Raw genomic sequence first — 58,342 nt, 5'->3', positions numbered from 1 at the left:
GGTGTTACCCGTTTCCTGGGCGCGAGAGGGCGACGCGGGAAGGCCGGGCAGGCAGGGAGGAGGTGGAGGCCTCGGTTGCGCAGGCGTCGACACGCCTCTGCCTACTCGTAGAGGTTGAAGACGACCGCTTCGGCCAATGGGCTGGGCCACTAGCTGGGCCGCCAGGTGGGTTGTGCCAGGTGAGCTCTCTCTTCTCTGTTATTAATTGTTTCTGTTTTCTAATTTTGCAGTTTGTTTCTGATTTAGTTTAATATCAAACCCATTCTATAAATCCTGAAAATATTTATGGGCAGTAACTGAATTATTTCAGAGGCCCTCAGCTGTTTTCAAAATTGTTGGAGCATTTAAAATTATTTATAGCATTTAAATATCCCAATTCAATTACATATGATTTGATTCAAAAATCCAGGTTGACCTAGAAAAATGTGCACCATTTTTTGCAGAGGTTTTAGACCAATTCAAAAATGATGAACTTTTGTGAAGGGCATTTTGGGTTCACTGAAATGTTTTCCAGTTGAACCTGGTATTTTTCGGGGGGTGCTGGGGTTTGTTGATCCCCATTTCAAGTTTAGAGAGAATTTAAACATGATGACATGATGAGCAAGCAAAAAGTCAAACAAGGGCTGATTTAGGGCTGTGACATCCATGAAATTCTCAATCATCAAATTCTGATTAAACAACAAGCAGCGTATATAAGCACAGTACAATGCAGTGTGATCCATTACAACTACTTTATTTATCTATATCCAACACCAAAAAATGATCTGACCAACCTTATTTGTTGGGGACAACAAATCATGATATGACGTGGAAGGAAAAATCACTGGTTCCACCAAATAATCCCTCAAAATATTCCAGTCATGCGCACACCATGGACAGTACAAATCACCAAATCTCAACTGATCGATTAAGTCTGAAGCCCTAACTAGAGTACGGTTTGAGCAAAGCGCTTGGATCTTCCGGATCGGAGAAAGCAAACGATAAATCCGGGCACTAGAGAACAAGAGGAGGGGGGAGGGAAGAAGGGAGGTGGCGCGCCATGGTTCTTCTTGAAGATGCCGATCCAGGGATGGCTCTGGTCAAGGAAATTAGGAAAGTAAGAGCAACTCTAGCAGACCCCACAAAACGCTCGGCCCGCAAAAATTCCGGCGAGTATGCGGGCTCGGCCTAATTTTCCGCCCATAACAGAGCCCACATACTTGCCCGGCCCGCAATTTTTTTTGCTGCAACCCGCAAACCGCACGCTCCGAGCACTATAACTGTGATTTCACGTCCATTTTGCGGGTCCAAACCCTATCCCCCGCCGCCGCGAGCCACCCGATTCCCCTTTTCTCTCTCCACATTTTTCGCCGCCGGTGACCACCAGCCTCGCCTCCAGCCGCCATGTTGGGCCGAATGTGGAGCTCCGGACGTGGCTCTGGCAGCAGATCCGGCCGTGAGAGGGACCCGGAGCGCGAGCGGCGCGTTCGGTCGGACGGCGCGAGGAAGCGCGGCGCTCGGAGGTGGACCAACCACGGGATGTCACCGCCGACGAGCCTCAACCACCGCGAGATGGAGGAGTACGACCGCCGACGCGCGTCCTTCTCCTCCGCGACATCTTCCTACGCCGGATCCTCCTCGTCCTCCGGCGCGGGCTTTCTCCCCGTGAAGAGGGAGTGGTCGGAGGACGAGGAGGAGTCGGAGGAGCCGACGCCGTTCACCTTCGTCCCGGTGAAGGAGGAGCCCGAGGAGCCCGCTCCGCTCGGCCGCCGCAGAGTCCTCGGGCCCGAGGAATACGCCGCGGACTTCGACGCCGTTGCTGCCGCCATCGCCGAGCGGAGCATGCGCGAGGAGGCGGAGCGCCGGCGCCACGCCGAGGAGCTCGAAGCCCTCGAGTGGCGGCAGGCGGTCGCCGCCAACATCGCTACCAACGAGAAGGTTGAGGAGTGGCGCCGCATCCGCGCGGAGCAGGCGGCGAAGTACATCGACCTGTGCAGCTCCGGCGAGGAGGATTGAGCGTCGCTCGGCCTCCACGGCGTCGTCCATTTTGCCACGACCTCGTTGTCGTCAGATCCGACCCCTTCTACTACTAGTTAACCCCTTCTACTACTAGTTAACGTAGCATGTAGTATGATCTATGCTTAATTTGTTGATCATGTAGTATGTATGAACTCTGTAGTATGTATGAACTTTGTAGTATGTGATGTGATGAACTATGTTTGTGCAATTTCTTCCGCGAAAGTGTTTTCCAAATTATGCAGGTTTAGATACGATGTCTGATCGGCCGTGCATGTTTTCGACCCGCAAACTCGATCTTCGTGAAACAGCAAACGCGTTTTGCGGGTCGAATTTTTGCGGGGTCTGCTTCAAGATGGGAATGGGCCGACCTGGCCCTGGCCTTGGACCCGGCTCCATGGCCCCAAGGTCAGTATGCGAGGCCATTGGTCGGCCCATTTCATCTGGCCTCGTTGACCCGTTGGGTATATGAGGCCGACCCAAAATCAAGATGAGAAAATCCATGAATTTAGTTTTTTTTTTGCGTGAAAACTTCCGATCTATTCATCAACTGTCAAGGTAGTACAAAAAACACTAGAAGTAAAAATTACATCCAGGTCTGTAGACCACCTAGCGACGACTACAATCTCTGGAGCGAGCCGAAGGCGCGCCGCCGTCATCGCCCCTCCCTCGTCGGAGCCGGGCTAACATTGTTGTAGTAGACAGTCGGGAAGTTGTCGTGCTAAGGCCCCATGAGACCAGCGCACCAGAACAGCAACCGCCGCCGATGAAGAGAAGCATAGACCGGAAGGATCCAACCTGCAGACACACAGACGTAGACGAGCGAAGACCGGATCCAGTCGGATCCACCGAAGACAAACGCCGACCGGATCCCATGAGATCCGCCGGAGACAAACCTCCACACGCCTTCGACGATGCTTGAAACATCACCGGGACGGGAGCTAGGCGGGGAGGACCTTATTCCATCTTCAAAAAGCCGACACCACCTCATCTTCTTGAGCATGGCACAAACCCTAACAAAACTCAAAAAAGCATCTAAAAACGGAGCCCTCCCGCCGGCAAGGACCGGGATCCACCGTGCCTCCATGATCCGAGGACCATAGAAGATAAGGCGGACCGGCGGCGCCGGCGAGAGGCAAGGAAACCCTAGATGGGAGTTGGGCGTGGGCAGGAGGAGCGAAGGGCGTGGGCAGATGAATTTAGTTAGCACAATCTGAAGACCGGGAAGGCCATCGGGAGGCGAGCTGGACAAGTTGAAAAGGAAGAGGAAAGCGACCAGGATGACGAGCTCGACGGCGACCGAGAGGCACGAGCGGGACGAACGCCGGCGGCAGCAGAGATGCTCGGAGGTGCCGTTCGAACAAGCCGCTGGTTGTTTCTACGTGCATGTACTAGTTCACGTAAAAATCAATCCACCTGCCTGCTTGTGTACAGGGGCGTTTCCAACAATCGATCCAGTTTGCTCAGCTTCTTACGTACGTGTCTTCCGGTCAAATAATCCATCTGCACGTGAGCACATCATCAATTTCTTCAGAAAGTACACGACGAGTCGAGGGGGCGGCCAGCGGCAGCAGAGATGGTCGGGGGACTGGGTCGACCCATCTGACCCATCGGGTCGCACAGGTCCGACTCCACTGACCCATATATCAATTAAGGCCAACCCACTTGGCCCATTGGCCTTGAATTTTTGGGCCGGGTCAGTGACCCAGCGGGTCGACCCGGCCCGTTCCCATCTTGAGGTCTGCTAGAGGTCGTGGCGACGACAAGTACTCAAGGTCGGGACGAGCAGAGTAAGGGAAAGTGGATCGGAAGCGATGTAATCAGGAGACGGTGCAAAACTGGTGAACCAGACAGGTCATCAGTGTTTGCTAACACTAATATAGTATTCAAGCTAGGATGACGAGTAGTTCTCCCTGTAGGGAACGACAACACAGATAACACATATAATGATAAGCACGGGCAAATGCTAAGTCTCATTCAACATACAAACCAAAATAAACCAAAGTTATGTTAAACAACCATCTGCGTGAGATGCCCTGATGGCAACTTCATACTCCCTCCGTCCGCCAAAGAGTGTGCGTTTGGCTATTCTAAGACAAATTAGCATCTTTTGCACACACAAAAAAAAAAACTCCCTCCCCCCATTTAAGCAACTGGCAGCGGTGGTGGTGCTTCGATTCTTGTACACAGTTCATACACATGTCTCATTAAATCACAAGCAAAATACAATTCCTCCTCCCGCTAGCTAATTTAGCTTCAGCCAGTTACTCCAGTACACTGTTCCCGCCAGTTTCAATACTAGTAAGCCAGATTACAGGCGCCAAAAATTGGAATCCAAACGTCTAACCCAGCTACAAAGCCAGCTCATATTTACCAAAGAATACACCACACACACACACACACCCCATCCATGGCCATTGACTTGAATATACTACCACCAGATGAGGGATACGAAGCCGTGCATGAGGGAGTGGAAGCCATACAGGATAACAGGAAGAAGATGAAGCTCTCTTTCAGGAGCAAGCTGTACATGAAGAGGATGAAGCCGTACATGAAGAGGGTGAAGCCGTGCATGAAGAGCTCCAGCCCACACGTCACTTCAATCTAAACATGGATCCAGGTACAAGTCACTGATCTATTCAATTCTTCTTGTTCAATCCTTCTGCATACTGTCACTAATAATCATAGTATCTTGAAGTAGAAGATGAACATGAGGCCGATGGAGAAGAGTACCTGCATGCCCGACACCAGCTTCGCCATCAGCTGCTACATCCTCGTCCAGGTCGACGAGTTTGGCTCCGCAACCATACCGCCGCCGCCGAAGGATGTACGAGGGCGAGCGCGGTCGGAACCTGACTGCCCGAGCACGGTGGGGGCCTCCAGAACCAGATCCTCCGCAGTCGCGTGTGACGCCGCCGGCCGCCGCGATGGCGTTGCCTGGTTGGACATCGCCGGATTCTGCTCCTCCACCTACCGCTCCTCCGCCGCCTTCCATGGATCCATTGCGATGCACACCGGCAGCTTATATGGACCGGCCGCCATTAATCTCTGCATGACCAGCAATGGCTTTGGATTGGATGATTGACTCTCAGCGATCTGGGATTGGATCGGGAGGGAGAGAGTTGGGGGAAGAGGAAGAAGACTGGCTTCGATTTGGGGGAGAACGAGAGGATTGGGTCGTCGCTGGTTGTGGTGACCTCGAGGCGTAGATCAGGGGGGTGAATGCAAAATTACCTGCGGTGGAGCCAAACGTACACTTATTTTGGGGAAAATCATGGAGCCAGATGCACGCTCTTTGGCGGACGGAGGGAGTAGGCCAGTATGCCTTTTTATCAGATGCTTTTCTTCCCTCCCTCACAGCTGCTCATCAAAGTTTGGTCCTCTTCATATGCTTTTCTTGCCTCCCTCACAGCTGCTCATCAAAGTTTGGTCCTCTTCATATGCTTTTCTTGCCTCCCTCACAGCTGCTCATCAAAGTTTGGTCCTCTTCATATGCTTTTCTTGCCTCCCTCACGTAATGGCCAAGAGTCTTAACATCCTATTCCTCAGACGACGGGCCCACACCATTTCTTTGAAGACAGTCTTGCAAGACACCTTCAATAGTTTACCTTCGTATTTAGGTCCATCATTCACCAACTTGGAATACTCCTCTGCTGAGAAAACCTGCAAGATAATAGCACATTTCTTAAAAAATGCACAACAACGAGCCAAGAATAATTTTGCAAAATATTACTAATTTACCTCAAGAGGAATTCCAGGAAGTTCCTCTGTAGGGTAACATAATAACTTGAGAGCAGTCACTAGTTTAATTAAACACCAATCCTGCGAGTCAATGTCTGAAATCTTCTTAAGGTGCTCACCAGCAGCCCGCAAGGACTTACCATGTTTGCTGACAGAATGGTCACAACTATACACAACACCTGCTGTCTCAATAATATGCTTATTAACCTGAAAATAAGGAGCATTTCTATATCAAGGAGAATGCCTTGAAAGACAAAAATATTGGGAAAATAATGCATCGCTTTGGTCGCTGAAAATTGAGGGCCCTAAGTGTAAGAATACGTGACAGGGAGTTACAAAGCGGAAGGCAATGGGCATGCCAGGAAGGAAACAATGAACTAACCATCTCTGGTTCAACTTGTAAGTCATAACTTTCCAGGACAGTTTTCAATCCTTTACTCATACGGAGGCGACCCTCCATAGTCAGCTCCAACTTTTCTGAAGGCACTAGATACTCTACGCAGTTCCCAAGGCCCCACATCAATTCCATGACCGCATCATCATGCAGGCAGGATATTTCCTAAATAAAGCCATGGTAAAATTGGTACTCGAATAGTTGAGAATATAAGCATTACGGAGTAAACACTTACCAACTTGTCTTCAATGATGGTTTTATATTCAGGCTTTCCAACAGCTAGTTGCTGCCCAGGAACGATGTATTTCCGGATCGTCATAGCAAGATCTTCGTCAACACCGGTAACAGGGTCGATCGCGCTGCTCACGTTCTCAAGACGTTTAAATTCTTTCAGCCAAACCATCTGATACACAAACAAGAATAGCATGTTGACCCTCGAAAAAAAAATGGAAAAGCATGTCGAGGGGAGATGAGACAGCTAGTGAAAGGCAGTGGTAAACAAGTTCCTCAGTTATTACTGTGTAACTCAGCATAAGTTAATGTACTAAGCTAACACAATGCATTCCAAAAAAAAAGACAGTATTGCTGTTCCTTGGTAGTAGTACCCATCACCATGCCAGGACTCAATCATCCGTAGTAGGCCAGGAATGGTGAGTGAGCACATGTCAATCGATCTTTAGATATATCTTGACACCCATGCTCACCCTTTAGGAAAGTAGTTTTGGGATATGCATGAGTATAATAACAGCACACATGCTTTCCAAACAGCTCGCTGGGGTAAATTGTGCCACGAGTAAGTGGAATTAGTAATGGCAAACAGAGCCAATGGCCAAATGGGTGAATATTTCTTTATTCGATTCAAAGAATATATCACATTAGCAAACCTGAAAGGTGTGAATCAAACAGGGGGAAAGGGATGGGTACTAACTGATTTTGCCAAGTAACCCTCAATGAAATCTACCCAGATATTCTGCACGACACAAATGACAGAAATTATTAGGCCAATGACAAAGGCGACAAGAACAAACAATGAATAAAACAAAGCCAGTGGTAACCAAGTACCTCAACTGCATTATCTAGGAGGAGATTCATACCATCATAAGTGAAAATTGCAAACCCAGATTGCGTCTCAAAAAGAACCAAGATCAGTCCACAATTGCCCAACTCGATACCTGCAAAAACAGAATTCAAGCAATATCAGGCAAAGGTAAGTTGACCAATCAACCAATCGGGAAGTGTATAAGCGTGTTGTCAAGTCTTGCATCCGAGGCTAACGGCCCACACCACCGCTAACTTGCTCCTAATCAAGAAGATCCACTAGTCCAAATTAGTTTCCTGGGCATGTATGTACTACCACTACAAGGTTGTTCAGGGAATTTCCACTTAACGTCACTGCAGTCCAAAAAAATTTGTTTTTGGCCAGTCACGGGATTGGGAACAACCCATCACCTGAATATATTGCTCATTGTAGCACCACGCCGGAAGGGCACATCCAAAAAAGTTCAAGCTACAGGAGCAACAGGAGCTGCACAGCAAACGCCAAGCAGCTACGCCACCTGCCACATTCCCAGTGAGGCGGGTGGCTGCAACCACACCAGGCCGCAGCACCACGGAGCGTGCAAGGAGTATGAGGACATCCCCAGACTGCCGCTGCCGACGCTCAGGCGAACTGCAGAACACCTCGCCAGCAGATCCAGCCGTCGCGCCATCCCCACGGCGACGATCAGCCAGCCTCGCCCGAGATGCTTCCAGGGCGGCCGCCCCAGATACCGACACACTGGGTGGAAAGGCCGGCGGCGGGGCTAGGGTTTGAGCCCCCGGATCACCCAGTTTGGTTTGGTAGCGACACGGGCTATAACATCTTTTTTCTCATAAAAACAATCAAGTTTCTGAAGTCTGAAACATGCTCCGCACTCCAAATTTCTCTTCCGGCCTGGGTGAGATTGAAGAAAGAAGACGATGAAAGCTGGCAGCTTATCTCACCTCGACCGCAGAAGACGCCCCTAGTCCCCTTCCCCTTCCCCTTCTTCCGCTTCCCCTTCCCCTTCCCCTTCCCCGCCACCGTCTCCACCTTCTCCGCCGGCGCTGGAGTAAAGTTCGCCGACTGCGTCTCCCCCCGCGCCCTTCCCTGCCCCTCCCCCGCCACCGTCTCTACCTTCTCCACCGGCTCTGGAGTATCGTTCCCGACTCCATCGCCCCCCGCGCCCTCGAGGTCAGATCCAGAATGAGAGATTGGGTGAGGGTTACGGAGCGGCCCCTGGTGATTTGCGGGAGGTTCTGTACCGGAATGAGTCATTAGGTCGCACCTCAGAGCTTTGGTGATTTCCGCCGTTAGATTATCCCTCCTCGCGATCTGGACCATCCATTGAGAGCGTTCCCTCCCCGAGCTACCAGATTTTTCTCTTGGCACCGAGGCTGGAGCCAGCCATATTTTTCTCTTGATTCACTCGTGGGGTCATTCAGGGCATGGCCAATGCATAACCCAAGATGATGCCCCGTATGACATTGTAGGATCGGATATCAGTAAAAATAGATTCAGATAAAGAAGCGAGATCCTGTGCAAGAGGCGGGTGCTTGGGGAGAAAAAATATGATCCGGTATAAAGAGCTAAAAAAGTTGAAGTGAAAAATAAAGATACATATGTACTAGTAGAATGCCCGTGCTTCTGAAAATAGTCACAGATAGAGACAATGTATCACGGCCACAATTGCATAATAATTAAAGTCCACTTAACTTGTAATGTAAAGTGTTACAAAATAGCACATTAACAATGTATACATATAAAGTGATGATCCAACTAAAAATCTATTACAAAGTATTGAGATCTACTTGATGCACTTAAGAAATTGTCTCACAATATCAGGCAAGTTGTCTTTATCTTCATTTGCACAATGTTTGAGCAAGTATAATAAAAATTGTTTCATCAACTAATAGATACACTACGACATTTTACTATCAATATTTTCTATTATATGATATTTTTTGTGTTCATGAGTATCAAACACAATATTTTTCAATTTGTGACAAGTGCTTACCGATCCGTATGTATTGCCTCATGAAACTATTCTACGACATTCCATTTTGTAACATTAAGATCGAGCCACTTAATTATGATCTCTGTTAAACTTCGGACTCTATTCTCCAAGTTTCAGACGCTTTTCAAGTCCTCGTAACTATTTTATATATGGAAAATAGTAGGAGTTAAGGCAAACAAAATATATGTTAAGAGGACCAAAATACAATAGTAGTTACTCCCTCCGTCCGGGTTTATTAGGCCCCTGGGCGGAGGGAGCGTGTCCGCTTTTAAAAGGCCCCTGCATCGATTTGTGCTGCCGGCGCTTCGTTTCTTTCTCTGTCTATCGGGGCTGCATGCCGATTAATTGAATGTGGGGCCGCAAAAAGGGTTCCCAAGCATCATGGAATGGCTAGATTAATCGAGCATGGGCCTGCATGCAGGAATCTATGTGAAGCAGCATTGCTTTTGCAGTTAATCACGTGCAGAAACCGAAGGAGCACTGTTTATTTTGAGAAATTAATTGCAGAGCCTTGGTACCTGCGTTTTGGTCGAGGGGCCTAATAAACCCGGACGGAGGAAGTACTATAGTAGTAAGGTCACTCCGTTCGATCTGAGAACCAAGTGAGTCCAATACTTGAATCTCACGTTTTTTTTTGCATTGACGACTGTCAGATACCAATGAGTCTGAGGCGTGTTAATTGGAATGAACAACTGATGTAAATATCATATAAGTCATAGTCACAATTAGATAAAAATAATAATAAATTATTATACGCATGGATTAATTTTAAAAAATACATCATGATATGCATGGATAATGAGGCGATACTAACCATACCTGTTGTAGATAAGTATTAACATGTTGTAAGAAGTGACGATATTTTGATGGGTCTATATATTTTTTTCCCGTCTTCTTTCATCTGGCTAGAAACGAACGTGCCCTGTCTTGTAGATGGCTGTGAGCCAGCATGCAATATATGTAAGTATTTATCACTTGTAATTCCACGTTTAGATTATATCTATGTTTTATGATATTATATACTCCCTCCGTTCCAAAATATAGTGCACCCGCGTATTCCGCGGTTCAACTTTGACCATAAATTTAACCAACGAGACCGACTACAGCGGGAGAAAAAATTATATAATTGAAAACTTCTTTTGAATACGAATTCACTGGTATAAATTTTGCTCCCGCCACAATCGATCTCGTTGGTTAATTTTATGGTCAAGGTTGAAGCGCGGGAACCGAGGACGCACTATATTTTGAAACGGAGGAAGTATTGTTTATATTATTAATTACAAAGTTTATGCAATTGGTCCTACACCATCGTGTAAGGATATATCACCTTCATAAGTCATTCCAAATTGTCGTTTGATAATACGGCCTCTTCAATGTCCACAAACATGGTTTTCTGGGGTAGACATGATTGTAATATCTCTAGGGGTACAAACATAGTCTGTCGGCATGATATAAAAACGAGCCAAATTACTATAGAGACAAATTGGTTGAATACTAAAAGCAATATGACGAAGGAAAGATCGATAATAACATTCAAAAGAATACATTGTGTGATAACATTTAAATTGGCATCTTTTTTGGTTTTTATGATATATCACTGCCTCCACATGATTTTGTTGTGAAAAAATCGGTGAATTTTCGGCCCCTTCCAGCGTCGCCGCTTCGGAACCCTTATCGATGCATTCTTTTTGTGCATCTCCAAAATCCATATCTGTGTCTCATATATTCTAAAAAATAATAATATGTAAAAATAAACATTTTGTATTATCATGTATAAGACACAAACATACAATGATTAGTTATATACCTCTTCTTGTCGTGTTTCAGTCCGGTGTGTCATCGTTACATCAATGTGTATGTCGGAACCCATCACTTTTTATCTATGATGGAATATAAATGATATTTGCTACTGTATCATATAAACATATATAATATATATAATAAAATTAAGAGTGAAACAAACACAACTATTTTATTTTGTAAAAAGGAAAAACCGTTTTTCATATTATTACAAAAAAGATGTTGCATTTCTTTCAGAGCAAACAACCAACTATAGTGTTCATATATAAATAATATGTCATCTGAAATTTCTTAAATCATTTTAATCTATTTATATTTTTTGAGAATTTTTAATTCTTTTATATAGGTTAAAGAAAATAAGACGTGGACGCAATGCTACCAACTCAGACACAGACACAGAATGATTAGCTATATACCTCTTCTCGTCGTGTTTCAGTCCGGTCTGTCATCATTACATCAATGTGTATGTCGGAACCCATCACTTTTTATCTGTGATGGAATATAAATGATATTTGCTATTGCATCATATAAACATATATACTATATAATAAAATTAAGAGTGAAACAAATACATCTGTTTTATTTTGTAAAAAAGAAAAATCCTTTTTCATATTATTACAAAAAAGATGTTGCATTTCTTTCGGAGCAAACAACCAACTATAATGTTCATATATAAATAATGTATCATCTGAAATTTCTTAAATCATTTTAATATATTTATATTTTTTGAGAATTTTTAATTCTTTTATATAGGCTAAGGAAAATTGTCCGACAAAACTTAAAAACATGCAAGCAATCCAACATAAACCAAGTATATTCGGTTTCCTTTCTCAAAATTTTGATTTTTTTGTGACACTCTGAATATATGTAATAAGTATAAAAAAACATTTATCCATATGATCCAATGTATATACTTTAGTGTATTTTTCCTTCGAAGAGCAAACGTCAAAGGCCCAAATCGGCTAACCAGCACAGCCAACCAGCACCCAACCCAGCAGTATTACTCCAAGTTATAAAGAAAAGGCAGTATTACTCAAAAAAAACAGCACCAGTCTCCCTCACTCTCTCCATTCCCGCACAGTCCTTAGATCTCACCCACTCCACTCCCTCTGCTCTCCCCCACAGCCGGCGACTTCATCTCCCACCATCGCCCTCTCTCATCCCTTCCCCTCCACTCATCTGATGTCGATCAGGTGCGCGCACAACCGGCTCTCTCGTCTCCCATGGCAGTGGCGGCGAGGTGGATGAACGCGGCGTGCGGCGCCCCCGCCCCGACGGCGGTGGAGGTGGGCGAGTGGAGGAAGGACTGGCCATTGCGATCCGGTGGCTTCGTCGTGCTCTGCGACAAGTGCGGGTACGCCTCCCCCTTCCTGCTACCACCTCCCTCCCTCCCTCCCTCACTCACTCTGCGCTTCCTTTGCGGGTGCGTGCGGGCTTTGTTCCGAATGGACTGGCTGGCTCGCTAGCTCGTTGGCTGGACGAATTGATTCGTCTCGATGCTCTGCCTACCTTTGCCCCCGCCTTTTCCTCTCGAGGAGAAGATGTTTTGTTCCTTGTTGTGGTTGGGCAATCTGTGGATTTCCTTTTTGTCTTGCGCGTGTAGCAGTTTTTCAGAAAAGTGGAGTTGACTCGACTGTATCTAGCGTGGATACCTACCAGCGACATAGAACAGATAATAAGCACTACTTGGTTGTGTGGAGCTCATGTCGAATTTAGATTTTTTGTAATCGTTCAGTTACTCAGGGCCAACCCAAAATTGCTTGCAGCAGCTTAGCTAGGGCCGACCCAAAATTCAGATTTTCTACTGAGTGGTTAGATCTTCCTAGCTAGGGATGAATGAGCTCTGACATGGTACTCCTACCAAGAATGGAAGAATACAGACATCTAGCTCTATGCATGAACATTCAAGAGCATTCCCGAGAGAAACGTACATACAAAGGCTTAAGCAACACTATACTTTATGATTGACGCACTCCTTTGTCAAATACCCTGCTTCCTTTCATGGTTTGGACACTTGTATTGTATGTGACAAGATTTTTAAATCCCTTCTATGTTTATTTCCCAGAGTCTGAAAGAACTCATACAAAATGAGATGGTGCCCTGCCCCATTGACATAGTTAATAACGCTATCGACGATCACCTAGCCAAGAGGCTCACCAAACTGTGTGGTTCTGAGAACAAATTAGTTGTGGGAAGTGCTGAATATAAAAGAATAATTGAAATGAACCTGGTTAGTATACTTTGTAACCTTTCTTGTTGCTTTTGTCTGGGTGAACAGTACTGACCACCACCTGCTTTTTCAGGGAATAACCTGTCTTTATGTTGATGTTCCGGATTGTGAGGTCATAATTTGGAGTCAGATGAATCCCGTGCGTACTTTACTTGGTTTCCTTACAGGAGACATGACTATTGTGCTGCTATATGAAGCACCTGTTGGCATTGCAATTTTCTCTTTTGATGGGGACTACCTCAATGATCCAGCAAAGGTTCTTATTTTTTCCTTGCTGATGCTCCTTAGGATTTGGCTGTCATCAATGAAAAACTCAAGATCATCTAATCGATTACTTTGCTTTTTCTACAGGACTTTTGGTAATGCTTGCCAGCGCTTGTTAGTAAGGCTCCCATTTTTTAATCAATGATCCTGCCTCCTTTCATGATTTATACACTTGCGTTATATTGTATTTGACAAGCTTCTTAATTATCTTCTGTGTTTATTTCTTAGTTTCTGAAAGAATTCGTACGAAATGAGACGGTGGCCTCCCTAGTTGACATAGCTAATAATGCTATTGACGATCACCTGGCCAAGAGGCTCACCGGCTTGTGTGGTTATGAGAAGAAATTAGTTGTAGGGTGTACTGAATGTAAAGTAATAATTGAAAAGAACCTGCTTAGTATAACTTTATAAGCTTTCTTGTTGCTTGTCTGGGTGAACAATATATTGATCACAATTTGATTTTTCAGGGAATAACATGTCTGCATGATGACGACATGACTACCTTGGATACGATCAAAATATTGCATACATGCATATTTGTCAGGTGATTTCTAATGCAAACTATTTAATGATCTATTTATATTATCCAGAACAAAAATACTTCACACACTTTTGTGTTTTGTCTAATTGGAGGTGTATGGAACATTTGTACAATCCACATATGAAGATAAGGGAAAAGGATAAGTTTAGGTTCTATTCAAAAAGTCCCCTCACATCACTTTTGGGCCAAGAGAAGATAGAGTCCAAGTCTCCCATGTTCTGGATTCAGATTCGGACTGCACAGACATACCTGACTCAAAACGTCAACAACTTTTTCATACGGACTCCGAATTGGGTGATTCATTTTTTGTTGGAAAGTAGATTTCGTGCTCTTTCCAGCCCAATTGGATTCACCTTCAAATTCGACTGGAGCGTTGAGATATCAACGAAACAATCAGACGCTGCAGCAGAATCCGAGTCAAACAACAAGTCCAAAGGTGTTGCATCACCTCCACTTGGGCCCATGAGCCTTGTACGACCTAGGGTTGGTTTTAGGCTGCCTTGGGACGTCCTCCCACCTCCTTGGCCGCCACCCCTTGCTCCTATAAGTAGATACATCTAGTAGCTTTTTCCTTGGGATTTGTTTAGTTAAAAGTTAGCCAATGCAACTTCATGTACTTCGTTTGTGTCCAACGACCAGACCAAGACCACTTACGGATCCCCACCATTATCAATACTTCATCCATATTCGCAATATTAAAATTGCTTTATCATATTCTTGCTTGTTCTTCGATTGCTTGCAGGAATAAACCTTCGTGGTCAGGTTGATTGTGCTCCGGTGTGTTTAATAACCTCTCGGGGTTGGTTTAGCGATTGCTAAGGCGCAACATCGTGCACGTTTGTAGTCGGATCATCAAAGTCGTCTCCACCAAATCAATACTTAGCATCTCATCGAAAGATCGGGACACCCCGCCTCTATCAAGTGGTATCAGTTTTCAGGTTGCTCGGTGAGAATTTCCAGTTTTCCCTAGATTAGATTTATTTGCTTTCCTATTGTCCAAGAAAAATCCATAAAAAAAGTTAGATTTATTCATCCTTTGTCCAAGCCAGTCTGAGCCTTTAAAATTTTCTTTTCATTGCATGCATAGTTGAATTATCGATTGCATCATCGTGTCGAGTTGCTGGTCTTAGTGTTAGTTCGTTTAGAGTTTCGAGTTCTGTTCATATTAGTCACACCGCCGCTGCATCGTTATCCCTTCCGCTGTCCACCATCCCATCCATCAATTTCCACCACGTGCTATCCATCGTTCATTGTCATAATCATAGTTGAGGTCATTCACATCTTCGCCTGATCCAATCTGCATCTTATCTAGTTTGTCTTGGAAAGAAGGAGAAAAAGAAAGAGAGAAAAAAAAGGAAAGAAAAAAAAGTTAGAAAAAAAAAAGAGAAAGAAAAAAGTGTGAGAAAAAAAAGAAAAGAAAGAAAATTCGGATCTATCTAGACTCAATCTTGTAGTTGAATTCGGATTGGAATCTGTTATGTGCACTGTTCAGTAAAACAGGCATAAATTCCTGATACGAAGTCCGTTTTGGATCCACAAATACTCAAATGAAAGCTAGCGACGAGCCGCATCTAAATAGTTGCAGAAGCTTATTCAATATTTGGCACCTCAAAATCGGCTTCTAAATAGGTCTTTTTACCATCCGAAGTTCGCGAACACAGTTTGTTCCAGTTTTTCAGGCCAGTTTTAGAATTCTTTGACTCCTCATATCAATTCGGAATTGAGTGATTCTTTTTGCATTGGAAAGCTTGAGTTAGTAGCAAACTTTTAAAGAGGAAATTTGGAGAGAGAGTTGTTATATATCCTGCTTGGCAGTTGTTTTTCATCATTATCTTTACTGCCGTTGTGATCTTCACTTATATCTTGCTGTCCAGAGCTACTTATCCTTCATTGATGCTAGTTGTGCTACGCCGTGACCTCATTAGTATTCTAGGCTCGCGTCTCTAGTCCGGTCTAGCCTAGGACCAACACAGTATCGTTGTTAAGCGTTTATTCAACATTGCATCTCTGAATTGATTATTGCTAATCTTTTGCTACCATATATAGCCAACCCAGCTTCACATATTGCTACAACGTGTATACGTACGCTTCCCTGGCAATCGCTTTACACAATCTTCAGAGTTATTTGACACCGCTGATTGCATGTCACTACCTGCCGCATGGTAAGAACTTGTAAGATATTGATATTTGCTTTACTGTGAGCACTTTACAACCACATCTTAGTAGTTCATAGGAACATTATTCTCGAATTTTGTTTCTTGTTTCTACTAATCATGATAGGTTCTAGAGATAGAAGTTCTTGGACGACGGACACATCTTCACCATCACGAGAGTTGGGACAACACACACAAACACATGGCCAGGTTATCTCTTTACCTTCATTTGAGGGTAGATTTAATCCTACTATTTATCTAGCTTGGGAGCTTGAAGTAGAACAAGTTTTTAGTCACCATGACTTTTCTAAACTTGAGCGAGTACGAGCTGCCACTAGAGCATTTACTGGTTTTGCTTCTGTTTGGTGAAGTATGCATTGTAAGAAAAACATTGATAACCAACCAACAACTTGGAAAGATTTGAAAGATGTAATGAGATAACAATTTTTCCCTCCTTACTATCGTCGTGCATTGCTTCGCAAATTTGAACAATTTAAACAAGGCAACAACACTGTTCATGCTTACTACCAAGAGTTCAAATCTTATATGCATCATTGTGACATAGAAAAATCTGAGGCTGATACAGTGAATAGATTTTTTGGTGGTTTGAACCATGATATTTAGGCAAAATTTCAATATATTCCTTGTTGCATTATTGGTATGTATGTTCGTGCTTGTACCTTTAAGAGATAGTTACAGGAGGATGCATTGGGTGACTACAACAACTACTATTCCAATTCATGCTCACTGCCATCGGTTGATTCCTCCACCGTTGCACCTACTAGACCAGCCACACCTCAGATTGTGAGTGCGACATCATCTCAAGTGTATGGTATATTGTCATTGTCCATACCTACATCAGCTACGTCTTTGCGACAAGGTAACAGTAAATGTATTGATGATATAACTTCACATGAGAATGATGCATGCCTAATTAACTTAAATACATCATGTGTTGAGCTACCTGTTGATTTGAGCACGCCACCTATTTTAGAGAATCATGTTACTGTCATGAATGCATCTTGTGATCAAACAACTGAAATACCAACAATTTTGAGTGCGTCCATTGAATTAACTGTTGAGGCCAGAGAACCATGTGAATCAGGAAATAAATCAGATTTGCATCAAATACATTTTAAAATAATTGTGCCAATATTTAATCATTTTGATATGACCTCTAACCTCGGCGATCATTCTATGTGAAATGACTTATTGCATGTTTTCTTATTTAAGCATGTTGTAGCATGTAAATTTGATGCTCGTAAGGTTTATTCACCAATGTTGGGATGGTTTAATGATGGATATTGTCAAACTTTTGAAATGAATAAGAGCTTCACTTATATGTGCAAACTAAGTTGCAACATTTTTGTGTCTTCTTATTCTTATGATAATAATTTGGCTTTATATTTTATGAACTATGAAAGTTACTCATGCATACATGTGTCATATGTGCAAAAACAAAGGGACATAAAAATGGATGACATATTCATATACAACATGTACACATTGTCTCTTTTGTTAGCCACATTTCAGATTAAGCAACGCCAAGGACGGCTTTGTTTTCAAGAAGGGAAGGATGATGAGGACATGACTACCTTGGATACGACCAAAAATATTGCATACATGCATATTTGTCAAGTGATTTCTAGTGCAAACTATTCAATAATCTATTTATATTATCCAGAACAAAAATACTTCACACACTTTTGTGTTTTGTCTAATTGGAGGTGTATGGGACATTTGTACAATCTACATATGAAGATAAGGGAAAAGGAGAACTTTAGGTTCTATTCAAAAAGTCCTCTCATGTCACTTTTGGGCCAAGAGAAGATAGAGTCCAAGTCTCTCACATTCTGGATTCAGATTCGGACTGCACAGACATACCTGACTCAAAACGCCAACAACTTTTTCATACGGACTCCGAATTGGGTGATTCGTTTTTTGTTGGAAAGTAGATTTCGTGCTCTTTCCATCCCAATTGGATTCACCTTCAAATTTGTCCGGAGCGTTGAGATATCAATGAAACAATCAGATGCTACAGCAGAATCCGAGTCAAACAACAAGTCCAAAGGTGTTGCATCACCTCCATTTGGGCCCATGAGCCTTGTACGACCTAGGGTTGGTTTTAGGCTGCCTTGGGACGTCCTCCCACCTCCTTGGCCGCCACCCCTTGCTCCTATATAAGTAGATCAATCTAGTAGCTTTTTCCTTGGGATTTGTTTAGTTAAAAGTTAGCCATTGCAACTTTGTGTACTTCGTTTCTGTCCAACAACCAGACCAAGACCGCTTACGGATCCCCACATTTATCAATACTTCATATATACTCGCAATATTCAGATTGCTTTTATCATATTCTTGCTTGTTCTTCGATTGCTTGCAGGAATAGACCTCAGTGGTCAGGTTGATTATGCTCCAGCGTGGTCAATAACCTCTTGGAGTTGGTTTAGCGATTGCTAAGGTGCAACGTCGTGCACGTTTGTAGTCGGATCGTCAAAGTCGTCTCCACCAAATCGATAGTTAGCATCTCATTGAAAGATCGGACACCTCCGCCTCTATCACTGCATGTTGACATTCCGGATTGTGAGATGAGAATTTGCACTCAGAAGAAGCCCATGCATACTTTATCGCCTAAAAGACTATCAGATCCTACTGAAGATTCAATGATATTCTTAGATCATCATGACATTACTTGCAAGCTCGAGATGGTGAGCTTACCTCTCGTCCTTCCTTATTTCTCATCTTGTTGCTTGCTGGCTGCCTCCTCTTTTTTCTTTCGATAAGCAGATCGCCTCCGAGCCTTTATTTGCTCTTTTTTCTCGTCAAGGTCCACCGAGGTTGGTTGACACCCATTAGTGATATCACCGAGAGGTAACAGGGGAACATTTTGCATATCTGCATGTACATTGATATTAACCTTATATTCTGGAATGGAGGGAGTATATATACTATCCTCGCAGTGGACACATAAAACATTCTTACCTGATATCGTAAGGGAAGACAAATTTCCATCTTGTTGCTTGACGGTAGCCTCTTTCTTCTTTCGATAAGCATCTCGCTTCCGAGTGATATCACTGAGAGGATGGCGTGGAACATTTTGTGGCCTCTTTTCCTCGTTATCACGTTGCATGCTAGCTAGTTCTTTTGTCAGATTACTGAGAGCCGGCAACGAATCTACATTATATAGGAATGAGATTGGAGGGTTGTCTGCATCATGTAAACATGACAAAATATTGGACCGAAATAAGGCAAAGTTGTTGGCACATGGTGTTAACCTTTCAGCAAAAATAATGCTTACCCGAAATCAGATGGGAAGGTTGATGAACATATGTCCTTTCACCATTTGTCTGTTCAAGTATCATCCGTTCCGAGGAAGTAATATGGACTCCTACAAGTCACACGCTTGATCCATTAGAATCGGTTGTGCCCAAGTCTGCTAGGTATGATTTATCACATAAAAAGCATAAAAGTAAGCTCTATATATATGCACAACTGAGGGAGTCCTGGACTAGGGGGTGTTTGGATAGCCGAACTATCATCATCGGCCGGACTCCAAGACTATGAAGATACAAGATTGAAGACTTCGTCCCGTGTCCGGATGGGACTTTCCTTGGCGTGGAAGGCAAGCTTGGCGATACAGATATGTAGATACCGTACCATTGTAACCGACTCTGTGTAACCCTAGCCCTCTCCGGTGTCTATATAAACCGGATGGCTTTAGTCCGTAGGACGAACAACAATCATACCATAGGCTAGCTTCTAGGGTTTAGCCTCCTTGATCTCGTGGTAGATCTACTCTTGTAATACCCACATCATCAATATCAATCAAGCAGGACATAGGGTTTTACCTCCATCAAGAGGGCCCGAACCTGGGTAAAACATCGTGTCCCTTGTCTCCTATTACCATCCGCCTAGACGCACAGTTCGGGACCCCCTACCCGAGATCCGCCAGTTTTGACACCGACATTGGTGCTTTCATTGAGAGTTCCTCTGTGTCGTCACCGATATGCTCGATGGCTTCTTCGATCATCAACAACAACGCAGTCCAGGGTGAGACCTTCCTCCCCGGACAGATCTTCGTATTCGGCGGCTTTGCACTGCGGGCCAATTCGCTTGGCCATCTAGAGCAGATCGAAAGCTACACCCCTGGCTGTCAGGTCAGATTTGGAAGTTTGAACTTCACGGCTGACATCCGCGGGGACTTGATCTTCGATGGATTCGAGCCACAGCCGAGCGCGCCGCACTGTCACGACGGGCATGACTTAGCTCTGTAGCCGGACAGTAACCTGGAGGCCGCACACGAGTCCGCTCTGATCTTCAATTCGGAGCCGGCTGCGCAGATCGAGGACGGGTGGCTAGACACTGCCTCGGGGGCGGCAACCTCTACGCGATAGAGCCGAACATTGACCTTGTCCCTCATGAAGCTCGTGACTCCAAGGTGCCGGACTCCTCGCCGAACTTCGAACCTCCCGCGCCCCCTCCAATCGAATCCGATTGGGCGCCGGTCATTGAGTTCACCGCTGCGGATATCTTTCAACACTCACCTTTCGGTGACACCTTGAGTTCGCTAAAGTATCTCTCGTTATCAGGAGAGCCCTGGCCGGACTACGGTCAGGACGGTTGGGATGCGGACGACGAAGAAATTCAAAGCCCACCCACCACCCACTTAGTAGCCACTGTCGACGATCTAACCGACATGCTAGACTTCGACTCCGAAGACATCGACGGTATGGACGATGATGCCGGAGACGACCAAGAACCAGCACCTACTAGGCACTGGAAAGCCACCTCATCATATGACATATACATGGTGGATATCCCAAAGAATGGGAATGGCGAAGGAACATCGGAGGATGACCCCTCCAAGAAACAACCCAAGCGCCGGCGTCAGCGGCGCCGCTCTAAATCCCGCCACAGCAAGAATGGAGATTCTGGCACCGGAGATAATAACACCCCAGAAAGTGCCGAAGACAACAACCTCCAGCAAGATTCAGTGCAGGAGGATGCAGACGCCAACCCTCATGAGAAAGCAACAGACAAAGAAGTAGAGGATTACATGCCTCCCTCCGGAGACGAGGCAAGCCTCGACGACGACGAATTCGTCGTGCCTGAGGATCCCGTCGAACAAGAGTGTTTTAAACGCATGCTTATGGCCACGGCAAACAGCCTCAAGAAAAAGCAGCAGCAGCTTAGAGCTGATCAAGATCTGCTAGCCGACAGATGGACTGAAGTCCTTGCGGTCGAAGAGCATGAGCTCGACCGCCCCTCCAAAAGCTACCCTAAATGCAAGTTGCTCCCCCGATTAGAGGAGGAGGCATATGAACCTGCATCACCAGCAGACAATATGGCTGACCGACCACCCTGTGGCCGCGACAGAGAGGCCTCTAGGCCCTCCACCAGAACCGTACCCCGACATCGCTCGAAAAGCACAAGGCCACAGGGGAATGCTCCGGACTTGCGAGATATATTGGAGGATAAGACAAGACAATCAAGATCGATCTATGGATCGCGTGGGCGCCCCATGATACGCGACGACAACCGTCGCGCCGGACACAGTAAGTCCAGCCAGGCCGAACAGAATATACAAAGCTCTTTTGAACTCTGTCGTGATATCGCCCAATACAGAGGCGCCGCACACCCACTATGCTTCACAGATGAAGTAATGGATCATCAAATCCCCGAAGGGTTTAAACCCGTGAACATTGAATCTTATGATGGCACAACAGACCCCGCGGTTTGGATCGAGGACTATCTCCTTCATATCCACATGGCCCGCGGTGATGATCTCCACGCCATCAAATATCTCCCACTCAAGCTTAAAGGACCAGCCCGGCATTGGCTTAACAGCTTGCCAGCAGAGTCAATTGGGAGCTGGGAAGACCTGGAAGCCGCATTCCTCGATAACTTCCAAGGCACGTACGTGCGACCACCAGACGCTGACGACCTAAGCCATATAATTCAACAGCTAGACGAATCGGCCAGACAATTCTGGACACGGTTCTTAACCAAGAAAAATCAAATCGTCGATTGTCCGAATGCGGAGGCCCTCGCGGCTTTCAAACATAACATCCGCGACGAGTGGCTTGCCCGGCACCTGGGACAGGAAAAGCCGAAATCCATGGCAGCCCTCACATCACTCATGACCCGCTTCTGCGCGGGTGAGGACAGCTGGCTAGCACGCAGCAACAACCTCAGTAAAAATTCTGGCAGTCCGGATATCAAGGACCGCAATGGCAGGCCACATCGCAACAAAAACAAACGCCGCATTAACGGCGACAATAGTGAGGATACGGCAGTCAATGCCGGATTCAGAGGCTCTAAGCCCGGTCAATGAAAAAAGCCATTCAAAAGAACTACTCCGGGTCCGTCCAATTTGGACCGAATACTCAACCGCTCGTGCCAGATACACGGCACCCCCGAAAAGCCAGCTAACCACACCAACAGGGACTATTGGGTATTCAAACAGGCAGGCAAGTTAATTACCGAAAACAATGACAAGGGGCTGCATAGCGACGACGAGGAAGAGACCCGACCGACGAACAATAGAGGACAGAAGGGTTTCCTCCCACAAGTGCGGACGGTGAACATGATATACGCAACCCACATACCCAAAAGGGAGCGGAAGCGTGCACTCAGGGATGTATACGCGATGGAGCCAGTTGCCCCGAAGTTCAATCCATGGTCCTCCTGCCCAATCACTTTTGACCGAAGGGATCACCCCACCAGCATCCGCCACGGCGGATTCGCCGCATTGGTTTTAGACCCAATCGTTGATGGATTTCATCTCACCAGAGTCCTGATGGACGGCGACAGCAGCCTGAACCTCCTTTATCAGGATACAGTGCGCAAAATGGGCATAGACCCCTCAAGGATTAAACCTACAAAGACGACCTTTAAAGGCGTCATACCAGGTGTAGAGACCAATTGTACAGGCTCAGTTACACTGGAAGTGGTATTCGGATCCCCGGATAACTTCCGAAGCGAAGAGTTAATCTTCGACATAGTTCCGTTCCGCAGCGGCTATCATGCTCTGCTCGGACACACCGCGTTTGCAAAGTTCAACGCGGTACCGCACTACGCATACCTTAAGCTCAAGATGTCAGGCCCTCGAGGAGTCATCACGGTCAACGGAAACACTGAACGCTCTCTCCGAACGGAGGAACATACAGCGGCTCTCGCGGCAGAAGTACAGTGCAGCCTCTTAAGGGAATTCTCGAGTTCGGCCGTTAAGCGACCGGACACGGCTAAACGCGCCCGGAGTAACCTACAACAAGATCACCTGGCACGTTCCGAGCACGCGTAGCAATGCGGCCCCAACCCCAACCCCTACAAAATTTCAAGACGGGTCCTTCGCGTACATCATTACGCTCTGAAGATACCATGGGCATAGGGAGAGGGGCACGACCACGATAGGCCCAGAATGCGGCTTAACCACACCAGGGGCTCTCAAGTGTGTCGTTCTTTTTTTTTACCCATAGGACCCCATTCATCAGAGGCCCTGTCCGGTAGTAGACCTGCCGAACTCACGATGCAACAGCCAGGGAAGGAGAAAGGCTACGACGAATATCCAGGTGGTCTCCATTATGAACATCTAATCTGTTTTATACACCATTCCGCAGCCTACCCCTGGAGGGGGACATGTTCAATAGTCCCATCCCTTGCTTATCGCACCATTTGTATCGTTCTGCATTCACAGCAGTATTTCTTGAATAAACAATGCACCTTTTTGCTTATAATTGCATTCTTTTCTTATACATATATTCATTTATGACATGTTGCATCTGTACACTTTGGTACGGCTAAATACACCAGGGGATTATGTTTCCCGCATCATGGTGCGATAAGTCCGAACACTTTCACAAGTGCGGCACCCCGAACTTATAGCATTATATGCATCGGCTCCGAATCATGTCTTGGGTCAATAGTTGGGTTTGCCCGGCTCCCATGTTTTGGTACCTTATGTTCCGTTGTATCGGCTAAGGTAGCACTGGGAGAACCACTGCGATTGCGCCCTAGTTGAGCTGGGCGAGCGCCTCAGTGGAGAAAGCTAAGACTGACCGTCATGATGAGGCGAGAGCCGGTCGCTGTTCGAGAGGTTTTTTCGAGTCCCTAAAGACTTATCCGCTTAGAGCAAGGAACCGGCTTTGTCCGGCCCAGGCGTGGATAGCGCCCCAAATTCGGCCTTCCGAACACTAGGGGCTTCGCCGAAATTTAAAATTATAGAATTCTATGGCTAAGTGAGAGTGTTCAAGCATTATAAGTCCGGTTGCCTTGTTCGTTGTGTTGAGCGCCTCCCTAGATGGACCCAAAAATGGGAACAAGAGTGCTCAAATTTATCCCAAACACCCCAGCACTCGTGGCATGGGGGGCCGAAGCCGACGACTTGCCATCTCTCAGATTTGATAAACGGCCGCACATAAGGTAATATTTTAAATTAACAAGCGTTGCTTAGCGCATATGAACAAAGTTTTTAGCGCACAGGATAACAAAATGTGAGTCTACTCAAATATTACATCTTTGGAGCACTCACCCGCAATAGTGCGGGCACCCTTCAGAACAGTCTTATAATACATCTCGGGAGTATGATACTCCTTGCCCAGCGGTGGCGCGTCCATCACAAGCTTCTCAGCATCCATCTTGCCCCAGTGCACCTTTGCGCGGGCAAGGGCCCGACGGGCACCTTCAATACAGGCGGAGTGCTTGATGACTTCAACCCATGGACACGCATCCACCAGCCGCCGCACTAGGCTGAAGTAGCTCCCAAGCATGACCTCCTTAGGCCACAGCCGAACTATGAAGCCCCTCATGGCCTGTTCGGCCACCTTGTGGAGCTCGACCAGCTGCTTCAGCTGGTCGCTAAGGGGCACCGGATGTCCGGCCTCAGCATACTGAGACCAGAAGACCTTCTCCGTCGAGCTCCCCTCCTCGGCCCGGTAGAAAGCGGCAGCATCGGACACGCTGCAAGGAAGATCTGCGAACGCTCCTGGAGAGCTCCGAATTCGGGTAAGTGATAGGTAATTCACACTCACATGCTTACTTTGCATGAAAAATGCCTTACCCGCTGCTATTTTCTTCAACGCCTCGATTTCTTGGAGGGCCTTGTAGGCTTCGGCCTTAGCGGCTTTGGCACTCTCAAGAGCCGATGCAAGCTCAGACTCTCGAGTCTTCGAGTCATGCTCCAGGTTCTCATGTTTTTCCACGAGATCCTGGAGCTCTTGCTGTACCTCCGCCACCCGCGCCTCCTGCTTCTCTCGCTCGGTGCGCTCCGCGGCCGCATTACGTTCGGCCGCGGACACCGCCTCCTTCAGGGTCGCCACCTCGGTCGTGGCACCTGCAATACCCATGTTATCCTTGTCAATTTTCTTGCAACCAAATCCTTTTCTGTAAGGTACAATCTTAAATACGGTGTTATTCACCTTCCTTGTCCTCGAGCTGCTTCTTGGCACGGCCGAGCTCGTTCTCGGACTGCTCGAGGCTTTGCTTCACAGTATTGACCTCCGCAGTCAGTGTGGCAGAGGTCAGCAGCACAGCCTGCAACCCCATATTGACATATTTCATAACTCCTGAGTATATCTTTTTAGATCCTCAGTCCGACTTTTCTTTCCGAATACCGAATCGAGCATCAAGGGCTACTGTCTATGCGGTACTATTCTACATATATCAAAATTCTTACCTCAAAGCCTGTTAGAAGGCTGTTGCAGGCTTCGGTCAGCCCGCTCTTGGCAAGCTGAACCTTCTGAATCACCACACTCATGAAGGTGCGGTGTTCCTCTTCGATGGAGGCGCCGTTGAGCGCCGCCAGCAAGCTATCCGGCGCCTCCGGTTGGACGGAGGCCGCTGGCGTCGCGGTCTTGCCCTTCTTATGAAGGGGCCGCCTGTCGGACTCCGGAGCCACTTCAGGTTCCGGTGCGGAGCTCGGCGCAAAGTCCAGGAGGTTGCCCTGCGGCACCTCCGGGGCCTCCCCTCCTGGCGGGTCCCTTCCCGGGATCCCACCTCGGCATCGTCCGCATCACGGGGGGTGGAGGCGGTCGGAAGGGAATCCATATCCGACGCACCCAAGGACCCGCTCAACGAAGCGGGAAAATCATCCTTGGGCGTACTGCAGGGTTGTATGCGGCATTAGAAAGACACTATGTGGCGAAAAGAAAAACCATGAAGTTATTCGGGAGTCCGGATACTTACGATCTTGCCAGGGGCTTGGCCCTTGGAGGCCAATCCTCGTCGTCATCACTGGCGTTGGCGGAGCAGTCCGGGGGAAGAGTCTTTCCCTTCTTGGACCCTTCAGCCCCCCTCGTTGGGGAAGCCTTCCTTTTCTTCCCCCCCCCCCCCCGCTGGGGGAGAGGCGTTCTTCTTCTCCTCCTCGCCTTTGTGGGAGGAGTCTGCCTCGGAGTCATCGTCCGATGACACCTGAAAACGGGAACTCTTCCGAGTGCCCGTGGCCTTCTTCTTGGCCTTCTTCTCTGGCACCACGTGGGGTGCCGGAGCCAGCAGCCCTGTTAAGCGGGCATCTGCTGGGTCCTCCGGCAATGGGGCTGGACAGATAGCCTGTTCAGCCTTCTTCAGCCAGTCCTGTCAAAGGAGAGGGAGTTTAGATCCCGCATAGAGTCAAACTATGGAAAACAAGTGTCTCGTAAAGGGCAAAATCGCTTACCTCGCTAGCCGGACGCTGCGAGCTGAATCCGCGATCTTCGGTAGCGGATGCGGGGGCCTCGGCACCTTTAAACAGCACCCTCCAGACATCTTCGTACGTAGTGTCGAAGAGCCCGCTCAAAGTCTGTGCTGCGCCGAATCGAACTCCCACATACTGAAGCCCCGTCGTTGGCACGGGAGAATCCGGCGGATAAGCATGACCTGGACTACGTTGACAAGCTTGAGCTTCTTGTTCACTAGCTTTTTGATGCAGGCTTGGAGTCCAGTCAGCTCCTCCGAATCACCCCATGTCCGGCCGCTCTCTTTCCAGGAGGTGATCCGTATGGGGATGCCAGATCTGAATTCGGGGGCCGCTGCCCATTCAGGGTCACGCGGCTCGGTGATATAGAACCACCCCGATTGCCACCCCTTAATGGTTTCCACGAAAGTGCCCTCAAGCCAAGTAACATTGGGCATCTTGCCCACCATGGCGCCTCCGCACTCTGCTTGGCTGCCCTTTACCACCTTCAGCTTGGTACTGAAGGTCTTGAGCCACAAGCCGAAGTGGGGCTGGATGCAGAGGAAAGCCTCACACACGATGATAAACACCAAGATATTAAGGATAAAATTCGGGGCCAGATCATGGAAATCCAAGCCGTAGTAGAACATGAGCCCCCGGACAAAGGGATAGAGTGGGAAGCCCAGTCCGCGGAGGAAATTGGGAAGAAATACTACCCTCTCGTGGGGTCTGGGGGTGGGGATGAGCTCTCCCTCATCGGGGAGCTGGTGCGCGATGTCGCTGGACAGATATCCGGCGCTGCGCAGTCTTTGGATGTGCCCCTCCGTAACAGAGGAGGCCATCCACTTGCCTCCCGCTCCGGACATAGTTGGAGAAGGTTGAGGTGAGATGTGCGGACTTGGGTGCTGGAGCTCGAGTTCGCGAAGATGGATAAGCCAAGGAGGAAGAAGGTGCAGGTAAAAGGGTTGGATCTTTATCCCCTTATATGGGGGACGGAAACATGCGCCCCCACCGGCCTGATAAAACTCGCTTATCTCCTAAGCGCCACAATCAATGGCGCGGTTGGGTTACCCACGTCCGTATTGATGGGAATCCCGGAATAAGGGGAACACGATCTCTGCTTCGACAAGACGTGCCAAGGAAACCGCTTCGCTAAACACGCTGAGGTGGTACAATAAAAACGATTCGAGTAAAGGCTTGGTAGTGGTGTGACGTCACGCCACCAAATACGTCAGCAGATTGAACTTGTGTAAATACTATTCTCTCTACGGTGGTATGTGGAATTTATTTTGTAGAGCCGGACACTATCCTGGTGTTCACAATCTTCTATAAATTATTCGGAGAAGGAACCCGCCTTGCAATGCCGAAGACAACATGCGCGCCGGACTCATCGTCATTGAAGCCTGGTTCAGGGGCTACTGAGGGAGTCCTGGACTAGGGGGTGTCCGGATAGCCGAACTATCATCATCGGCCGGACTCCAAGACTATGAAGATACAAGATTGAAGACTTCGTCCCATGTCCGGATGGGACTTTCCTTGGTGTGGAAGGCAAGCTTGGCGATACGGATATGTAGATCTCCTACCATTGTAACCGACTCTGTGTAACCCTAGCCCTCTCCGGTGTCTATATAAACCGAATGGCTTTAGTCCGTAGGACGAACAACAATCATACCCTAGGCTAGCTTCTAGGGTTTAGCCTCCTTGATCTCGTGGTAGATCTACTCTTGTAATACCCACATCATCAATATCAATCAAGCAGGACATAGGGTTTTACCTCCATCAAGAGGGCCCGAACCTGGGTAAAACATCGTGTCCCTTGTCTCCTGTTACCATCCGCCTAGACGCACAGTTCGGGACCCCCTACCCGAGATCTGCCGGTTTTGACACCGACAACAACCTTAATACCTGGACTACTTGGGTAAATCTTGTGAACATCATCGGCTACAGGTATAACCCCTTCGTTAGAGTCGTCAACATTTGTCCCCTCCATCAGGCCTGCAACATCTCTTGTGATGGTGTTTGACATGTATAACAAAATATATAGTTGAACATATACATGGAGGTACATATATACCTGGAGTATCATATGTGCTCTCACCATCGGTCTTAAGTATCATCCGTTCTGAGGGAGTAATATGGACTCCTACAAGTCACACGCTTGTTACATTAGAATCCGTTGTGCCCAAGTCTGTTATGTATGATTTATCACATAAAAAGGATAAAATTAAGCTATGTATATTTGCACAACATTATACATGGACTACGTGGGTAAATTTTGACAACATCATCGGCTACGGGTATAATCCCTTCGCTAGAGTTGTCAACATTTGTCCCCTCCATTGGGCCTGCAACACATTCAGTCTCCTGGGATGGTGTTTGACTTGTGTAGCACAATTTATAGTTGAACATATACCTGGAGGTACATGTGATGATGTAGTCTGTTCCGTTGGCTTGCTTTGTGGAGTCCCCATATGTAACTATTAAAAAAATACATGTCCAACAGACTCAGGTATCTCGCAAATACTTGTAAACTGACTTTGCAAGCAGATCACGTGAAATAACAATAGTACTAAAGGCCCACTCCCATTGTACAGAAATTCAGTCCATAAGGGCAACTTGTTACAGATTTATGAGTTTTGCTATACATATCAAATTAGAAAGACATGTCCAACAGACTTTGCTACTTTTCAAATTTTTTTAAACTGACTTTGTTGGTTACATGTTAAAAATTCAAGATGCTAAGATGAACTGTTCATCTGATTGCAGCCAGATGAAGGCTGTTGAAGATCACAAGCGCGGCTTGCTATTGTACATGACTTCAACACATAAGGGTAGCTTGTTACATTACAGAAACTCATGATGTTGGCAATGGTAAGGGGTTGAAATCATGAAGGCACAATTTGTGTTGCAAGGTGCTCTCTCATATTGCTATTTGCCTACAACTTTGTTTGTCTGTTTGTTTGCTTGGTTGTTTGTAGTTTGTTTCTGTGACCTGTACTAAACTATATAGTAGCCATTTGCAGTCTGACATACATCTGCATATACAATTGCGTGCTGCCCTGTTTTTGTAACAAAACTCATGCTGGCCATAGTGGGGGTAACATAACCAGTAATATACACTTGGGACTAGCAAACATGCTTATGTGGCACACAATTAAAGAAGAGAGAGAGGGTTAGAGTAACATAGGTAGATACCATATCATGTTAAATGCTATGCTACTTGGTGTCTTGCATGGCAATAAATATGATCATTTATGATACTACTTTATGATACTATGCACTATGGAGGTAGTATCATATGCATGATACCATTATATGACACTCTCCACTATGAGTAGCCTCAGAGAAGTCATGGTAAAAACTTGCTGTTAAGCGACGATATGGGGCGTTGATACGTCTCCAACGTATCTATAATTTTTGATTGCTCCATGCTACTTTACCTACCGTTTTGGACTATATTGGGCTTTCTTTTCCACTTTCATATTATTTTTGGGACTAACCTATTAACCGGAGGCCCAGCCCAGAATTGTTGTTTTTTGCCTATTTCAGTATTTCGAAGAAACAGAATATCAAACGGAGTCCAAACGGAATAAAACCTTCGGGAACGTGATTTCCTCACCGAACGTGGTCCAGGAGACTTGGACCCTACTCCAAGAAGTGCTAGAGGCGGTCACGAGGGTGGAGGGCGCGCCCCCCTGGGTGCGCCCCCTGCCTCGTGGGCCCCTTGTTGCTCCATCGACGTACTCCTTCCTCCTATATATACCTACGTACCCCCGTCAGATCAGAACAGGAGCCAAAAACCTAATTCCACCACCGCAACCTTCTGTATCCGCGAGATCCCATCTTGGGGCCTGTTCCGGAGCTCCGCCGGAGAGGGCATCTACCACGGAGGGCTTCTACATCAACACCATAGCCTCTCCGATGAAGTGTGAGTAGTTTACTTCAGACATTCGGGTCCATAGTTATTAGCTAGATGGCTTCTTCTCTCTTTTTGGATCTCAATACAATGTTCTCCCCCTCTCCTGTGGAGATCTATTCAATGTAATCTTCTTTTTGCGGTGTGTTTGTTGAGACCGATGAATTGTGGGTTTATGATCCAGCTTATCTATGAACAATATTTGATTCTTCTCTGAATTCTTTTATGTATGATTGAGTTATCTTTACAAGTCTCTTCGAATTATCCATTTGGTTTGGCCAACTAGATTGGTAGTTCTTGCAATGGGAGAACTGTTTAGCTTTGGGTTCAGTCTTGCGGTGTCCTTACCCATTGACAGAAAGGGTTGCAAGGCACGTATTGTATTGTTGCCATCGAGGATAACAAGATGGGGTTTTTATCATATTGCATGAATTTATCCCTCTACATCATGTCATCTTGCTTAAGGCGTTACTCTGTTTTACTTAATACTCTAGATGCATGTTGGATAGCGGTCAATGAGTGGAGTAATAGTAGTAGATGCAGAATCGTTTGATCTACTTGTCTTGGACGTGATGCCTATATACATGATCATACCTAGATAATCTCATAATTATTCACTTTTCTATCAATTGCTCAACAGTAATTTGTTCACCCACCGTAGAATACTTATGCTCTTGAGAGAAGCCACTAGTGAAACCTATGGCCCCCGGGTCTATTCTCATCATATCAATCTCCACTACTTTATTTACTTGCCTTGTTTTTACTTTGTTTTTTAATTTTTACTTTGCATCTCTATATCAAAAATACCAAAAATATTATTTATCATCTCTATCAGATCTCACCCTCGTAAGTGACTGTGAAGGGATTGACAACCCCTAATCGCGTTGGTTGTGAGTAGCTATCGTTTTGTCTAGGTACGAGGGACTCGTGCGTGATCTCCTACTGGATTGATACCTTGGTTCTCAAAAACTGAGGGAAATACTTACGCTACTTTACTGCATCATCCTCTCCTCTTCGGGGAAATCCAACGCAGTGCTCAAGAGGTAGCAGGCGTCATAAAGAACTTCAGTCATTTGATTGAACCGCAGACTTGTTTGACCTCTACACGAAGACCTTACAAATAAAACCTGTGATCATACCTAGGGTTGAAACCACCCTGCGTCCACATCGGCGCCGATGTGAGCTCCTGCGTCTGTGGCGGCGATCCAGAAACATGGATGCTAGATCTGACGGGGTCTTCTCGAGGAATTCCGCGGCAGCGGCGCTGACGAGTGCGCGGGTCGCATGACGGTGGCGATCCAGAATTGTCGGGCGATCCCGTAACACGGAGGCGATATCCGACGGGGTCTGCTCGAGGGGATCGGCGGCAGGGCGATCCTGATGGACTTAGGCGGCGTTCTTTCTTTCTGCGGCGTCGTGATCCGCGGCGGACCCTCAACGGGATCGGCTGAACTAGGAGGGGGCGGCGAAGGGAATGAGGCGACGAACGAATCGCGTGCGAGTGCTTCGAGGTCGAACGACTCGCGTGCGAGGGATTGGTTAATTTTTGTGGGTTTTTCTTTCTTCGATTTTTTCGCACTATTTTTTTCAGGATCGACTGGAGGTTCGTGGGTGCATTGCTTGTTGTTGGTTCGCGGGTCGAGGGGGGGGGGAATCGATGGGACGTGGGAGGTGGGAGGGAGGAAGAAAATAAACTGGTGTTGGTGGGACGAAATTTAACCGTGGAACAGAGACTACCAACTGAGACATTAGGAGTAGAGATGTATGTGTACGCTACATTGCGCTGCAGCGTAGTACAAACGTAGGTTTAACTTAATTAACGGCTCTGGCAAACCACCTCCATCTATATATACCCTTTTTTTTCACCGGTTCACCACCACAGGTTATTGTTGGAGCATCTACAACCGGACTTTACAAATCCGGCCCCTCAAATGCCCACGGACGCGATCATGCACGTGTGCAGGCGGTGATCGGTCACATCTCAAATTAACTCTGCATCTGAGTCTCTTATATTTCAACCCCTAGATCCATACAAAGCATGTAAAAAAATCATACGAACTACATACTACGTACTACCCGAGGTAATATTCGTCGTCGGAGATGCCCACGACGACGGTACCGGGCGCCGGATGCACGGACGGGTAGGAGGGCTCCGGCTCATCCTCCTCCTGTTCGATCTCATCCATGTAGGCGAGCATCTCCGCCTCCTCCACGGCCTCCATCTCCTGTCGGTGATGGCGTCTGGCCTCCGCAACCAACTCCGAGTGGAGGATATCAAGGATGGCATGCTGCTCCGCCTACAGATCTGTGTCGCCAGCATGCCCCACATCCTCCTCCTCCAACTCCTCCTCCGGGTCCACTGCATTCAGAGGTAGCCCTGTGGCAATCCGGGCTTCCCGCCTTGCCCGGATCTGCTCAAGGAGCTCGAGTTGGCGCTCCGGCATTAGAAATGGGTGGCTCCTCACTCGACGGCATTGGGGCACAGCTACTAGGCGGGTGGGGGAGGGGAAAGTGGCGGTGGCAGCGGACAGCCAGAGGAAAATATGGATGGTAGGGTTTCGGTGCCGCCAGTCGACTTAAATAGCCGGGCTAGGCACTATGTGGCCCGTCGGAGCGGCGTCACGCGGCAACATTGGTCCGATGGAGGAGACAAGTTTCGAACTTCCGGGTATCCGGGCGTTTCCATGTGGGACCCCACCGTCAGTCCTATGTGGCGGACGTGCCCCGGTGCCCCCATATACGCCCCATATTTGGGCTGGATATGAGGGGTACCGGTCAGTCTGGGCGTTTGAGGCCCGTTTGAGGCGCCCGTCTGGGTCAGATTTTTGTGACCGGACAGTGACTGGGCGGGTCGCCTGTGTGTTTGAGGCCGGTTTGAGGCACCCTGCTGTAGATGCTCTTGGATTCACTGGACCCTTGGGCACTCGAAATGAGACTATTGAAACCCTGAAAGTTCTAAGACCGAACTTATGGACTGTTTGGTTATGGCACTATGAGAAAAGTGGTATGTTCTCTGTTGAAAGTGCGTACAGGCTGGTGTTAAGTCTTAAGGATTGCAGGGAGGAGACAGGAATATCCAGCAGTGCGGTTAGGAAAGAAGAATGTGGGATGTTATTTGAAAGGCTAAAGTCCCGCAAAAAAATATAATTTTTACTTGGAGAGCAGCGACAAACAGTTTGGTGGTACAGGTAAATGGATCCAGATTCGCTGACTTAGCCATAACAAGTCCCCACTGACTTTGCTATAGGATCAACAATCTAAGGCTGAGATTCACCAAATCACTGTTCTCAAACACTATTCACATAAACCACTGTTCACATAAATCGCTGTTGACCACACTATAGCACCCGATCTGGTCCGCCGCTTTTCAGTCCGACGGACGAGACTAGGCAAAGGTAGCAGTACTGTAGGGTCGCTACCTTTGCCATGGCAAGTCAGCGAATCTGAACTGCAGGTAAATAGGGTATCCCATCATCAAACGGTTTTGGGTTTGTGCACTATTTGTGGTGTTTAGGATGAGAGTATTTTCCATGCCCTTGTGACCTATCCTAAGGTGTGAGCTTTGCATATCTCCTTGGGGGAAGTGTGGAATACTCCGGGTGAGGAGATGTTCAGATTTACGGGGCCGGACTGGCTCCTCATCCTGCTTGACCAACTGGGGTCGCCGGTACGTGACAAGTTTTATTTTTGTTATGGAGAGCTTGACACGTGAGGAATGACCTGATTTTTGGAAAATGGAAAGAATCTGTGACTGCTTCTGATATCTTCGTGGAAAATTATTGGAAAACATTCACGATTGTCAACAATTGTGTGCAAGTGGATTTAAGCAAAAAGGGTAAGGGTGTGTTTGGTGATGGGAAGTAACGTTAGTCCGCCAAAAAATGATCCCGCTCTGGATCCTGGGTATATTAAGATAATTGTTGTTGCTAGCTTTATGGAGAGTTTGAGATCGGCTAGCATTGGGGTTATCGCTAGGAATCATCTGGGAGAAGTCCCGGTTTCATCATGGGATTTTATTCGTGTGTGCTCCAGAGTGGACGAAAAGGAACTTCGCGCGTGCCTTGCTAGGTTATACATTGGTATCACTCTCCTCAAACCAATTATTTTGGAAACTGGATTCTCTTTTGTTGCATCTTTTCTTGCAAAAAAACCTTTGACAGGTCTCCTTTGGTGGATCTAAAAAAGGAAGCAATCGACGCTTCAAAGTTTATTGAGGATCTCAAGATTGTTAAGATTGATAGGCAGGCTATCATGGTGACACATGAGATAGCTAAATTTAGTTTTGTTAGCAGGTCTGATGGTGTGCTTTGTAATACTGTTCCACCCTATGTGGCTAACTATGTAATGAACGATTGTAAGACTCTTTTATTTGATCAATATATGAGTGGTTCTTTTAGAAAAAAACATCTTGCTTAAGATGAGGGTTGAACCAGCAACAATCTAAGTTGATCAAACTTGCCTTATCTTAGGTGTGGCAAGGTGACAGCCCTTAATTGTTAAACTCAAGTTGTTTTCATTTGTTCTCTCAACTGATTGATCAGGCGCAAGAGGGAGGGTTGTTGCGAATCTCTAGGAGGAGGGTAATCAGGCTATCACTTGGTGTTGAAGCAAGATGAGGACCGCTGATGGCCTAGTGCGCCAGCTTGTGAGCTGCTGCAAGCAAGTGACTATGTTCTTACACAAAATAAATTAAAGAAACCAATAAGCATTGATTGCTATGTACAAACCTTTATTTCTCTTCAAGATTAAATCAATCTTTACTAGGGTAAAACTGCCAAACTAGCTACAATATCCAAGTGACAAAATGACATTGCAAACGTGAACTAAATGGATAGCTTGGATGCATAGGTTCCTTGTGGTGGAATCGGTCTCCTTCGCTTTAAGTCTTGGATTTTCTTGCAATAAATAAAGCCTTAGATTTGGCACGAGTGCTTACATATTTTTTGTATTTATTTCAGACTTTTCTGACATTATTCTTTCAGTGGTATGATGTACTTATTGACTAGGATGTGTTCATGACAATTTCAGCAATCTCAAAATCACCCGGTAAGTCTCTCAAGGTGCTCATAAAGTTATGATGTGTGTGTGCACATTCAAGTGGTGAGTGTGCGTGTGTGTTATGAGCGTCAAGATTTGTATTGTGTTTCTTAAAAAAATGACATGGCAAAGAGGATAATTACTAGGTGCAAAAGTGCTTAGGAATTACCTAATTAATGTATTTCTACACCGGTTAAATGGAATATGCTAGAATGTTTTTGCATCTGCACACTATCAAATTCTGCCTTGGATTGCGCACATGTGTCGTTGTGCATTGATGGATTGACATGTGGTGGTAACTGTCGGTGTACTAGAGTAGGGGTACCCTAGTATCCCGAACTTGTGCACGGGCAGTTGCAGCGCCTCGCGGCAAGGCTTGCCGGGTGAACGCCAAGGTCCTCTGTGGTTCCTTTGGAGCCATTCAAGAACAAAGTATTTAAGCCCAGGAGACAAGGCCCCGGCAAGAGGAGCTTGCCGGGAAGGCCAACCAAAGCATTTCAAGGAACTTGCCGCGACGCACCGCGCGTCCCGGTGAGCGACAAGCTTCCAGACGCGACAAGACAATGGCCGCGGCAAGGCGCTTGCCGCGGCAGGCCACCACTCTGTACCCACGCTCCAACACATCCACCAACGTGTCGCTCTGGGGGCCTTTCCAGGCGCGCGTGGCGAGAGGCTGTGCAGCCAGCGGTGCACGGTGGCATGCGAAGCTGACAAGACTGCCATCGTGGCAAGCGGTGGTGCCCCTGACGGTCCCTTTTTACACTGTTTGGGCGACGCAGACGGGCATTTAATGCCTTTGTCCCCTGCCTTCAGGGTTAGGTAGGATGCACTGTGCAGGTGGTTGTACCGACCGCAACCCCTTTTCCATTTTTACCCTTCTCTGCGTTGCCACCTGTCGGTGACCCCTTGAGCATATAAAAGGAGGCCCATGCGCAACGTAGAGGGGGTTCGCTTCGGTTGGGAACCAGAGAACACTCGCGCTCGGTCTCGTGTGTACTGTAGCACTCAGCGCACCCGAGCAAGAACTCAATACGATCAGACAAGCAGCAGTAGGAGTATTATCTCTCCGGATAGCTCCGAAGCTGGGTAAACTGCTTGTGTGCTTCGCCTCGATCCGCTCTTCATGCGACCTTCGCCCCCCGCCGAACCGAAAGGGGCTCGGTCCGCCGGCCCCATAGGTGTTCGTGGATCAGTTTCCCCGACATCTTTGGCGTGCCAGGTAGGGGAGCGTTGAGATTGTGTGAACCTGATCCGGCGTCCACACGAGCTAGATCTTCATTTCCTTCATCGACATGCCACTGAAGAAGAAGACTTCGTTGGCAGCTGTTCCGTCCACGTCGGTCCCACCACCACCGGAGCAAACGAGTGGTGGGGCAGACGCCGGCGGAAGAACGGACGTCGACGAGGAAGCTCATGATGCTGCCAGGTCCAAGGACAAGGCTGCACAGACCTCGGCGTCCGTACATGTTCCGCGCCCATCTCAGGAGGCGCAGGACCGACAGCGTCATGGCACTCGCAGTGCCATACGTTTGTTGGGCCAAGATCGAGCTGGTGGATCTCGGGGTGCTCAAGACCAGCATGCACGTCAACATGCTAACACGAGCGAGACACGGTCGCCTGGACGGAATACTGCTCCTTCTAACATAGTTAGAAGTCCGAGCATATCCCGCTCCTCGCACCGTTCGCCACTGCCACCCACCACTCCAGCCGAAGCTTTGGCGCGAGCTCAACTGCTCTTAGATTACCCTCCAACGAAAGACAAGATCGACGGATGGAGGGCCACCATTCAGAGTCTCGTCGGCTTCGCCAACGGCGACACTCCACGGCAGCTGAGTACATTGCGGCCGCGGCAGGACTGCCAGGCACAAGCCGATGGCGACGAAACCGGTGGGGGTGCAACCACCATGCGCTCTCCACCCCGAAGGCCAAGATCACCGACTCGCCGGATCCACCTCGACAGCGACTCCACTGCGTCATCGGATCCACGAGCTCGTCGCGATCAGCGCCAAGTTCTTCACGAACGACAGCAAGAAGACGCTCGTACTCGCATCGAGCGCCGAAGAGAAGCGCGATGTCAATCCGACAAGCGCACTGGGCCCTCTGTTGACATGCATGCGCCAGGGGAACCAGGCGACTTGCCGTACGCGGTAGGTTGCCCTGCGTTCACTCGTGAGCTACGGCAAGTCCAGTGGCCCAGCACGGAGAATTTCAAGCCAGATGTACCAGAGAAGTACGACGGCAAGTCGCATCCGTCGGAGTTCCTCAGCATCTACACCATCGCGGTGCAAGCTGCTGGGGGGGCGGGACGACAAGATCCTTGCCAACTACTTCCCGCTGGTGCTCAAACCCAATGTCAGATCCTGGCTCATGTACTTGCCGGACAACTCCATATCCTCCTGGGCTGACCTGTGCCACCAGTTTGTCGGCGCCTTTACGGGCGGCCACAAGCCTCATGGCCAGGAGAGCGATCTTCATCTGCTCGCCCAGAAGGAAGGAGAGCCCCTGCGCAAGTACATTCAGAGATTCAGCCGTGTACAGCACAACATCCCAGATGTCCACCCTGCCGCAGTGATCAGCGCGTTCCATCAGAACATGCGGAACCGCAGGATGCGGGAGGAGATGGCGATGTGCAAGATCAGAGACGTCAGTGAGCTATATGCCCTGGCCGACAAGTGTGCACGTGCTGAGGAAGGGAGGAAACTCCCCGGAGAGAATACATGAGCAGGAGGATCTGATAGTGAGGAGACTGCCCCGACAAAGAAAAACCGGCAGCGGAACAACAGGAAGAAGAAAGGCAAAGAGGTGCTGGTCGTTGAGCAGTCCGGCAAGAAACCCAAAGCTGGTAGCTCCGGCAAGGAGGTTGCCGCAGATGTGGCGGTCACCGACAAGCAGGACGGCACCAACAAGCAATACTGCAAGATCCACCGCACCAAGGGCCATGACCTCCAGAGCTGCAAGAAAGTCGAGCAGCTTGTCGAGCAACAAAAGGCTGAATACGAGCGGCGCGACAAGGAGAAAGCCCAGGAAGGTGCTGGAGGAGCCAGCAAGAAACGTCCCGGCCGAGGAGGACGCCGCGGCAAGGCCAAGCAGCGGCAAGGAGACAGACCTCCCCGCGGCCGCGACAAGGATGAAGATGACGACGATGATGAAGATACGGATGATGACGAGACCGACGAGCAGGAGTTCCAGAAAGCCACAGAGGTCCTGTGCATTGACGGTGGTGCTTCTCTGCATACTTCACACCGCCAGCTCAAGCAGTGGGTGCGGGAAGTCAATGCGGCAGAACCACCCGTCGAGTCACGCAAACCTCTCAAATGGTCCAGCACACCTATCATCTTTGATATTGAGGACCACCCACATCACATAACTGCGGTCGGGTGCTTGCCGATGTTGGTTTCACCAACTATCCGCAACCTCAAGGTCACTAAGATGCTAGTTGACGGCGGGGCCGGCTTGAACCTGATCTCTTCTGCAGTACTCCAGAAGCTTCAGATCCTTGATGGCGAGCTCGAAGAGACCGGCACATTTCAAGGAATCAATCCGGGAAGGAGCAAGCCGAAGGGAAAGATCACATTGCCAGTGACATTTGGCAGCGAGCTGAACTTCAGGACTGAGAGGGTCACTTTTGACGTTTCTGACTTTCCGTTGCCTTACAATGGGATACTTGGCCGTCCAGCACTGGCCAAGTTCATGGCGGCCTCTCACTATGCATACAACGTACTGAAGATGCCAGGCCCGATAAGTGTCATCTCTGTCCCTGGCGACAAGAAGGATGCTCTTATCTGCGCCGACAAGATCTACCGGGAAGCAGCAGCCGCAACAGACCGCAAGTCACTTGCCGCTGAAGCTCCCGGGGCGAAGAAGAAGACCAAGTCCGGCAAGAGCTCTGATGCCCACTCCGGCAAGCGCACCTCTTCAGAGTGCTGCGCTACCATCAAGGACGCACCATCGAGCTCCACCGGCAAGTGTAAGAAGACAATGGCAGCTCCACCAGAGACCAAGAAGGTGTCCGCCAAGGAGGACGGCACTGGTGGTACCTTCACCATCAGCGCCACTCTCGACCCTAAATAGGAAAGCGCGCTCGTTGCTTTCCCGCGGGCGAATGTCGACGTGTTTGCGTGGAAACCGTCTGACATCCCCGGTGTTCCCAGGAAAGTAATCGAGCACCATCTTGCCGTCTGTCCTCATGCGTGGCCCGTCAAGCAGAAAGTCAGGAAACAAGCAGTGGAGCGCCAAGAATTCATTGCGGAAGAAATCAAGAAATTGGAAGCAGCAGGCCTTGTCAGAGGAGTGCTCCATCCTACGTGGATGGCCAATCCTGTAGTCGTGCGTAAGGCAAATGGGAAATGGAGGCTTTGTATCGACTTTACCGATGTTAATAAAGCTTGTCCCAAAGACCCATTTCCCTTGCCGCGCATCGACCAGATTGTTGACTCCACAGCCAGATGTGACTTGCTATCATTTCTTGATGCTTACTCAGGATACCATCAGATCTTCATGGCAGAAGAGGATGAGGAGAAGACCGCATTCATCACCCCATGTGGCACATACTGTTTCGTACGGATGCCTTTCGGTTTAAAGAATGCTGGTTCAACATTTGCAAGAGTAGTCCATGACGCTTTTGAGCCGCAAATGCACAGAAATGTGGAAGCCTACATGGATGACATAGTGGTTAAGAGCAAGGACAAGGCGACTCTGATTCAAGATTTAGACGAAACCTTTGCAAATCTGCGCAAAATCAACCTCAAGCTTAACCCTGAGAAGTGTGTGTTCGGAGTCCCCTCCGGCAAGCTTCTCGGGTTCTTCGTGTCTCAGCGGGGAATTGAAGCCAATCCCGACAAGATCAAGGCCATTGAGCAGATTGAAGCACCAAAGCGCATCAAGGATGTACGAAGACTTGCCGGTTGCGTGGCTGCTCTCAGCAGGTTTATCTCTAGGTCTGTTGAGCGCGCCCTGCCATTTTTCAAAATATTGAAAAAGGCAGGTCCAATGAAATGGACTCCGGAAGCGGAGGCTGCGCTGCAGCACTTGAAGAGATACCTGTCCTCCACTCCAACACTTGTCGCACCTAAGCCACAAGAAAAGTTGTTGTTGTATATAGCGGCAACCAATCAAGTGGTTAGTGCTGCGTTAGTAGCAGAGAGGGAGGCGGATGATGAGCCAGCAACCACGGCAGACACATCCAGCGACAAGCAGGGGACTTCACCGGCAAGCTCTGGTCCTGACAAGGATGGATCTGCGCAGGAGCATGAGAAGATGCAGAAGAGAATGGTGCAGCGCCTAGTTTACTTTGTCAGTTCCCTTCTGCAGGGGGCTAGATCAAGGTACTCTGGTGTGCAGAAATTGCTTTTCGGCCTTCTCATGGCCTCGAGAAAGCTGCGCCATTACTTCCAAGCACATGAGATCACAGTCGTCACTCGTTTTCCGCTGAAGAGGATACTATAAAATCCAGAAGCGACAGGCAGGATTGTCGAGTGGGCACTGGAACTGTCAAGCTTTGGCCTCAAGTTTGAGAGCACTTCAACTATCCAAAGCAGAGCATTGGCAGAGTTCATAGCAGAGTGGACACCAACACCAGATGAAGAAATTCCAGAGACGAGCATCCCCGTCAAGGAAGCAAGCAAAGAGTGGCTGATGTACTTTGATGGTGCCTTCTCGCTGCAAGGCGCCAGTGTGGGCGTGCTACTTGTTGCACCCACCGGAGAGCACCTCAAGTACGTAGTCCAAATGCACTTTCCCAAGGAGCAAGCAATGAACAATACTGCAGAGTATGAAGGATTGCTTGCCGGTCTCAGGATCGCAGCAGACCTTGGGATCAAGAAGCTCATTGTCAGGGGTGACTCACAGCTTGTCGTCCGCCAAGTGAACAAGAATTACCAGAGTCCGTTGATGGAAGCCTACATTGATGAAGTGAGAAAGCTAGAAGAGCACTTTGACGGCCTACAGATGGAACATGTTCCAAGAGCTCAGAACGACATTGCTGATGGCCTGTCAAAGTGCGCCGCAATGAAGTTACCTGTGGAATCAGGGATCTTTGTGCTCAAGCTAACTCAACCGTCTGTAACGCCATCAACTAGACAAATCAAGAAGAGGAAGTTGATTTCTGGTGACTACTTTCCGGCAGAGCTCCTCGAAGCCGCCGCCAAGAAGGTCCCCAAGATCAACACCAAGGATGCTGAGGAGCAGTCTGCTCCGACAAGCCTTAGGGTTTGTTCCGTTGAAGCAGACGCTCCCGACAGGTTCTCGCCGTAGAAGCGGATGTTCCCGCAGCAGCAGATGTGCCTTTAGTCCTTGTTGTCGAGCCGCAAGCTCCAGCATGGGCACAGCAGATTGTCCATTTTCTTCAGACAGGAGAACTTTCCGAAGAGCAAGAAGAAGCAGAAAGAGTAGCCCGACAGTCAAGTATGTACCAGTTTGTCGACAACACACTGTACAGAAGAAGACTCAACAGGGTGAAATTGAAGTGTATTCACCGGGAAGACGGACAAGAGTTGTTGGCAGAGATACATGGAGGCATATGTGGTCACCACATTGGCGCAAGAGCACTTGCCGGCAAAGCGTTCCGGCAAGGTTTCTTTTGGCCAACAGCCCTCCAGGATGCAACTGCACAAGTAACCAAGTGTGAAGTGTGCCAGTTCCATTCCAAGCAGATACACCAGCCAGCTCAAGCTCTCCAAACGATCCCTTTATCCTGGCCATTTTTGGTCTGGGGGCTCGACATCCTCGGCCCTTTTTCCCGAGCTGTCGGGGGCTTTGAGTACTTGTACGTTGCAATCGACAAGTTCACAAAGTGGCCGGAAGTGGAACCAGTGAGGAAGGTGACAGCACAGTCAGCAGTCAAGTTCTTCAGGTCGATTGTTTGCCGTTTTGGGATCCCTAACAGGATCATCACCGACAATGGCACGCAATTCACGAGCCGCACCTTCATGCAACACGTCCAAGATCTTGGCGCCAAGGTCTGCTTCGCTTCTGTTGCTCATCCGAGAAGCAACGGTCAAGCGGAGAGGGCAAACGCTGAAGTGCTGCGCGGGCTCAAGACCAGAACTTTCGACAGGCTGCGCAAGTGCAGAAGGAATTGGATCGAGGAGCTGCCGGTGGTTCTTTGGTCGATCAGGACGACGCCAAATCGAGCCACTGGCCAGACACCTTTCGCTCTAGTCTATGGAGCAGAGGCAGTTCTCCCCACGGAACTCGTATACGGGTCACCTCGAGTACTCGCTTATGATGAGCTTGAGCAAGAGCAGCTGCGACAAGACGACGCGCTGCTCCTTGAGGAGGACCGTCTTCAGGCTGCTATACGAGCTGCTCGATACCAGCAAGCTTTGCGCCGCTACCATAGCCGCAAAGTTAATGCCAGAAGCTTCGAGGAAGGCGACCTTGTTCTTCGGCGCGTTCAGTCCGCCAAGAATTCCAACAAGTTGACATCAAAGTGGGAAGGCCCTTACCGGGTGAAACGAGTCACTAGGCCTGGCGTTGTCCGCCTTGAGACCGAAGATGGCACTCCGGTGAGCAACTCCTGGAACATTGAGCATCTTCCGTAAGTTTTACCCGTAGGGCGCGGTTGCCGGAACCCGTTCCGGCAACCACCTTTTGTACAAGTCTTGCCGATGTTGCATGTAATCCTTTGTACAAAGCCGGGCGCAGATCCCGTGCATAAGTAAAACTCATGTGCTCCGCACATCTTGTCAATTTCATGCTTTCTACCTTATACTTGCATGCGTTATCTGACACTTTGTGCAGCACCTACCCCCAGTAAGCAATAACGAGCCGTAAGGCTCCATATCTTTATTTTCTCTTCTTTCTCTTTCTCAAAGGAAGGGAAGGTTCCCTCGCCCACAAGTTTGCCGGGGGGGGGGAAGGAGAAGATAATGGTGTGGACCAGGCATCGTTCAAGGAAGTTTCGCCTTACAGGAAAGCAAGCGACAGAAAAGCTAAGTTGCCAAAGTTTGAGCAATCAATTTTAAATTTTTAAGTTATCTTCCTCGAACGACCGTACTTTGTATGGAAAACCTGTGCGCGGAGGAACCAAGTCGTAGCTAGTTGCGCCCTTACTTTGTTTCGAGTCCGCTCAACAACTTAAGTGAGCTGCGGCTAGTTGCGACAAGGTTTCTTGTCGGTAGCGGTGCCACCAGCAGGCTGCTGATGTTCTGCACTCAGCGCTCGCGGCTAAGGTGCCTGCACCGACAAGTTCCCTAAAAGCGTAGGGCAAAGACATACAAAGGAAGGAATCAAGTAAAGGGAATAACATAGCAAATCTCTACCCAAAATAGAGTTATATTACAAGATACCTTGTCGCAGCTCTAACATATTGTTCTCATGACATGATTAGCAGCGACAAGGAAAAAGAGAAAACGGGCGGCCTAATCTACGCGATCGCCCTCAACCCTCTTGATCCCGCTCACCTTGTCCACAATGGGTGCGACAAGGGCCTTGAGCGCTTCCAGATCAGCATCCGGCGGCAAGGACTTGAGGACATTGGTGAAGTTGAGGCCTGGGTTGCGGAAGGCCACCTTCATCAGCACCTTCTGGAGAGCTCCTGCGCAGATCTTGCGTGACTCGTCAGCCAGCTGCTTTGGGATCTTTTCCCGGAGTCGCTGGAGGGCCGTCGCCACGCCTTTGAAGAACAAGCTGAGCTTGGCGCTGGGTTGGAGGTGCTCGTCGGAGGAGTACCCGAGCTCCTCCATCCCCAGCTGCGCCAGCTCCCCGTTGATGGCGGTGGAAAGATCCACAAGACCCTCAGTCCAGTGCTCCACAGTCTCCCTGAAGGCGTCGTGGGCGGCAGCAGCATTCGCCAGCAGCGCCTCGTCGGCCTTGATCTTCTCCGACAAGGCCACCTCCCGCTCCCTGGCGCCGTCCAGCGTCTGAGTCAAAGTAGCCAACTTCAACTCGAGATCCACATTGGAATCCTTGGCGGCGCTGAGCTCCTTGCTCCTCTCAGCGAGAAGACCTTGCAGCTCACCATGAGCAGCAGCGTCCTTCTCGCGCTCACGCTTGAGTGCGGCAAGCTCCTCGCCGCTCGCCCTGAGATCGGCTTCCAGCTGCGCCACCTTCATCTCCAGCTCCTTCTTGGCGGCCTCGGCAGCTGCGGTAGCATCTTTCGCTTCCTTGAGAGCCCCGTCAATTGCTTGCTCGCGCGCGACAAGCTCCTCCTCGTGGATGTCAAGGTTGACCTTGCGCTGCGCCAACTCTCCCTCCTGCGCAAATAGATTTTCGGCGACAAGCCGTTGCTTCTCTTCAACTTCAGCCTTCTCGAGGAGGAAGGCTTTCCGCTCCTCGAGAAGTTGCTCCCGCTCCTCCGCCAGAGACCGGAGAGTTTCCTGCCTGAGACCCCGGAGCTCCTCAGCGCGCTTCTCAATATCCACTCCGCCCTCGCGACAAGTGCTTCTCGGGACGCCAGCTTGGCTTGTCGGGCACGGTAGAGCGACAGCAGCTTCCGCAGCAGTCGCTCCTCCTCGGACTCGTCGCTGCTACTGCTTGGCGTGTCGACCAGCGTCAGCCCAGCGGAGGCGAGCACTTCTCTGTCCAAAATTTCTCCTTCGACCAGCGCCATGGAGCTTGACGCCCAGGGGAGCTTGATGAAGATACCGTCGCCAGCCTTCAAGTAGGCGCCGGACTGGGGCTCTTCTGAGCCTGGAGCTGCAGCATCGGCGGAGGGATCAGCGGTCGGCGTAGCGCCTGGCGCTCCTGCGGCCTCGGGGCCGTCAGTGCGATCGCCGGATCCCTTGCCTGCTTCTGCGGCGGCAGCCTTGGCGGCCTCTTCGCCGGCGGGATCATCAGCACCGGCCTCTTCTTCGGTGGCGGCGGCATTGTCGTTGTCGCCGCGCGCGTTCTCCTCGCCGGCGGCCTCGGTCTCCATCGGTTCCATGGCGGGTGGATCTGACGATCGAAGAGGGGAGAAAGGTCAAGCAAACACTCAAAAAAAATCAGAAGAAGAAGAACCCAAGGGAAGTTTTCAGGCAAAAGTGTTACCTGTGCTAGGATCTGCAGTCGTGGTCTCAACCACCGGAGGATCACTGGCGTTGTCCCTTGCCGGAGAACTGCCCCTTGCCGGAGAGTTCTCCCTTGCCGGAGAATGCTCCCTTGCCGGGGAATCCTCCCTCGGCGGTGTAGTAGAAGCAGATGGCACTTCGGGAGCGGCTTCCGGGCTCTCCTGGTGAGGCTGCTCTGCTCCTACACAAATCGGCAGTCAGATATCAGCAAAAGAAGAGCACCCATGCGCGCCTGACAGCATGAAATAAACCATATACTTACGTGGGGGGCTGCGCTGGGGGCTGCTTTGAGGAATGGTTGCCGGGTCCGACAAGGTGGTCTCGGACATGTCCTCTGCCGTCGTGGTGGGGTCGTCCTCGATGACAATCACCGGGGCCTTGGCTCTCTTCGCCGCTCTCTGGGCCAGAGTTCTGAAAAGGAACAGGTTCAGAGTAAAGCAAATCAGACACAAGACAAAACAGCAAGAATTGAAGGACTACGAGGACAACAAGGAATCTTACTCTTCTTCTTCCTCGTCGGAGCTGAGCGCGGAGAGATCGAAGTCCGGCTCGCCTCCGGTGCGACGAGGCGGAGGAGTAGGCTCCCTCGCCCGCTTGGCAGGAGCAGTGGTGGTGGACTGGGAAGACCCCGCTCCAGTTGCCGCAGCGGCGTGAGGCGCTCCTGCGGCAACGGTGCTTGCCGCGGTAGAGCGTGTCGCGCGGCTCGGCGGCTGTTGACCCATTTGCCGCCCCGCTACGTCCGCGGCCTTGCAGAGATGCCTTCTTGGCGGGGCCGGGGGCTCCGCCTGCGGCAAGCTGTCTGAAGGCTCGGGCTCGACAAGCTCTTCCTCGCCGGGCTCGCTCGGCTCAGCTTCAGGCCCGGCAAGCTCTTCCTCGCCGGCGAACTCCTCTCGCTCGGCAAGGCTTGCTGCCTCTGTTGCCTCTGCCTCCTCTACGGTGAACCCAAACATGCCCGCGGCAGCGGCTGCTGCCGCCTCTTCCAGCCTGGTGGCGATGCGCTGCATCTCCGCATCAGTGGTGTCGCGGGTGAGGCTCTTCTGCTCATCGGCGCGGACCGGCACTTCTACCAAGCCGTCGAAGAACTCCTGGACGATGGCGTCTGCCGGCTCTTGCCAGGTTGGAACGATTCCGTGAGAGTCGCACAGCGGCATCATTGCACGGATGCGGTCAAGCGAAGAATTGTTGCACAGTGGAACGACGTCCCGTGGCAACATGAATGGATGCTGAGGATCACGCTTGAACAGCTCCAGGAGCATCGCGTCTAGCTCCAGGACAGTGAAGTTAAAATTGAGGCCCGGGCACAGCCTCATGATATCCGCCGAGTTCTGGAACTCCCAGGCGGGTCTCCCCCTCTCCTGCAGGGGGGCGATGCGGCGGCGAAGGAAATCTGCGCCTACAGCGCCTACAGTGAGCCCGGCAAGCCTGAGGCGAAGGATGCGGGTGACGGCGATCTTCAGCCTGTCATCTTCCGGGGCCACGTTGCTCCAATCCGCGTACTATTGGGGCTTGGCGCAGGGCAGTAAATGGCTGCGGGTTCTCCTCGACAATCCAGCACCACTCTGCTCTCCATTCATCCCACTTGCTGCGGAGCTCTCCCTCCAGATAGGCTTCCTTCTTGCCGACTCTCGAGATCCAAGCGATTCTGCCGGCAAGGGGCTCTCCTCTATCAACTCGGGGCATAAAGAAGTGGCGGAAGAGGGCTACGTTTGGATGGACTCCGACAAAGTTTTCGCATAGATGTGCGAAAACTGCCATGGTCAGGACAACATTGGGGGTGAAGTCAAGGAGGCGGAACCCGTAGGTGTTCATGATGTCACCGAAGAATTCAGAGAAGGGCGGGCAGAGCCCGCAGTAGAAGAACAGTGCAAAGAAGGGATACCCGTTCGGAGCCAGTCTCGATGCGGTAGCCGGGAGTACCTTCGTGCGCGGATGCGCTCGCGTCTCCGTCGACCAGAAAAGGTAGTAGTACTCCCTCAGCTCCTTTGCATCAAGCTGAGGAGGGAAGACGGCCCGCTCCTTCCGCAGCGCCGCGAGCCGCTGCGCCTCGACCGATTTCACGCCCTTCCCCTTGTCGGCTTTCGGAGCCATGGCGGAGGTGGCGGGGGAGATCGACGGTGTTGGTGGCGCCGGTGGCAATGGGGGGTGGAGCGCTGCTCTCTTTCGGCTTTGAGAAGAAGGGGGGAGTAGCGGAGATTTGTGAAAATGGAGTAGCAACCGGCGAAGTGGGCGAACTGCCCCTGTTTCCCCTGCTTATAAAGAGGGACGGGGCGGACGTTTCGCCCTTCCGAATAAAGAAACCACCCACGATCTCTCCCACGATGCCGCATTCAACGCGTGCCGTTCGGGGAGGGCGCGGTGGATACGGAGTAAGATACGGCGTGACCCAGGCCGCGCGTGCCCGTGCCCTGCTTTGGGCCTGGCCCAACAGCGCTCGGCACCGTGTGTGGCCCAGGCCCGGGGGCTCCTGTCGGTGTACTAGAGTAGGGGTACCCTAGTATCCTGAACTTGTGCACGGGCAGTTGCAGCGCCTCGCAGCAAGGCTTGCCGGGTGACCGCGAAGGTCCTCCGTGGTTCCTTTGGAGCCATTCAAGAACAAAGTATTTAAGCCCAGGAGACAAGGCCCCGGCAAGAGGATCTTGCCGGGAAGGCCAACCAAGGCATTTCAAGGAACTTGCCGCGACGCGCCGCGCGTCCCGGCAAGGCCCGGTGAGCGACAAGCTTCCAGACGCGACAAGACAATGGCCGCGGCAAGGCGCTTGCCGCGGCAGGCCACCACTCTGTACCCACGCTCCAGCACATCCACCAACGTGTCGCTCTGGGGGCCTTTCCAGGCGCGCGTGGCGAGAGGCTGTGCAGCCAGCGGTGCGCGGTGGCATGCAAAGCTGACAAGACTGCCATCGTGACGAGCGGTGGCGCCCCTGACGGTCCCTTTTTACACTGTTTGGGCGACGCAGACGGGCATTTAATGCCTTTGTCCCCTGCCGTCAGGGTTAGGTAGGATGCACTGTGTAGGTGGTTGTACCGACCACAACCCCTTTTCCATTTTTACCCTTCTCTGCGTTGCCACCTGTCGGTGACCCCTTGAGCATATAAAAGGAGGACCATGCGCAACGTAGAGGGGGTTCGCTTCGGTTGGGAACCAGAGAACACTCACGCTCGGTCTCGTGTGTACTGTAGCACTCAACGCACCCGAGCAAGAACTCAATACGATCAGACAAGCAGCAGTAGGAGTATTATCTCTCCGGAGAGCTCCGAAGGTGGGTAAACTGCTCGTGTGCTTCGCCTCGATCCGCTCTTCGTGCGACCTCCGCCCCCCGCCGAACCGAAAGGGGCTCGGTCCGCCGGCCCCATAGGTGTTCGTGGATCAGTTTTCCCGACAATAACTGATACATCCATTTTGCATCATGCTTTTATATCAATATTTATTGCATTATGGCCTGTTGTTACATGTTATGTCACTATACTTATGCCTATTCTCTCTTATTTTACAAGGTTTACATGAAGAGGAGAATGCGGGCACTGGAATTCTGGGCTGCAAAAGGAGCAAATATTAGAGACCTATTCGACAGAACTCCAAAAGTCCTGAAACTCCACGAAAGTTATTTTTGGAATCAATAAAAATACTGAGCGAAGGAAATACCAGAGGGGGGCCACCCTCTGTCCACGAGGGTGGGAGGCGCGCCCTACCCCCCTGGGAGCGCCCCCTGCCTCGTGGGCCCCCTGTCAGCCTTCGGTGGCCATTTTTTGCTATATGAAGTCTTTTACCCTAGAAAAAATCATAAGCAAGCTTTCGGGATGAGACACCGCCGCCATGAGGCGGAACCAATCTAGGGCTCTGGCGGAGCTGTTCTGCCGGGGAAACATCCCTCCGGGAGGGGGAAATCATCACCATCGTCATCACCATCGATCCTCTCAGTGGGAGGGGGTCAATCTCCATCAACATCTTCACCAGCATCATCTCCTCTCAAACCCTAGTTCATCTCTTGTATCCAATCTTTGTCCCAAGACCTTAGATTGGTACCTGTGGGTTGCTAGTAGTGTTGATTACTCCTTGTAGTTGATGCTAGTTGGTTTATTCGGTGGAAGATCATATGTTCAGATCCTTAATGCATATTATTACCCCTCTGATTATGAACACGAATATGATTTGTGAGTAGTTATGTTTGTTCCTGAGGACATGGGAGAAGTTTTGCTATAAGTAGTCATGCGAATTTGGTATTCGTTCGATATTTTGATGAGATGTATGTTGTCTCTCCTCTAGTGGTGTTATGTGAACGTCGACTACATGACACTTCACCATTGTTTGGGCCTAGAGGAAGGCATTGGGAAGTAATAAGTAGATGACGGGTTGCTAGAGTAACAGAAGCTTAAACCCTAATTTATGTGTTGCTTCATAAGGGGCTGATTTGGATCCATATGTTTCATGCTATGGTTAGGTTTACCTTAATACTTCTTTTGTAGTTGCGGATACTTGCAACAGGGGTTAATCATAAGTGGGATGCTTGTCCAAGAAAGGGCAGTACCCAAGCACCGGTCCACCCACATATCAAACTATCAAAGTAACGAACGTGAATCATATGAGCATGATGAAAACTAGTTTGACGATAATTCCCATGTGTCCTCGGGAGGGCTTTTCTCCATATAAGAATTTGTACAGGCTTGTACTTTGTACAAAAAGGATTGGTCCATCTTGCTGCACCTTATTTACTTTCATTACTTGTTACCCGTTACAAATTACCTTATCACAAAACTATCCGTTACCAATAATTTCAGTGCTTGCAGAGAATACCTTACTGAAAACCGCTTGTCATTTCCTGCTGCTCCTCGTTGGGTTCGACACTCTTACTTATCGAAAGGACTACGATAGATCCCCTACACTTGTGGGTCATCAAGACTCTTTTCTGGCGCCGTTGCCGGGGAGTGAAGCGCCTTTGGTAAGTGGAACTTGGTAAGGAAAAATTTATATAGTGTGCTGAAATTTACTATCACTTGCCACTATGGAACATAATCCTTTGAGGGGCTTGTTCGGGGTATCTTCACCCAGACCAGTAGAGCAAAGAGTTGCTCCTCAACCTACTGAACCTACTGAAAATGTTTACTTTTAAATTCCTTCAGGTATGGTAGAGAAACTGCTAGCTAATCCTTTTACAGAAGATGGAACATTGCATCCCGACTTGCACCTAATCTATGTGGATGAAGTTTGTGGATTATTTAAGCTTGCAGGTATGCCCGAGGATGTTATCAAGAAGAAGGTCTTCCCTTTATATTTGAAGGGAGAGGCATTGACATGGTTTAGGCTATGTGATGATATGGGATCATGGAACTACAATCGATTGAAATTGGAATTTCATCAGAAGTTTTATCCTATGCATCTTGTTCATCGTGATCGTAATTACATATATAATTTTTGGCCTCGCGAAGGAGAAAGCATCGCTCAAGCTTGGAGGCTTAAGTTAATGTTATATTCATGCCCGAATCATGAGCTCTCAAGAAAAATGATTATTCAAAAAATTTATGCTCGGCTTTCTCTCAACAATCACTCCATGCTCGATACTTCTTGTATTGGTTCTTTTATGATGAAGACTATTGAATTCAGATGAGATTTATTGGAAAGAATTAAACGCAACTCTGAAGATTGGGATCTCGACGAAGGTAAGGAGTCAGGTATGACACCTAAGTTTGATTGTGTTAAATCTTTTATGGATACCGATGCTTTTCGTGAATTTAGCACTAAATATGGACTTGACTCCGAGATAGTAGCTTCTTTTTGTGAATCGTTTGCTACTCATGTTGACCTCCCTAAGGAGAAGTGGTTTAAATATAATCCTCCCACTAAAGTAAAAGTAGTTGCACCTATTAAAGTTGAAGAAAATACTATCACTTATAACGATCCTATTGTTCCTACTACTTATATTGAGAAACCACCTTTCCCTGTTAGGATAAAGGATCATGCTAAAGCTTCAACTGTGGTTCGTAAGAGTAATACTAGAACACCTACACCACCTGAGAAAATTAAAGTTGAACCTAGTATTGCTATGGTTAAAGATCTCTTGGCTGATAATATTGATGGGCATATATTTACTTCTGTGATGAAGCTGCTAGAATCACTAGACCCGATTCTAAGAATAAACATAGACCTGTTGTAGGCATGCATGTTATTTCTGTTAAAATATGAGATCATTGTTATGAAATTGCATAGGAGCACTCGGCGACGCCGTGCACCAGAATCTCAACACTCCATGCGTCTCGGGATCCTCAATCACTATATTGGGGTCATAGTATTCCGAGTTGTATCCTCTCGTTTTCTTGTTTGTTATTTGCGTAATCTATCTTTAATTCCACGTGGTTCTGCACCCACATGCGAAAGGTTGTACAAACTCACCTACCAGCGGCCAACTACCCCAAATCCAATTCAGTGCATGCTTAGCCACTCCTCTTCCTCCCAACTGCTCCATCCATCTTCCCCTGGACTCCCGTTCTTCCCCACCATGGACACTGCTCATGTTCCTCTTCCTCTCTCTCTACTTTTCTGTTTCTTCTTTTTCCTCCTGGTCTTCTCCTTCTCCAACGTGGACGTGGAAAAAACCTAGAACGACCGAGGAATACCACGTCGCCGACATGCATGGAACAACATTGGGGATGGACGAGGTAGCTGTCCGAGCTTGCCCGCACCCCGTGTGGACATGGCCAACAGCCAACGACACAACGTCCATCCTAGCCGCTGAAACTAAGTTCGGCTTTCACGTGGCCAGCGAGAACGTCTTATGAAGGAAGCCAGTAGGACCACCATGCCGTCAACGACGAGCAAATGGATGGAGTCATGGTCCAAGCATGTCATGTCCTGCGCGACAGCGGTCGGCAACACCGCGTCTCCCTCGCCATTGGCACCATGGCTTGCCTTCCTACAGACCCAGCGGTATTGTAAGAACTGGACGCTTCCTAGTTGTGTATACGTCGCCTGCTTTCGGGTCGTCTTTGTCGCCTTCAAGCTCCACATGGACGTGCTCCTCCTCAGCATCCATGTTCTATACGTCATGCTCATGGTCGAGGACATGAACTTCATGCTCGTGGCCGACGCCCTTTCACCTGAGCTTGTGCTTGGTCGACATCCCCTTACCTGATTGCTCTTGATGGCCACAAGCGTACTTCACCCCATCTCAGCCTGAGCTTACTCGCAACTGACAAGACACAGTCGGGGGTCCGAATGCGATTCATTGTTCATACAACGTATACTTCTAGTATTGGTTGGAAGCAAACTTAAACTGCATTAACTACATCCATCCTGAGACAATAATGGACGCCTGGATTACAGGGAGTGGCGCCTCCATGTGCTCCTCGTCCACATCCATCATTGTTATCACGGCTTATGTGATATGGGTGCTAGTGCTAGTGCAATACCTCATTCCTTATACAAAGAAATTATGCATGATATTGCACCTGCTGGGATAGAAGAAATTGATGTTACAATTAAGCTTGCCAATAGAGATACTATTTCACCAGTTGGGATTGTTAAAGATGTTGAAGTCTTGTGTGGGAAAGTTAAATATCCTGCTGATTTTCTTGTTCTTGGTTCCCCACAAGATAGCTTTTGTCCCATCATATTTGGTAGACCCTTCTTGAATACTGTTAATGCTAGGATAGATTGGGAAAACGATGTTGTTACTATTGGTTTGGGGGATATGTCTCATGAGTTTAATTTGCTAAATTTCGTAGACAACCCCATGATAAAGAATTGCATAGTAAGGATGAAATTATTGGTCTTGCTTCTGTTGTCATACCTCCTAATGTTCCTTTAGAACAATATTTGCTAGACCATGAAAAGGATATGTTTATGAATGAAAGAAGGAAGATAGATGAAGTATTGTTTAAACAGGGACCTATTTTGAAACACAACTTGCCTGTCGAAATCCTAGGGGATCCTCCAACACCCAAGGGTGATCCCGTGTTTGAGCTTAAACCATTACCTGATACTCTTAAATATGCATATCTTAATGAAAAGAAGATATATCATGTTATTATTAGTGCTAACCTTTCAGAGCAGGAAGAGGAGAAATTATTGAAAACTATGAAGAAGCATCGTGCTGCTATTGGATATACTCTTGATGATCTTAAGGGCATTAGTCCCACTCTATGCCAACACAAAATAAAATTGGAGAAAGACGCCAAACCAGTTATTAATCACCAACAACGGTTGAATCCTAAGATGAAAGAAGTGGTAAGAAAAGAAATACTAAAGCTCCTGGAAGCAGGTATAGTTTATCCCGTTGTTGATACTCAATGGGTAGGTCCTGTCCATTGTGTCCCTAAGAAGGGAGGTATTACTGTCGTTCCTAATGATAAAGATGAATTGATCCCACAAAGAATTGTTACAGGTTATAGGATGGTAATTGATTTTCGCAAATTAAATAAAGCTACTAAAAAGGATCATTACCCTTTGCCTTTTATTGATGAAATGCTAGAAATGTAATCCAAACATACACATTTTTGCTTTCTAGATGGTTACTCTGATTTCTCTCAAATACCTGTGTCAGCAGAGGATCAAGAAAAGACCAGTTTTACTTGCCCTTTCGATACTTTTTCTTATAGACGTATGCCCTTTGGTTTATGTAATGCACCTCCTACCTTTCAAAGATGCATGATGGCTATATTCTCTGACTTTTGTGAAAAGATTGTTGAGGTTTTCATGGATGATTTCTCTGTTTATGGATCTTCTTTTGATGATTGCTTGAGCAACCTTGATCGAGTTTTGCAGAGATGCGAAGATACTAGTCTTGTCTTGAATTGGGAGAAGTGCCACTTTATGGTTAATGAAGGTATTGTCTTGGGGCATAATTTTTTTGAAAGAGGTATTGAAGTTGATAAAGCTGAAGTTGATGCTATTGAAAAGATGTCGTGTCCTAAAGATATTAAAGGTATAAGAAGTTTCCTTGGCCATAACGGTTTTTATAGGAGGTTTATTAAGGATTTCTCTAAAATTTCTAGGCCTTTGACTAATCTCTTACAAAAAGATATTCCTTTTGTCTTCGATGATGATTGTGTAGAAGCATTTGAAATACTTAAGAAAGCTTTGATTTATGCACCTATTGTTCAGCCACCTGATTGGAATTTACCCTTTGAAATTATGTGTGATGCTAGTGATTATGCTGTAGGTGCTGTTCTAGGACAAAGAGTTGATAAGAAACTAAATGTTATTCAATATGCTAGTAAAACTCTAGATAGTGCCCAGAGAAATTATGCTACTACTAAAAAAGAATTTTTAGCAGTTGTATTTGCTTGTGATAAGTTTAAACCTTATATTGTTGATTCTAAAGTGACTGTTCACACTGATCATGCTGCTATTGAATATCTTATGGAAAAAAAGATGCTAAACCTAGACTTATTAGATGGGTCCTACTACAAGAATTTGATTTGCATATTATTAATAGAAAGGGAGCTGAGAACCCCATTGCAGACAACTTGTCTAGGTTAGAGAATGTTCTTGATGACCCACTGCCTATTGATGATAGCTTTCCTGATGAACAATTAGCTGTCATAAATGCTTCTCGTACTGCTCAATGGTATGCCGATTATGCTAATTACATTGTTGCCAAATTTATACCACCTAGTTTAACATACCAACAAAAGAAAAAGTTTTTCTATGATTTAAAACATTACTTCTGGGATGACCCACTCCTTTATAAAGAAGGAGTAGATGGTGTTATTAGACGTTGTGTACCTGAGCATGAACAGGAGCAGATCCTACGCAAGTGTCACTCCGAGGCTTATGGAGGACACCATGCTGGAGATAGAACTACACATAAGGTATTGCAATCCGGTTTTTATTGGCCTACTCTCTTCAAGGATGCCCGTAAGTTTGTCTTGTCTTGCGATGAATGTCAAAGAATTGGTAATATTAGTAGACGTCAAGAAATGCCTATGAATTATTCTCTTGTAATTGAACCATTTGATGTTTGGGGCTTTGATTATATGGAACCGTTTCCTTCCTCTAATAGGTATACACATATTTTAGTTGTTGTTGATTACATTACTAAGTGGGTAGAAGCTATTCCAACTAGTAGTGCTGATCATAACACCTCTTTTAAGATGCTTAAAGAAGTTATTTTTCCGAGGTTTGGAGTCCCTATATACCTAATGACTCATGGTGGTTCACATTTTATTCATGGTGCTTTTCGTGAAATGCTTGCTAAGTATGATGTTAATCATAGAATTGCATCTCCTTATCACCCACAGTCTAGTGGTCAAGTAGAACTGAGTGACAGAGAGCTTAAATTAATTTTGCAAAAGACTGTTAATAGATCTAGAAAGTATTGGTCCAAAAAACTTGATGATGCATTATGGGCCTATAGAACTGCGTATAAAAATCCTATGGGTATGTCTCCATATAAAATGGTCTATGGAAAAGCATGTCACTTACCTCTTGAACTAGAACATAAGGCATATTGGGCCATTAAAGAGCTCAATTATGATTTCAAACTTGCCGGTGAGAAGAGGTTATTTGGCATTAGCTCACTTGATGAATGGAGAACTCAAGCCTATGAGAATGCCAAATTGTTTAAAGAGAAAGTTAAAAGATGGCATGACAAAAGGATACAAAAGCGTGAGATTAATGTAGGTGATTATGTGTTGCTTTTCAACTCTCGTTTAAGTTTTTTGCAGGAAAACTCCTCTCTAAATGGGAAGGTCCTTACGTTATCGAGGAGGTCTATCGTTCCGATGCCATAAAAATCAAGAACTTCGAAGGCACAAGTCCGAAGGTCGGGAACGGTCAAAGAATCAAACATTATATCCCAGGTAATCCAATAAATGTTGAAACCAATGTTATTGAAACCGTAACCCCGGAGGAATACATAAGGGACACTTTCCAGAATGTTTCAGACTCTGAAAAGGAATAGGTATGTGGTACGGTAAGTAAACCGACTCCAAAACAGTTCTAATGGCAATTTCTCTCCGTTTTGGAATATTTAAGAAAATAGGAAAATAAGAAGTAGTCCGAAAAGGACACGAGGCATCCACGAGGGTGGACGGTGCGCCCCCCTGCCTCGTGGGCACCTCGTGTGCTCTCCGGACTCCGTTTTCTTGCACGATACTTCTTTTGGTCGGTAAAAATTCATTATATAACCTCCTGAAGGTTTTGACCACCGTATCACGCAAATATCCTCTGTCTTTGTTTCGAGCTGTTTTCTGTCAGTTTTGTCAAGGCCATGCACGTCGCCCTCCTCCAACAATGAAGGCAACGATGCTTGGCTAATGAAGATGGAGCTAAAGAGAGAAGAATCTGGGGAGATCAACAAGGATGATAGGATCAAGAAGGTCATGGAGGATCAAGCTCCGGTGGCAGAAGAAGAAGACATCCTTCAACCTCATCACAACCTCTTTACCCCAACTGAGATTGAAGCTTCCAAGATGATTGAGTTAGCTCACATACAAAATAAGTATCGCTCACGTGAAAATATTTTGTTGAAGGATCATATCATCGCACTCAAGGGCATCATCCGCAAACTGGAGGAGCTCCTACACTCGATGTGCGACTATCCATCATCACCACCACCTTCTTCACCAGCAAAGGAGACATACTCACATGGGTATGGGCACTCCCCTTGGCAACTGCCAAGCTTGGGGGAGGTGCCCTGGTATCGTATCACCACCACACTCCTATCTTTACCGTTTTTCTTAGTTCAATCCTTTTAGTAATATTTTGATCTATTAGAATAAAGTTTTACAATGATCTAGTTTTGAGTTTTGCTTTTATGATCCCTCTATGTAATCGAGTCCCTGAGCTATATATAATAAAGATTAGTGTTGAGTCAAGGGCTTTGCTTTCTTGTTATGATCTTGAGGGAATAAAAGAAAAAGAAAGAATAAAAAGAAATAAAGAGATCATATGGACTATATGGAGATGAATGACTTCACATATAGAAAGTATGATGAATAAAAGTTGTTGAGAGTCGGCAAACATAGTTTTGGCCATTGTTGCAATTAATAGGAAGTAATAAAGAAATAGAGGTTTTCACATATAAATATACTATCTTGGACATCTTTTATGATTGTGAGCACTCATTAAAATATGACATGCTAAAGAGTTGATGTTGGACAAGGAAGACAATGTAATGGGTTATGTTTTCTTATATCCTAAATAAAGTATATTGTCATGGATCATCCAACATGTTGAGCTTGCCTTTCCCCCTCATGCTAGCCAAATTCTTTGCACCAAGTAGATATATTACTTGTGCTTCCAAAATACCCTTAAACCTGGTTTTGCCATGAGAGTCCACCATATCTACCTATGGATTCAGTAAGATCCTTCAAGTAAGTTGTCATTATTGTATGCAATAGAAATTTCTCTCTAAATATGTATGACTTATTAGTGTGGAGAAAATAAGCTTTATACGATCTTGTGATATGGAAGTAATAAAAGCGACAGACTGCATAATAAAGGTCCCTATCACAAGTGGCAATATAAAGTGATGTTCTTTTGCATTAAGATTTCGTGCATCCAACCATAAAAGCACATGACAACCTCTGCTTCCCTCTGCGAAGGACCTATCTTTTATTCTTGTCTTATACATTATGCAAGAGTCATGGTGATCTTCACCTTTCCTTTT

The 58,342-nt window shown here is 47.8% G+C and overlaps 2 protein-coding genes across 7 annotated transcripts; one reads left to right on the top strand and one right to left on the bottom strand.

Moving 5' to 3' along the window:
• Window positions 1-4,202: 4,202 nt before the first annotated feature.
• LOC119279648 lies at window positions 4,203-8,492 on the bottom strand. Its single transcript, XM_037560825.1, has 7 exons — window positions 8,114-8,492; window positions 7,193-7,302; window positions 7,059-7,100; window positions 6,366-6,533; window positions 6,119-6,295; window positions 5,737-5,943; window positions 4,203-5,658 (listed from the first exon to the last, which is right to left on the bottom strand). Exons 1-7 carry the CDS (start codon window positions 8,490-8,492, stop codon window positions 5,506-5,508), a joined length of 1,236 nt encoding a protein of 411 aa, XP_037416722.1. The 3' UTR covers window positions 4,203-5,505.
• A 3,535-nt stretch (window positions 8,493-12,027) lies between these two features.
• LOC119281534 lies at window positions 12,028-14,774 on the top strand. 6 transcript variants are annotated; one of them, XR_005138457.1, is made up of 6 exons: window positions 12,028-12,319; window positions 13,031-13,195; window positions 13,269-13,451; window positions 13,547-13,577; window positions 13,927-14,003; window positions 14,743-14,774. XR_005138457.1 is itself a non-coding variant. In XM_037562032.1 (5 exons), exons 2-5 carry the CDS (start codon window positions 13,058-13,060, stop codon window positions 13,931-13,933), a joined length of 336 nt encoding a protein of 111 aa, XP_037417929.1. In that variant the 5' UTR covers window positions 12,028-12,319; window positions 13,031-13,057; the 3' UTR covers window positions 13,934-14,052. The 6 variants fall into 6 exon arrangements, 1 of the variants encoding a protein (XP_037417929.1); XR_005138454.1 differs by having other exon boundaries at window positions 13,547-13,554; window positions 14,743-14,759; XR_005138456.1 differs by lacking the exon at window positions 14,743-14,774 and having other exon boundaries at window positions 13,927-14,052.
• The last annotated feature ends 43,568 nt before the right edge of the window (window positions 14,775-58,342 follow it).

This window comes from Triticum dicoccoides, chromosome 3B (assembly GCF_002162155.2).
Source record: "Triticum dicoccoides isolate Atlit2015 ecotype Zavitan chromosome 3B, WEW_v2.0, whole genome shotgun sequence".
NCBI classification, from domain to species: Eukaryota; Viridiplantae; Streptophyta; class Magnoliopsida; order Poales; family Poaceae; genus Triticum; species Triticum dicoccoides.
Note: the sequence above shows the minus strand (reverse complement) of the source record. Positions and strands in the feature narration are given on the sequence as shown.

Excerpts from the sequence above, each read along its gene's own strand:
- LOC119279648 (XM_037560825.1), bottom strand. The coding sequence starts at position 8,492 with ATGGTCCAGATCGCGAGGAGGGATAATCTAACGGCGGAAATCACCAAA. Across the intron at positions 6,296-6,365 it reads CCATCATTGAAGACAAGTTG|GAAATATCCTGCCTGCATGA; the intron begins GTAAGTGTTTAC and ends GGCTTTATTTAG. Across the intron at positions 5,659-5,736 it reads TTCCTGGAATTCCTCTTGAG|GTTTTCTCAGCAGAGGAGTA; the intron begins GTAAATTAGTAA and ends ATTATCTTGCAG.
- LOC119281534 (XM_037562032.1), top strand. The coding sequence starts at position 13,058 with ATGGTGCCCTGCCCCATTGACATAGTTAATAACGCTATCGACGATCAC. Across the intron at positions 13,196-13,268 it reads GAATAATTGAAATGAACCTG|GGAATAACCTGTCTTTATGT; the intron begins GTTAGTATACTT and ends CTGCTTTTTCAG.